The 61,800-nt window shown below is 45.1% G+C and overlaps 4 protein-coding genes across 4 annotated transcripts; 2 read left to right on the top strand and 2 right to left on the bottom strand.

Annotated features, from left to right (window-relative positions):
• Positions 1–10,937: 10,937 nt before the first annotated feature.
• On the top strand, positions 10,938–12,371 carry LOC126007166 (tripartite motif-containing protein 75-like). Its single transcript, XM_049772645.1, has one exon. The coding sequence runs from the start codon at positions 10,938–10,940 to the stop codon at positions 12,369–12,371; it is 1,434 nt and encodes a 477-aa protein (XP_049628602.1).
• An 8,706-nt stretch (positions 12,372–21,077) lies between these two features.
• On the top strand, positions 21,078–22,535 carry LOC126007165 (tripartite motif-containing protein 75-like). The gene has a single exon (XM_049772644.1). The coding sequence runs from the start codon at positions 21,078–21,080 to the stop codon at positions 22,533–22,535; it is 1,458 nt and encodes a 485-aa protein (XP_049628601.1).
• A 5,910-nt stretch (positions 22,536–28,445) lies between these two features.
• Positions 28,446–43,159, bottom strand: LOC126007164 (tripartite motif-containing protein 75-like). Its single transcript, XM_049772643.1, has 6 exons — positions 42,893–43,159; positions 42,464–42,781; positions 41,938–42,359; positions 36,600–36,739; positions 34,886–35,021; positions 28,446–28,554 (listed from the first exon to the last, which is right to left on the bottom strand). The coding sequence occupies exons 1-6, from the start codon at positions 43,157–43,159 to the stop codon at positions 28,446–28,448; spliced, it is 1,392 nt and encodes a 463-aa protein (XP_049628600.1).
• Positions 43,160–43,219: 60 nt separating this feature from the next.
• On the bottom strand, positions 43,220–49,700 carry LOC126007163 (tripartite motif-containing protein 75-like). Its single transcript, XM_049772642.1, has 3 exons — positions 48,576–49,700; positions 48,305–48,433; positions 43,220–43,327 (listed from the first exon to the last, which is right to left on the bottom strand). The coding sequence occupies exons 1-3, from the start codon at positions 49,698–49,700 to the stop codon at positions 43,220–43,222; spliced, it is 1,362 nt and encodes a 453-aa protein (XP_049628599.1).
• Positions 49,701–61,800: the final 12,100 nt, after the last annotated feature.

Below are 61,800 nucleotides of genomic sequence, written 5' to 3'. Positions count from 1 at the left end.
GTGTGCATAAGAATTCGTTCATAAGTTTTGTTTTTACTATAATCAGACCCTCCAATGATCTAAGGGACAGTGAACTGACCCCCTGTTTAAAAAGTTTGAGGATGCGCAGCTCTGCCAGGGAGGCCGCCAGGGCCATAGCTGCTCCTGGTGCCAGAGGCAGGGGAAGGGTCATGCCAAGGACTGTGCAGCAGCTTGGGGAACTGTAGCTCTGATCTCTGCAGCTCTGGGGCTTTCCCAACTTTCTGCAATGCCTGGAAGTAAAACTGCAGTTAACTCTCTGAGTTGGTCGGAAGGGACAATCCAACAAGTGATGGAAACCTAAGTCAATGTTGGGATAGAAATGACAAGAATTAAACTTGAACTGAACCCTGGTGCCCACAGGGCCCTGGTTACAAACAACCAGCAGCACCAGGGTTACTCTCCTCCACAGAAACACACACACATCCTCAGTCCTGCCTTCCCCTATAACTTGCTTCTGAGAACCCACCATATTACCAGTTCTGTCCACCACAAACTGTCTTGCAAAAATCCCCAGAATGCTCTTCCTGTCCTCTCTGAAGCATCCCCACCTTTGCTCACTCCCTGTTACCTCTACCCTGTGTCTTTGTTCCAGCTCACCTTGGTCCAGTGATGCACTCAATGCTAGACTGGGCTCTGCCCAAAGCCAAGGTGCCTGTGCTCTGTACTCTTCTTCCCTCAGAACGAACAGGCATTTAGCAGTCAGAGAAGCAGCAAGGGCTTGCCCAACTCATGCTTTGGATGCTGCTTTTATAACACAATGGGTGGGTCCTTATCTCCCACCCAATTTGTCAGATGCTAATATCATCAGGCTCTGAGCAATGATTGGCTCTCGTGGATGTCCTTACTCATCCTCTTTGGTCCCATCACTGCAGGATGAGAACTTTCCCACCTAGTTTATCTCCCACTTCATCTCCTCTCTCAAAGTGGGGCAGGAATCTCTTTGCTTGTCTTTTTGTTTTCCATCTTGACTCTGAATTGTTCAACCAAATGGTTTTAATAGCTTCTCACCCTTTAATCAGGTGCTTCCAGAATACAAACACCACACACACACTCACACACACACAGTTGTCTCTCTTTCTCTCTCTCTCTTTTTTGTATTCATAAACTATTATGTGCTCTTCAAACTGTGCAGCCTCCTCTAACTCAAACAGATTCTCAGGAGCTTCCATCTCTTTGCTCCAATTATCCTGAGTATTATCTGGGCAAAGTGAGGTGGGGCTGTTGCCTACCAATAACAGGGCAGATATAGGAACAATTCACCTGGGTACAACCTACTGTCCAGAAAGCCTCAAACTGTAGCTGATAGAAGTCTGCCTGGAGCTTCTGACACTTTCTGAGTTTCTGGATTATCCTCAATCTGTATTTTCATCATTTATCAGAAATTAAACTCATCGCTTCAATATGTATTCTCTGCTAAAGAAATTCTACTGTGGGCCAGAGAGATAGCACAGTGGGAGTGTGTTTGCTTGGACTCCCCAGGCTTTATTCCCAGCATCCCATATGGCTCCCTGAGCCTGCCAGGATCTACTTCTGAGCATAGAGCCAAGAGTAGCCCCTCAGTGCTGCCTGGTGTGGCCCAGAAAGAAACAAACAAAAAAAAAGATAACTCCATTCTGATATAATTACCACTTTTTTTGAGTGTCTTGTAAGTCTATCCACTCCTCTCGCAACTCCTGTTTATTCTCTGGGCATACTCAAACAAATAATAAATATAGGCTTGAGAGATAGAATAGCAGATATAATGCTTAATGCACATGGTCCACAGATTTTAACCTAGGCACTGATTATGATCCAACATAAATATTAAATATAACATTTAACTAAATATAATTTATATTAATAATATATTTATATAAATAATAGAGTGTATATAATTTTAATATATAAAATACTATTTATTATTCTGTAATACATAATTGTAAAACCAATAAGTTCTATATAATTTGTATAAATCTAAATCAGCATAAAAAGTTAAATATCAGATCAGTTCAGTAGGTGGGGCCTTACATATGGCCAACCAGGGTTTGATCCCTGGTACCCTTCACACCAGTCAAGAATGGCCCAAAATAAACAATTAAAACAAATAGAGTTAAATAATAATGATATATAAATAAATTAAAAAATCATATCAGTAAAATAATGCCCTCAGAAATTCTATTTGCAGTTCAATGAAAGTCTTACTGCCACTGAGGCATGTGGCTTATACTATTTGGGTGTGAGTGCACTTGTCCACCCTACAGAGGTCTTCATACTCTGACTAGTAGTTTGATTTTATTCATTATCCTCTTCCACATTCTTCATCAGATTCATCTGGATCAACTTTACAGGTTTGCTAATATATAAGCCATAGTAAATATTTCATTTGCCTTTGCTGCTCTCCAGAGCAGCACAAAAAATTTAAACACAAAAAAAATCTAGTCTAAATCAGTTAAATCTTCATAATGTTTTGTAGACTCGGTACTTTTGGTGGGGAAGCCCCAACTGGCATTGGTAAGGGGTTACTCCTGGCTCAGTGTTCAAAGAACCTTCCTGGAGGTGCTCAAAGGACCATATGGAATCTGGGGATCAAAGCTCAGTCAGCACCTTTGCAAGGCAAATGCTCTACCGCTATGCTATCACTCCAGCCCTTAGGAAGGAAGAAAAAAACAGTCATAAATGAGTAACTGAACTAAGAGAGCTCTAAAAGCAAGAATGAAATTCCTTTGGTTCTAAATTTGAACACCATGTTGAGAAAGACGATCAGCCATCTAAGTAAAACCCAAAATACCCCATGTCAAAATTAATCCAGTTTTCAATTCCATGCAAATGTAATCAATGTTTGTTCGACATTCTTGGAAAAATGCCATTGCAACTTTGATAAAGTTTAATTGAATATGTATCACGCTTTGCATAGGATGGTTATTTTAACACTAAATCTTCAATCCATTTTGAAACAAGAAACATTTTTCATTTTCTCAATTGAGTCTTTCTCTTAGCAATGATGTAGTTTGTGACGTGTAAGTCTTTTACTTCCAATATAAAATGTAATGCCGAGTTACTTAAGTATTTTATATAGTTAGTTATTTAGGGGGGCACACCTAATTGTGTTCAGGTGTTACTCCTAGCTATACACTCAAGGATTGTTCCTGGAGAATCTCTGAGGATTCTATGACTCCAGGGGAAGAACCTAAGTCACCCGTAGCAAAGCAAGTTCCTTTCCCACTTACTCTCCTGTGTTAGCTTACACCTTATTTTACCCAAAACAAAAATCAACCCTGGTTTCTTTGTATCTGTTTGTTTACCACTTAGTTTCACCCAAAACAAAGATTGTCTAGTATGGAAATCTGGGCAGGAGAGGCTCAGGATAGCCTGAGATATTTGCCCTTACTATGCCCTTGCTGCCTCAGCTGGAGGTGGTCTATGTACTTTATAAACATGACAGTTCTAGCAGGCAGTTTGTGGGAGATACAAGGTAAAAATAAAAACACCCGGAAATAGAAGGAGGAGGAAGAGAATCAGAAGAGGAAAAAGAGGAGGAGGAAAAGGGGAATAGGATGAGAAAGAGAAGAAGAAAAGAAAAAGACAATGTAGACAATGAAGAGGAGAAAGAAGACGTTGCAGTGACATAGACTTATGCCAGCAAATAGGGCTCCCAAATGTGCAACTGCTCTGGGGCAAGTGCAAGCAAGAGAGCAAGAAACAGAACGACAGAGAGACAGACAGACAGACAGACAGACAGACAGACAGACAGACAGAGTGTGATGCTCCCTGGGGTGTTTGTGCTCAGTCTCAGAAAGGCAGTGCCATCCCCTCCTCACTGGTTTGCAGAACATGGAGAGCCAGTTTCAGAGGTCAAGTTGCCCTGGATCTGACCATTGCCCACCCCAGTCTCTTTGGCTCTCAGGACAGAAAAGCTCAGTTATGACTAGCAAAGCCTAGTTCTGTCTCAGTTCTTCCGCCAAAAACTCATGCTACTTTCTTGGGTGCAGAGGACACGAGGGCTGTTGTGGCAGGTGGAAAGCAGAAGTTCAGAATGGACTCTTGGCATGTCCTCCAGACCCATAGCCATAAATCCTCTGAAAAATCCAGCTGGATGTGAATGCAATTGCTGTTGGCAGTTTAAAGAAAGTACCTCAAAGCTCTAGCAGACCTGGGCTTAGAGCATGCAGCTGAAGCTGCTTTTCCTGGGGTGGGAGTTGGGAGCAGTGAGTTTCTTTTATTGTAAAAGAAGAAAACATGTATATGGAGCTGGGGTGATGTTGAAGCTGTAAGGCGTTTGTTTGCCTTGCACTCCTCAGACCTACAACAAATTAAGGTTCTGAGGTTCAATTCCCAAGTGTCCCATATGGTCCCCCAAGCAAGGAGAGATTTGTGAACGCATAGCCAGGAGTAACCCCCGAGCATCATCTGGTGTGGCCAAAATTTCAAAAAAAAAAAAGTGATTTACTTAGGTTTTGAGGACACATCCAGTGGCACTCAGGGGTTACATCTCGCTCTGTGCTCAGAAATCACTCCTGGCTGTCTCAGGACGACCTTGTGGGATGCCGAGGAAATGAACCTGGGCCCATCCCGTGTTGGCTGCATGCAAGGCAAATGCCCTACCCACTGTGCTATTGCTCCAGCCCTTAGTGAGTTTCTTTCTACAGTCTGAAGGACAGAGCTTGTCTGAGCAGACTCAGGGAGAGCTCAGAGAACTTGCCCTGATTTCTCAGTCTTCCCCCTTTTGCTTTACTTGTGCTTGACCCGAGTCTGGTGCCAAATGAATAATGACCCTCTTGTAAGCATTTTCTAGGTTACCAAAAAAAAAAAGTTGTGGGCCACGGGCAGGCAAGCTTACTACCTGGTGTACTATCTCTCCATCCTGTATTCATTTTTTGTTCAAATATTCTCAGAGAATAAACAAGAGTTGCAAGAGGAGTGGATAGTCTTACTATGATACACAAACATGTGGTAATTATGTCAGAGTAGTTTTCTTTTTTGTTTGTTTGTTTTTATTATTTGGGAGGGGGCACACCCGGCAGTGCTCAGAGGATACTCCTGGCTCTATGCTCAGAAATCGCTCCTGGCAGGCACAGGGGACCATATGGGATGCCAGTATTCAAACCACCGTCCTTCTGCATGCAAGGCAAACGCCTTACCCCTATGCTTTCTCTTCAGTCCCATCGCAGTAGTTTTCTTAAGCCGGAACATATATTGAAGTGATAAATCTAACTGCTGATAAAAGATAAAAAATACAGATCAAAGATGGTTGGGGAATTCAGAAAGTTTCAGAAGTTCAAGGCAAGATGTGATTTGGTCTACGAGTCTGAGTATTTGAAGTGTTTCTTGAAAATAGAGGAAACTGTTTTTTAGAACAGGCTATCGAGACAAATGACAGAGTTTTCCAAGAAGATCATTGATGGCCAAACCAAGATGTCAGACATTGGCTCCACCGTCAAGTCGCTGCTGAGAGACATCCTTGGTCTGCAGCTGCAGATGGACCTGGCACTGCTGAGGGGCGCTGGGCACATGCACAGGCAGTGGCGCCAATGGGGTGGCCTGGAGCTCCCCTCAACCTTTTCCTACCAATATGTAGAGCCAGCTCTCCTGTTGCCTCCATACTATGCTGGCCTGCACAACCTCAAGGACCATTTTCAGGTGCATCGATCCTGGATCCTGACACTGCTCAGCCCTGTCTAATCGTTTCCCAAGACTGGAAAACTACCGTTTTGCATCCCCTCGGCAGAGCAAGTAGATCCATGTTGGACCCTCGCCCCAAGGCCTTCACCTCCCTAGAAGCCATCTTGGGCATGCAGGGCTTTGATGGGGGCCGGCACTTCTGGCAGGTAGAAAACCAAGGCTCGGGCATGTGCTCCTTAGAGGTGTGCAAGGAGTGGCTCCCCCAAAATGCTGCGGGCACTCCGTCCCCAGCCGATGGCTGCTGGCAACATCAGCACCCCACTGGGGTCCTCTTGGACTCGCACCAGGCACAATGCCTTGTTGGCGTGTTTCTATTTTTTTTTTTTTGGTTTTTGGGTCACACCCGGCAGTGCTCAGGGCTTATTCCTGGCTCCAGGCTCAGAAATTGCTCCTGGCAGGCACGGGGACCATATGGGACGCCGGGATTCAAACCAATGACCTCCTGCATGAAAGGCAAATGCCTTACCTCCATGCTATCTCTTCGTTGGCGTGTTTCTAGACTATGACTTGGAAAAAGTTGCCTTTTACAATTTGGATAACTGCTCCCACTTCTGCACACTCAAAGGCAACTTTACGGGAAAACTCCTGCCCTACTTCTGTTTTGCCTCCTTGACCGTAGTGTTTTCCATGACCCTTGTCTGAGCCAATGGCAAGTCCCTAGTCCACATTCTCTGTCTTGTTTGTCTCCTGTGTAACCCTATTGAGGTAATAAAGTCAGAGTTCTTTCTGCAGTCTGTATGCTGGTGTGTTTCCCCATAACACCACCCTTCCTCTCTGTCTTTTACCTGTGCCCACTTCTGGCCAATTTTGAGTTGAGCCCTCTGTGCCCTCAATGTTTTGGGCAAACATCTCACCATCAAGTCTCCGGGATGTTTCCCCACCAAGGGGCCCTCTGCTAATACCCAAGAGTGTGTTCTCCCTTCTTTGAACTTCAGACCCCTTGGCAATATTTGGGCCTCCTGAGCACTGCTTGGGAAATCCACAAACAACATGAAACAGCATAAACACCCAAATATATTTCTGTGTCTTTTCATGGGGCAAGTATTCAAAATGGTGAACAGACAAAAATTAAAAACACCATTATGGGGTTGAAGCAATAGCCTAGCAGTGAGGCCTTTGCCTTGCATGCTTACCTGGTTTCTAGCTCCAGCATCCCATTGGGTTCCTTGAGCCTCTCAGGAGTGATTCCTTAGCTAAACACCAGGAGTAACCCTTAATTACCGCCAGATGTGGGCCAGTAACCCAAAAGAACAAAACAAATCAAAACCACAACTGGAGAAAGCAGTGGGTGGAGGCAGTTGGAAATGAACACTGGAGAAGAACTGGGAGATGAATTAGGGAAAGTGATTGACATGATACTCTTTCAGCAACAATATTGCAAATTACAGTGTCTAAAGAAAAGATATGGTGTGTCTGTATGTGTGTGTTTGAGAAGAAGCAGAGGGAGAGAGAGTGAGAGAGAGTGAGAGAGAGCGAGAGAGTGAGAGAATGAGAGCGAGTGGAGAGAAAGTGAGAGAGAGCTAGAGAGTGAGAGAGAAAGTGAAAGAGAGAAAAAGTGAGGGGGGGGCAGGCAGTCATGGAAGACATTGAAGGCAGAAAATTTGCCTCAGTGAATGGGTGTTGGATTTTATATGACTAAACTCAATCATAAACAACTTTTTGTGTTTGTGTGTGTGTGTGTGTGTGTGTGTGTTTTGGGGGGGGGGGGAATCACACCCAGCAGTGCTCAAGGGTTAATCCTGACTCCAGGCTCAGAAATTGCTCCTGGCAGACCATATGGACGCCGGGATTCGAACCGATGACCTTCTGCATAAAAGGCAAACGCCTTACCTCCATGCTATCTCTCCGGCCCCATAAACAACTTTTTAACTGTGAAAAAACAAACCCAGCTGTATTATGAACAACCCTTTAACTTCCTATGTTTAAATAAAGTGGTTAAAAAAAACTAGGCTCTAAAGAAAACAAAAAGTTATACCAATGTGAACATTTCTAATTGTTCACATACTAATGTGATCTAATTCTCAACAGCTCCAGCACCCCAATAACTAGGACATCTTCCTTGGGGTAAGGGTCGCTTATCTCTACATTCTGGACATGTAGAACCACTGGAATCACTTCCTTCAGAAAGACAGACTTCTTGTGTCTGTTAGAGGAGGAAATGATCTAGGTGCTAGGGTTAAGGTGGGTTAGGAGGGCACCCCAAATGGCATCCTATGTTGCCTGGGGTTACATAAGCTGCTGGGCCATTATTGTAGGTGAACACAGAGAGGAAGAAAGCCAGGAAAAGAGCTAAAGATGAGGGGTTTGAAGTGAACATCCACAAGCCATAGGCAGGTGAATCTAGAACACCCCCTGAAGAATTTGTGCAGGTCCAGGGCTCAGCTCTAAGATATAAATAATCAAGTGCCCCCAAGGACTTGACAGCTAGAACTGTGGCTGGTTTTCGCACATGTAGAAAGGAAGAGCATTTTATTTATTTCTTTGTTTGTTGTTTTGAGGCCATACTCAGTGACACTCAGGAGTTACTCCTTGCTATGCCCTCATAAATTGTTCCTGGCTTGGGTTCCACATGGGATTCCAGGGGATCGAAACATGGTGAATTTTAGGCTAGTGCTCACAAGGCAGATGCCTTATGCCTTGCGCTACCACGCTGGCCCTGATTTTTTTGTTTGTTTGTTTGTTTATTGCCACATTCAGTAGTTCTCCTGGGGTTATTCCTGGCTCTGTGCTCAGAAGTTGCTCCTGGCAGCCTAGGTGGTTCATATGATATGCCAGGAATAGAACCTAGTTCTGTCCTGGTCAAGTCAAACACCCTTACCACTGTGATATCTCTCTGGTCCCTTACTCTGAATTCTTTGCTCAGATGACACTTCTGGCTATTCTTGGGGGGAACAATATGTGAATACAACTAGAATAGCAATGGGGTCAGCTGCATGCATGGTTTCTGTATTGTTTCTCTGACACCCAATGACTTCCTTTTCGTAAATAAATTACAGTGACACCTGAAAGGTTTTTAGTTCAGTTCTAGTCCAATATAATTTGAATATGGCAATAAAGCCAATCAAAGAGATTTTGTTTTTGTTTTTGTGGGGTATATTTTGTGGATGGGGCAAACCTGTTGGTGCTAGGTGTTACTCCTGATGCTGTACTTAGAAATTGCTCTTGCCAGGCTCAGGGGGACCATATGGGATGCAGAGGATCAAATCAGAGCCCTTGCTGGGTTGGCCCAATGCAAGGCACATGTCCTACCACTGTGCTTCACTCCAGCCCTTCAAAGAGCATTATTTTTTTTTCAAGTTTTTGGTTTTTGGGCCACACCCGGCAGTGCTCAGGGGTTAGTCCTGGCTGTCTGTTCAGAAATAGCTCCTGGCAGGCACAGGGGACCATATGGGACACCGGGATTCGAACCAACCACCTTTGGTCCTAAATAGGCTGCTTGCAAGGCAAACGCCACTGTGCTATCTCTCCGGGCCCAGAGCATTTTGTTTTGCATTGAAAGGTTAAACTATATCTTCACCCAAAATGTGTACTAGTGTGCTAATCTAAAAATTTTCATAACACAGTGGGTAGGGTATTTGCCTTGCATGCAGCAATCTAGGATTCAATCACTGACATCCCATAAGGTAGAACTAGCCAGGAGTGATGACTGAAGAGAGATCCAGGATTAATATCTGAACACCACTAGATATTGCCCCTATACAACCCCTCCCCCAAAACTAAAACCAAAACCAAAACCAAAACCCCTTCCATTCCTTATTTAGACATTTTTAATTGCTTAAGGTTAAAAAAAGAGGCAAAATCAAATTATTAGTTAGTGGAAACTGTAGAATAGTTGGATTGTTAGTGTTTGAGTTGACAGCCAGCACAGAGAGTCAAAGGTGACCTATAATGCAAGGTGCAAAAGGGAGTTTATTTTATTAACCAAGATCCGAGCCTCATCCCAGTAGGGGAGTCTTTGAAAGGACCCTGAGTCAAATCTTCAAGCAGTTTATATAGAAATTACAAACACTAACAGAACAGTCATTCCTTTGTATAGTTGCCTTAATTAATCACTAATTTTTCTGGCTCAACCTTGGTTTTCTACGGATACTGGTTGTTGGGAGGAATCTCTGACTCATACCTGGTGTTCAAGTGGCAGGGCTGGAGTGATGGCACAGCAGAGGGCATTTGCCTTGCACGCAGCTGACCCAGGAACGACCTGGATTGTATTACTGGCAGCCCATATGGCTCCCAGTACCAGTCAGGAGTGATACCTGAGGGCAGAGCCAGGAGTAACCCCTGTACACTGCCTGGTGTGGTCCCAAACAAAAACAAACAAACAAAATAGAAAATGCCAAGTGGTACAGCAGGATTTCCACAGAAACCTACAATACATTCCACAGAACCCTACACATCATTTCCCATTTGAAACCTATGTATTACAAATTGGGGAAAGACCCATTTAAGAGCTGACAGTCAAGAATGAAGCCCTGACTGAAAGAAACAGGTGGGATTCCCAATTCCTGGGGAAGTCTAGAGGATTAGGGAGGTAGAGGCAGGGCCAAGGAAACCCCCATCCTATGCAAATTAAAGGATCAGGGTGTGCCTCCAGGAGCCAATCAATTCCCTGGAAAGAATGCATGTTGGAATCTGACCAATGGGAGAGGAGAGGACCCACCCTAAGGTCTATAAAACCCTCTGAGTTCCATCCTCACTCCATTGCATCTCAGGAGCTGGTGGATTGGCCTAAGGCCGTCAGCCCTGAGCCCTGAGCCCTGAGCCCGCAGGAGGGGTGCACAATCCTCCCTGCCTTGGACCCAGCTCAGAACCCACACCTGACAGTGGGGAGAAATCACAGGATCCAGGTGAGCTGCAAGCTACCATGGGGGGGGGGGGGGGCGATGACCTTGGAGCTAAAGACACAAATGGGGTGTCAAACAAGTCAAGGCAAGTTTGTACCCAACTCTATGACAGAGTACAGGGTAATGGGCAACTAGCATAAGTAAGAGTTTAGACATTGATCTTCTGTTTAATATCTGTCATTTTCAGGGGAACTAGTGGTTTTATGCGTTTTCCATAATCTGTATTTTCATTTCTATCCCAACATTGCCTTAGGTTTCCAACTCTCCGAGTGACGCCTTCTACCAACAAGAGGACGAACTGCAGCTTCCCTCCAGGCCCTGCAGAAGGCTGGCAAGAACCCAGAGCAGCAGAGCTGAGAGATCCCCTCCTGCTGCACAGTCCCGGGCTTGCCTTTGCCAGTGGCAGCGGGTGTGACCATGGCCCTGGCGGCCTCCCTGGCTGAACTGCGGGCAGAAGCCTGCTGCCCCGTGTGCCACGATTTTCTGCAGGAGCCTGTGACCCTGGAATGTGGCCACAACTGCTGTGGTTCATGCCTGCAGCAGCGCTGGGAGCACCTGCACGACGTCCTGCCCTGCCCCGTGTGCCTGCACCCCTGCAAAGATGGGCACCCCCAGAAGAACACGCAGCTGGGGGACTTGATTGACCTGGTCCAGCAGATTCTGTGCATGAGGGAGAACAGTGAGAAGAAGCAGGAAGAAAATGAAGAGGAAGAGGAAGAAGAGGGCAGAGGCCGCTGTGAGAGGCACCAGCAGGCCCTGACCCTGTTTTGCGAGGACGACCTGGAGCTGCTGTGTGGCCAGTGCGCTGCCTCCCCTGACCACCAGGCCCACGTCCTGACTCCCATTGCAGAAGCTGCTGCTCATCACAGGGCGAACCTCAAGAGTTGCCTATGGCAGCTGGGAGAGCAGCTGGAGGAGGCAGTGAGGGCCTTGGAAAGGAACGATGCCGAATTCACCGAGCTGAAAGGCCAGTTGAAACTGCAGAAGCAAAATGTGACCCAAGAAGGCAGCTATTTGGCGCAATTCTTGAAAAAACAGGACCGTTCCATGGGAAGGAAGCTGGTGCACCGAAGGGCCAGGATTTATAGACACGTGCTGAAAAACAAACAGCAGCTGTCCAGGGAAGCCTGCACCGGGAAGGAGCTGCTCATGGCGCTGCAGAAGGCTTGTTTGCAGGCAGACGACACCCACCTCCTCCAGGACGCTGGAGCCCTGCGCCAGGCCTGGAGCCAGTGCCAGAGTCTGGGGTTCCCTGAGGCCCCTTCCTGGGAGCACAAAGAGGAGAGTCCCTCTCTGCCCCCCAGCTACATCGGCTTGGACAATATGAGGGCCAAGTTCCAGGTGCACTTGAGGCTGGACCCCGAGAGTGCGCACCCGGATCTCTGCATCGCCAGCCAGACCACCGCCAGCTACTGCCAGGTGGGCGCCCAGCCCAGCCCTGTCTTAGGCCCCCGCGCCTTCACCTCCCACGTGGCAGTCCTGGGGGCTCCGGGATTCGGGGGCGGCCGGCACTTCTGGCAGGTGGAGATCCGCGGCTTGGGGGTCTGGTGTCTGGGCGTGTGCACCGAGGCCTTCTCCAGGAACACTCGGGCCGCGCAGACCCCGCGCAATGGCTGCTGGCAGGTGCCCGTGACCGTGTCCCTGAGCCTGCCCCGCCTCCCACGGGGCAAAGCAGCTGTCGCCTGCTTCGGGGTCTTCCTGGACTACGAGTTGGGGGAGATTTCCTTCTACAACATGAGCAAGAAGACCCATGTACAGACACTCACTGGCACATTCACCGAGAGACTTGTGCCTTATTTTTCTGTCAGAGATTTTTCCTTCTCTTCATCCTTGAGTGTCCTGTGGGAATAAGTATAAGTTGAAGCACTTGGGGACTTGTGGTTGGGTCTTATAATGTAGGGTTTGCTGATAATAGACTTAATTCCACTTTGATGTCTGGTTGTGTGTGAATTTTTTCTCTGCACCCCCACTCTCTCCCCTTCACCCCATCTGGGTACGTTGTAAGTCAAGAATCTACTCTTGTCCTGAGCAGTGCTGGGAAGGTTATGTCCTCAGGGCTATTCACCCACACTCATGGTATCCTTCCTGTGACCTGGTGCCCAGCCATTAGTAAGACTCTCTTCCCTTGTCCATTGGCAACCTCCACGTTGGCATTTTTCTGGATCATAAGTTGAAAAAAGTCACCTCTTACAACAATGAGAAACAGATGCCACTTCCAAACAATTGCCAACTCGCTCACGGGGTCCCTTCTGCTCTATTTCTCCATAAGATGCTCCTCCAAGTCACTCTCCATGAGCAGTGTCAGGGGTGGGTGCCAGATGCTTTGCTGATGTGCTGTTTCCTGAGTATCTGTTCAGTTGGAAATGTAGTGTCTGTATTTTTGAGGTTCTCCTAGATTTGTGACATGCATTGGAGAAAGGTGTTGGACATTGGATGACTGAAACTCAATCATGAACAACCTCGCAATTGTGAAAAAACAAAAACCCAAACAAACACCAAATTGGATTATGAAAGCTCTTTTTGTTTGTTATTTGGGCCACACCCTGAGATGATCAGGGGTTACTCCTGGCTATGCATTCAGAAATTGCTCCTAGCTCACAGGAGCATATGGTACACTGGGGATAGAACCAAGATCTGTCCTAGATCAGCCGCCTGCAAGGCATATGCCCTACTGCTGTGCTATCACTCTGACCCCTATGAAAGACCTTTTAATGACCGTGTTTTTATAAAGTGATTGATAAAAAAAAAAGAGATATTCTGTGGCTGAAGAGATAGCACAATGTAATGCGTTTGCCTTTCACATGGTGACGTGGGCCAGACCTGGGATTGATCATCAGCATCACATATGGTCTCCCCCAAGCCTGCCAGGATAGATTTGATCATAATAGCAATTAATAATAAGCTTTTAGTATTGATCTACAAAGACACTCTTGGAACCCTGATCTTGGTTTAGGGGGTTTACTTAGCTTAGAGCAAATATTCTGATTAAATGGTGTAAATAAAGACCTTTTTTGTTTGCCCACTTTAGATTGTCTCAGTGTGCTTGATTACGATTATGCCTGGGCCCAGAGAGATAGCACAGCGGTGTTTGCCTTGCAAGCAGCCGATCCAAGACCAAAGGTGGTTGGTTCGAATCCCGGTGTCCCATATGGTCCCCTGTGCCTGCCAGGAGCTATTTCTGAGCAGACAGCCAGGAGTAACCCCTGAGCACCTCCGGGTGTGGCCCCAAAACAAAACAAAACAAAACAAACAAACAAAAGATTATGCCTTTTGGGGCCAGAGAGATAGCATGGAGGTTGGGCATTTGCCTTGCATGCAAAAAGGTGGTGCGAATTCCAGCATCCCATATGGTCCTCTGAGCCTGTCAGGAGCAATTTCTGAGTGTAGAGCCAGGAGTAACCCCTGAACGCAGCCGTGTGTGACCCAAATATCAACAAAAGAAAAAAAAAAGTAGAAAATGATTATACCTGTTACCACAAAGCTGAGTGCTGGGATTAGAGTAACAGTCTTGTCTGATGTGTGACTGCTGGGGATTTGTCTTCACACAAATGAAGATATGAGGAAAGTCAGATGTTCTCAATGGAGTTTTGGGAGTGTCCCATGAGCAAGTCCCTGCAAAAAGTTCTCCCAATCTTTACCCCTGCCCATCTGGTCCTCTTCTCTACAACACCCAAGAGTGGCCTTGCCTCTTATTTCTGCACTGCAGCCTCACATCCTCTTTTGCTGTGTTGTGGCAACAGAACTGAGTTGTGAGTGTATGTTGACCTTATTTGGACTTGCTTGAACTTGGCACCACGACCTTGCAAACACTCCAACTCTCATCGTATAAAACATTTCACGTGTCAGCTCAGGGCACTCAGGGGATTGCAAAGGTGAATGGCCAGTAGATGTGCCAGCCAGCTTGGTACTGAGCTGAAGCCTGGAGCTCCCAGTCATGACCTGACTGCCGTTGACTTGACACACCATAGGAAAGAGGCACTAGGGACTATATACCTTGGGTTTTCAACAGGATGCTTCCTTTCTGTACTTACCTGCTGGAGGACACTCAGCACCAACTATTTTGGCAATGACCAAGTTCATCCATACACAGAATCTTGTATACACCTGGGTTTTCAATGTTCAGTTAACTCCTTTTACCTAACTGAGCACAGACCTCACCTCTGGCCCTAGCACAGCACCAGCACAATGACAAATGAAGAAATGACGTGCACTGATGAATAAGGACAGTTCATGGGGAAGAATCCAGAACTACTTATACAAAATGCCAAGAGCTAACCTAAGACTTATTAAAAGAAATAAACTAATACAGACCACAAAATAGATAAAACTATTTCTCAAATTTATATGAAAGCAATATCTGAAACAAAAATAAATCAAGAAATCTTCTCAGGTATAGTCATAACAAAAAATATCAAGTAGCTTCTAGCACACTAGCACAACAGGGAGGGCATTTGCCTTGCATGTAGCCAATCTGGGTTTGATTCCTGGCATAACCGTAGTGGCCCCTTGGCCTACCAGGAGTGATTTCTGAGTGCAGAGCTAGGAGTCATGCCTGGGTGCTGCTTATGTGGTCCAAATCCCACCCAAAACAAAACAAAAATCAAGTAGGGGGTGAAGAATTGTAAAATCACTCCATGTGCTAAATCTCCAACCCAGATCAGCGAGTCTTAAGCAGGGTCACTCAAGAAATAATCCAAACCATGCTGAGGATGAAACACGTGTAGTCTGGCAGTCTTCTACTAAGTGTCTCTACACAGATACCTGTCAGAACAGTTTTTATTGAATACAGATACCACCCTCAGGTGGAGTTGTAAGGACAGAGTGAGGGCAGATAGCTCCTGCTTTCCGGGGCCTGTTCTGTCCAGGTTTCTCTATAAGACAAATTTGTTTTGGGTGAAACTAAGTGGTAAACAAACAGATATAAAGAAACCAGCCATGATTTGGTTGGGGGGTAAAGTAAGGTGTAAGCTAACAATGGATAATAAGTGGGAAAGGAACTTGCTTTGCATATGGCTGACCTGGGTTCAACCTCTGGAGCCATAGAATCCTCAGAGTTTCTCCAGGAATAATCCTTGAGTGCAGAGCTAGGAGTAACCCATGAGCACAATCAGGTGTGGCCCACTAACTAACTAATAATATAAATAAATCAAGTAACTAGGAATCAAATTTTATAATAAAGTAAAAGATTTACACATCAAAACTATGTCATTGCTAAGAGAAGGACTCAATTGAGAAAATGGAAAATGGAAAAATGTTTCTTGCTCACAGGTAGAAAATTTAGTGTTAAAATAACCATCCTGGGGCCGGGCGGTGGCGCTGGAGGTAAGGTGCCTGCCTTACCTGCGCTAGCCTAGGAGACGGACCGCGGTTCGATCCCCCGGCGTCCCATAAGGTCCCCCAAGCCAGGAGCGACTTCTGAGCGCATAGCCAGGAGTAACCCCTGAGCGTCACCGGGTGTGGCCCAAAAACCAAAAAAAAAAAAAAAAAACCATCCTATTCAAAGATTTATAATCTTTATCAAAGCTTTAATGGCATTCTTAAAGGATGTAGAACAAACACTGATAAATTTTTCATGGAATTTGAAAAATGTATTAATTTTGACATGGGAAAATTTGAGTTTTCCTTAGATGCTGATCATCTTGCTCAATATGGTTCAAATTTAGAGCCAAAGAAATTTTATCTTTTTGTTTAGAGTTCTTTTAGTTCAGTTGTCAATTTATTAATGTTATTTTCCTTCCTATCTTTCTTTCTTGATTTCTTTCTTCTCTTCTTTATTTTTCTTGATTTCTCTTTCTTCATTTTCTTTCTTTCTTTTTCTTTTTGTTCTTTTTCTTCTTCCTTCCTTTTTTCTTTTTTTTTCTTCCTTCCTTCCTTCTTCCTTCCTTCCTTCCTTCCTTCCTTCCTTCCTTCCTTCCTTCCTTCCTTCCTTCCTTCCTTCCTTCCTTCCTTCCTTCCTTCCTTCCTTTCTTTCTTTCTTTTCTTTCTTTCTTTCTTTCTTTCTTTTTTTCTTTCTCTCTTTTTCCTATCTTTTCTTTCTTTCCTCTTTATTTTTTATCTTTTTGTTTTGCTATCTGTTTCTTTTTCGTTTTTTGTTTTTGTTTTGTTTTGTTTTGTTTTTTGTTTTTGTTTTTGGGTCACACCCAGCAGTGCTCAAGCTCTATGCTCAGAAATCGCTCCTGGCAGGCTCGGGGAACTACATGGGATGCCGGGATTCGAACCACTGTCCTTCTGCATGCAAGGCAAATGCCTTACCTTCATGCTATCTCTTTGGCCCCTGTTTTGTTATTTGGGCCAGACCCAGAAATACTCAGGGATTACTCCAAGCTCTGAGTTCAAAAATTACTCAAGGCAGGCCCTTGGGAAGATAGGGTTGCTGGGATCAAACCTGAATAGGCAGCTTACAAGGCAAACAATCTACACACTATTTCCTACAAGAAAAGATTTTATTTGTTATGGAATTGAGGAACCACTGGCATAATTTTTGATAGCTATGACCTAAGGATAACTGATAGCATAGAAGGTAGGACATTTGCCTTGCAGGGTGATGACTCAGTTTCGATCTCCAGCATATGGTCTCCTGAGCACCTCCAGGGATGATCTTTGAACATTGAGCCAGGAGGAATACCTGAGCACTGCCAGGTGGTGCTCCCCTGAAAAAGTACTGAGTCTACAAAATATACTGAAGATTTATCCAATTTAGACAAGATGTGTTGGGTTTAATTTTTTTGTGCTGATCTGGAGAGCAGGAAAGGGAAATGAAATATTTATCGTGGGTGATATATTAGCAAAATTGTAAAGTAGTCCAGATGAATCTGATGAAGAATGTGGAAGAGGATAATGAAGAAAATCAAACTACTATTGGGAGTAAGAAGACCTCTGTGGGATGTACAAGTACACTCACACTAAATAGTATAAGCCACATTCCTCAGTACTGGGAGTAAGGCTGTCATGAACTGCAAATAAAAGCCCTGGGGACATTATTTTACTGGTAAGATTTTTACTTCATTTATATATAATTATATTTATTAATTTTTTTATTTTTGGTTATACCTAGCAGGTTTGAGGGATAGCAGAGATCAAATGTCCTACCCATTGAACTATACCTCCTTTTTTTAAGCTTTTTGTTTTGTTTTTTGGTATTGCGTGCTCAGGGGTTACTCCTGGCTATTTCCTCAGAAATTGATCCTGGCTTGGGGCACAATATGAGAGGCTGGGGCTTGATCTCAGGTCCATCCTGGGTCAGCTGCATAAAAGGCAAATGCCCTACCACTGTGCTATCTATCTGGCCCTTATATTTAACCTTTTATGTTGGATTTATATTTATATATTCTATAAATATTTATATAATTCATAAATATAATATATACTAAATTTAAAACGATATATTAATAAATATAAATTATACTTATATTCTGTATATTTATATATTATATGCTTCATTATTATTTTATTTATACATAAATACATTTAAATACCATACACATACAGTTATAATTTATATAATTTTATTTCTATAAATATATGCAATTGTATATTATTTTGCATTTAATAATATATGGTTTATACATAATTTATGTATATATTTATATGATTTTCTTTTTTTTGGTTTTTGGGTCACACCTGGTGACACTCAGGGAATTCTCCTAGCTATGTGCTCAGAAATCGCTCCTGCCTTGGGAGACCACATGGGATGCCAGGGGATTGAACCAGGGTCCAACATAGGCCAGCGTGAACAAGGCAGATGCCTTACTGCTTGCGCCACCTCTCCAACCCCTAATTATATTTATATAAACGTTATATTTAATATTTTATGTTGGATCATATCCAGTGCCAGGGTTAAAATCTGTTGCCAGGTGCAGGCAAGCATCTTACCTGCTATACTATCTTCTAGACTGTATTTATTTATTTTTTGACTGTATTTATTTTTTGTTCAATTATACTCAGGGAAGAAACAGGAGTTGCAAGAGGAGTAGATATTCTTACAATGGCACACCTAAAAAATGGTATTTATGTCACAGTAGTTTTCTTAAGCAGGGACACATATTAAAGTGATGAATCTAAAGGCTCATAAAGGATAAAAAGAACAGTTCGAATATGATCCAAGAATTCACAAAGATTCAGAAGCTCCCAGGACAATTCTATCAGCTATATTTTGAGGTTTCCTGGGCAAGTGGGCTGTACTCAGGTGAATTGTTCCTATATCTGCCCTGTGATTGGCAGGTAACAGCCCTACCCTACCTTTCTTAGCTCCTGCTAATCCCCCAGGGACAGAGCTGAGAGACTGAAGCTCCTGAGTCAGTCTGAGTTAGAGGAGCCTATAGAGTTTGAAAAGCACATATTAGTTTATGAATACAGAAAAAAAGGGGGGGGCTAGAGAAATAACATGGAGGTAAGGCGTTTGCCTTTCATGAAGAAGGTCATTGGTTTGAATTCCATGGTCCTCTGAGGCTGCCAGGAGCAATTTCTGAGCCTGGAGCCTGGAGTAACCCCTGAGCGCTGACTGGTGTGACGCAAAAAACAATAATCAATACAAAACAAAAGAAAAAAATAAAAGAGAGCGGGGGGGGGGGGGGGGGAAAAAAAAAGAGAAAAAAGAAAAAGAGAGGGCCTGGAGAGATAGTACAGTGGCGTTTGACTTGCAAGCAGCTGATCCAGGACCAAAGGTGGTTGGTTCAAATCCCGGTGTCCCATATGGTCCCCCATGCCTGCCAGGAGCTATTTCTGAGCAGACAGCCAGGAGTCACCCCTGAGCACCGCCGGTGTGGCCCCAAAACCAAAAAAAAAAAAAAAAAGAAAAGAAAAAAGAGACACAGATGCCTGTGTGTGTGTGTGTGTGTGTATGTGTGTGTGTGTGTGTGAGAGAGAGAGAGAGCTTATTAAAGAACTTGGTTGAACGATTCTTTTTATTAAATATAATTTTATTTTAATCATAGTGGCTTACATATCGTTGACAATAATATTTTAGGTACATATTAACATAAAATCAGGGTAATTCCCATCACCAAATTGTCCTCCCTCCACCTCTGTTCCCGTCCTTCTTCCCATAACCTCTTCCCTTACCCTCAGGGCTGCTAGAATAAGTGGTCCCCTCTGTGCCTAGCTTACTACTTAGTGGTCTTACACCGTTGTTTGGTCTTAGGACCTCCCTTATTCCCCCCCCCAGTTGGGAGGCGGGACTAGATAGTTCAAGTTATGCGGGTTTTGTTTGAAGAAGAGAAAAGTAATAACCTGGAGAAAAAAAAAGAATCAGATACTCCGGAAATGGGCGGAGTCCTTCTATAGGCTTTCATCCTTGGTTTGGTTGGACCTTTCTGAGTCAAGATGGAAAACAGAAAGATAAGCAGAGATTTCTGCCCCGACTTCGAGAGAGGAGATGAAGTGGGAGACAAGTCAGGTGGGCAAGTCCCCACCCTGCAGTGATGGGACCAGAGAGGCTTGGACTCTGATGAGATTAGCTTCTGACCAATAGGGTGGGAGAAAAGGACCCACCCCACCTTGCTATTAAAGGTCTAGTCCAGTGCAGGAGCTGGGCAAGCCCTTGCTGCTTCTGAATGCTCCACTCCTGTGGGCTCTGAGGAAAGAAGGAGCAAAGAGCAACCTGGCTTTGGAGACAGTCCAGCCTAGGATTGAGCGCATCACTGGATCTAGGTGAGCTGGGATAAAAATCGCAGGGTGGAGGTAACAGGGAGTGAGCAAAGTGGGATGCTTCAGAGAGAACAAGGAAGAACACCCAGGGCACCTTTGCAGGAGAGTTTGTGGTGAACAGAGCTAGAGATATTGTGGGTTCTCAGGAGCAAGTATAGGGGAAGGCATTAATATGTGTTTATATAATTGTAGATCAAGGGTTGACAGGAATGTTTTTTATGTGCATGTTTCCTGCCTTTCCCATTTTACCTGTTCAACAATGCAGATTTTGTGCTCATAATCAAAATTCTAGGTGTTCCAGGAATGTTATTATTCTCACCCACAGCCTGCCCCTCAAATGGAAAGACCATCTAATAAATGGGTTGTCAGAGACATTTCTGCTAGTGGCAAGCATGTACATATTATGTACCCTGGATGAAAGAATGTGCTAACATGTAAAAACCATTTTTATATGAATGATTTCAAAACATCAGGCTTCTTTATTGTTTAATTTTTATTTCTCCCCCTGCCAGAGGAGGGCTCCAACCCACACCACATACACTTAAAATGTAAAACACCAGACTCCCACTTATCCAAGTTCTTTCAATTGGAAAATATATGTATTAGAATTTAGGACAGAAAAATGGGCCGCTATTATATGTAAGAGTTTCTACATCGATCCTTTGTTGAAAATCTGTCATTTTCTTGGGAACTCATGGATATATCAGTTTTCCACTATCTAAATTTTGTACTTCTATTCCAACATTGCTTTAGGTTTCCATCTCTCCAAGAAGTGGTGCTTCCTACCAACAAAGAGGACAAACTGCAGCTTCCCCTTCAGGCCCTTCAGAAGCTGAGAAGGGCCCAGAACAGTAGAGGTCAGAGGTCAGAACTGCAGTTTCCCTTCTTCTTCCGCCGCTGCAAGTTCCGGGCATGCCCCTGCCTTTACCCTCGCCCCTGGGAACAGGCGCAGCCATGGCACTGGCGGCCTCCCTGGCTGAGTTGCATGCAGAGGCACGCTGCCCCGTTTGCCGGGATTTCCTACAGGAGCCCATAACCCTGGAATGTGGCCACAATTGCTGTGCCTCCTGTCTGCAGCAGCGCTGGGAGCACCTTCAGGACGTCCTGCCTTGCCCAGTGTGCCTGCATCCCTGCACACACGGTCACCCCCAGAGGAACACGCAGCTGGGAAACATGATTGACCTGGTCCAGCAGCTTCGCAGCAAGAGGTTGAAGGTCGCAGAGCTGGTGGAAGAGGAGGGAGAAGAAGAGGAGGGCAGAGGCCTCTGTGAGAGGCACCAGCAGGCCCTGAGCCTGTTCTGCGAGGACGACCTGGAGCTGCTGTGTGCCCAGTGCGGTGAATCCCCTGAACACCAGGCCCATGACCTGATGCTCATTGAAGATGCTGCTGCTCATCACAGGCAGAGGCTCAAGAGCTGCCTGGGGCGGCTGGGGAAGCAGCTGGCGGAGGCAGAAACGATCTTCCTAAGGCAGGTGTTGGAGGGACAAGGATGGAGAGAGGAGGTGGAAGAAAGTAGGCATGATATAGTCTGCGAGACTGAGCACTTGAAGAGTTTCTTGAAAATAGAGGAAGATGTTCTTCAGAACTGGCTATCGAGACAAATGACAGGATTTTCCAAGAAGATCATTGATAGACAAACCCAGCTGTCAGACATTGGCTCCACTCTCAAGTCGCTGCTGAGAGACATCCTTGGTCTGCGGCTGCAGACAGACCTGGCGCTGCTGAGGGGCGCTGGGCACATGCACAGACAGTGGCGCCAATGGGGTGGCCTGGAGCTCCCCACAACCTTTTCCTACCAATTTATGGAGCCGGCTCTCCCGTTGCCTCCACACTTCGCTGGCCTGCACAACCTCAAGGACCATTTTCTGGTGCATCTGACTCTGGATCCTGACACTGCCCACCCCAGTCTCAAAGTCTCACAGGACCTAAAAACGGTCAGTTTTGACTCCCTCAGCAGAGCAAGTGGATCCACGTCGGGCTCTCGCCCCAAGGCCTTCACCTCCCTAGAAGCCATCTTGGGCATGCAGAGCTTTGCAGGGGGCCGGCACTTCTGGCAGGTAGAAATCCAAGGCTCGGGCAGGTGGTCCTTCGGGGTGTGCAAGGAGTCGTGCCCCCAAAATGCTGTGGGAACTCCGACCCCGGGTGATGGCTGCTGGCAACTCCAGCAGCTCGTTGGGGTCATCTTGGACTCGCACCAGGCACAAACCCGGGTGGGCGTGTTTCTGGACTATGACTTGGAACAACTTACCTTTTACAATTTGGTTAACTGCTCCCACTTCTGCACACTCAATGGCAGCTTTTCGGGAAAGCTCCTGCCCTACTTCGGTCTTTGCTCCTCGTCGATAGCGTGTTCCGTGACTCTTGTCTGAGCTGATGGCAAGTCCCTCGTCCACTTCTTTGCCTTGTTTGCTTCCTGTATAACCCAGTTGGGGTAATAAAGTCGGTAACTTTCTGCAGTCTGGGTGCTGGTGTGTTTGTCCTTATCAACCCCACCCTACTCTCTGCCATTACCTTGTACCCACTCAAGTTTTTGAGCAGAGCCGCTGTACCATTGCTATGATTGGGGAGCGTCTCACCATCAAGTCTCACCATTAATTCCATCAAAACTGATAGCAACAGATCAGATCTTAAAATTGTGTACAATTTAGAAAAGTGTATACTTCTTAAAAATACCCATATCCATATATATATTTAGATTCAACATTATTTTCTTGTCGCTGGAGTGATAGGACAGCGGTAAGACATTTTCCTGCACGATGATGACCTGGACAAACCTGGTTTGATCCCAATCAAACGTTTGACAAGGGCCCGGAGAGATAGCACAGTGGAGTTTGCCCTGCAAGCAGCCGATCCAGGACCTAAGGTGGTTGGTTCGAATCCCGGTGTCCCATATGGTCCCCCGTGCCTGCCAGGAGCTACTTCTGAGCAGACAGCCAGGAGTAACCCCTGAGCACCGCTGGGTGTGACCCAAAAACCAAAAAAAAAAAAAAGTTTGACAAAAGATTAAATAAATAAAGACTGCGGGACTGGAGCAATGATAGGATACTTTTCTTGAATGCAGTCAACCCAGGCTCGAACTCTATCAGCACATGTTGTTCTCCCAAGGCGAACCAATTGTGATCCTTTAGCACAGAGTCAGAAATAAGCCCAAACAATGAAAGACAACAAATAAATAAACACTGCTCAAGTGCCAGTCACACAGGGAACCCCAAATATAAATTATTTTGATCATTATTATTACTATGTGGTTCAGAGCTAATACTGGAGGCAGAGTGGTTGTGAGGGAATAAATATACTTAGGGACTGCTCCTTTCCTCAAGGAGTCCAACCTATAGAAGAAAACTGATTTATACTATACCAACACTTTGCAAAAACTTACACAAGTTATACATTAAAGGCTGGATCAATAGCACAACAGCAGGCTTTTGCTTTGCACATGGGGTTTGATCCCCAGCCTGCCTTAGAATCCCCCAAGCCTGCCAAGAGCTATTATTAAGTGCACGGCCAGGAGAAAACCCTGAGCACTGCTGGGTGTCCCCCTCCCCCAAAAAATTAAATTTAGAAGACTGATTTAAACTATATGGACAGTTTGCAAAAACTGATACAAGTCACACATTTAGGGCCAGAGTTATAGCAAAGCAATATGGTGTTTGTCTTGCATGCGACACGATGTGGCCCCAAAACCAAACCAAGCAAACAAACAAAACATTATTTTCTTTATATTATAATACTTCCCAATAATTTTTGTTTTGTTTCTTTTTGGTGTCATACCTGATGGCTCTCAGGGATTACTCCTGGCTCTCACTCCTGCCCCACCAAGAATTTTAAATTTTAATTGACCATAATTCATTTAAAATTTTCTTCATAAGGGCCAGGCGGTGGCGCTAAAGATAAGGTACCTGCCTTGCCTGCGCTAGCCTTGGACGGACCGCGGTTCGATCCCCCGGTGTCCCATATGGTCCCCCAAGCCAGGAGCAACTTCTGAGCACATAGCTAGGAGTAACCCCTGAGCGTTACGGGGTGTGGCCCAAAAACCAAAAAAAAAAAAAAAAAAAAAATTTTCTTCATAAGGAGGAAGGGTGCATTTTAGGTATTATATTTGGAATTTCTTTAAGATTTTCCTTATATAATGGCTGGAGAGATAGTGTAGGGGTAGGACGTTTGCCCTCCAAGCGGCTTACCCAGGACCAACAATGGTTTGAATCCCTGCTTCCCATATAGTCACAGTGCCTGCCAGGAAAGATTCTGAGCACAGAGCCATCGCCAGCAGTAATCCTTGAGAGCTGCCTGGTGTGACACAAAAACCAAAACTAACCAACCAACAAACAAACAAAAACAAAACAACAAAAAAGAATTCCTTATATTGATTTTTTTTTTTTTTTTTTTTTTTGGTTTTTGGGCCACAGCCGGCTGTGCTCAGGGGTTTCTCCTGGCTGTTTGCTCAGAAATAGCTCCTGGCAGGCACGGGGGTCCATATGGGACACTGGGATTTGAACCAACCACCTTTGGTCCTGGATCAGCTGCTTGCAAGGCAAACACCACCGCTGTGCTATCTCTTCGATCCCCCTTATATAGATTATTAATTAATAAAAAAATTCTAAACCATTTTTAGAATTTTCACTCTTGCTTTACTATTTTTTGTTTGTTTGGTTGTTTTGTTTTGGCTACACTCAGTGGTGCTAAGAGCTTACTTCTTGATTAGTACTCAGAAATTACTCCTAGAGGTTCTCAGGGATCTTATGGGATGCCTGGGATTGAAATTGGGTGGTTGTGTGCAGGGCAAATTATTTCCTCATGGCACTCTCACTCTGTCTCCCACTTTTGATATGTAAGAGGTTTGGCCCGAAGGTATTTTCTAAATTATTCTGAAAAAAGAAGTTAATTACCCTTTATCAAAAGTGACAAGAATTTCAAATTCCACCAATACTTGGTGTTTTAAAAATCATGACTGGGGATTTGAAGTGAAGGCACAGTGGGTAGAGAGTTTGCCTTGCATGCCACTGATCTGAGTTCAATCCCCAGTATCCCCTATTGTGCCCTGAGCCTGTCAGGAATGATTTCTGAGCCAAGAGCCAGGATTAAGCCCTAAATGCTGTTGGGTGTGGCCCCCAAACATACAAAAAGTCATGACTAGGTAGAGCCTAACAATCTCAGAGACTGGAGGGGCTTGCACCCCTGTGGAAGGCAGGAAAGGCCAGAGGGTCTGAAACAGGGACACAACATGGTCCAGCAATAGAGCAGTGCTGCCGTCAGAGAATTCTTGGATTGTGCCAGATTCTGCCAGGTGAGACAATGTGAGTGAGAGTGAGTAATCACTGAGATTTATGGGGCAGATTTCATGCACACAATCAACTTTTAACTATGGACTGAGAGAAGCAGATGTAACTGTGATTACTGTCTAAGTAGATGCAGAAACCTAAAAAGAGACCTGTAAACCAACAAAATGGAATATCACGAGGCTCTTGGTCTGAGGTGTCACTCCTTTGAGAACTGGCTGAAACAAAAGTGATGATCTCTTCAACAGCACAAGATGTCTAAACTCCTGTGTATGTTCTCATAAGAAGAAACCATCAAAGGCCAGAGCTATAGCACATTGGTAGGGTGTTTGGCTTGCAAGCAGCTGATCCAGCACAGATGGTGTTGTTGTTTGTTTGTTTTTTCTGGTCACACCCGGCAGTGCTCAGGGGTTACTTCTGGCTCTACAGTCAGAAATGGCTCCTGGAAGGCTCGGGGAACCATATGGAATGCCGGGATTCGAACCACCATCCTTCTGCATTGGAGGCAAATGTTCTACTTTCATGCTATCTCTACAGCCCCGATAGATGGTGGTTTGAATTCCGGCATCCCATATAATCCCCCTGTGCCTTTCAGGAGTGATTTAAGAGTGCAGAGCCAGGAGTAATCCTGAGTAGGGCTGGGTGTGACCCAAAAACCATCATTTTTTTTTATTCATATCTTTATTTAAACACCTTGATTACTAATATGATTGTAGCTGGGTTTCAGTCATGTAAAGAACAACACCCCCCCCCTCACCAGTGCAACATTCCCTTCACCAAATGTCCCAAATCTCCCTCCTCCCCCTCTCATCCCACCTGTACTCTAGACAGGCTTTCTAATTTCCTCATTCATTCACATTGTTAGGATAGTTCTCAATGTAGTTATTCCTCTAACTGCACCCGTCGCTCTTTGTAGTGAGCTTCATGTCATGAGCTGGACCTTCCAGCCCTCATCTACTTTGTCTCTGAGAGTTATTGCAAAAATGTCTTCTATTTTTCTTAATACCCAGAGATGAGAGAGACTATTCTGCCTCTATCTCTCTCCCTCTGACTTATTTCACTCAGCATAATAGAGTTCCATGTGCATCTATGATAGGAAAATTTCACAACCTCATCTCTCCTGACGGCTGCATAATATTCCTATTGTATATATGTACTATATTTTCTTTAGCCATTCATCTGTTGGAGGGCATCTTGGTTGTTTCCAGAGTCTTGCTATTGTAAATAGTGCTGCAATGAATTTAGGTGTGAGGAAGGGATATTTATGTTGTATTTTTGTGTTCCTCGGGTATATCCCTAGGAGTGGTATAGCTGGAACATTTGGGAGCTCAATGTCCAGGTTTTGGAGGAGTTTCCATATCATTTTCCATAAAGGTTGGACTAGATGCATTCCCTCCAGCAGTGGATAAGAGTTTCTTCCTTTCTTCCTCATCCCCACCAATACTGCTTTTTCTCATTCTTTGTGATGTGCCCCAATCTCTGTGGAAACTATCAAACTTGCCTTGTACAGGCCAACCTGGCTGAGTTCTTGGCACCTGAACCCAGTCATGAGTGATCCCTGACTAGTCAGGGATTAATTAATTGAGCCCTGAAGACAGCCAGGTGTGGTCTCAAACATTGTTTTACTTTGGTTTTGTTTGGGGGCCACACCTGAGGTGCTCAGGGTGCGATTCCTGGCTGTGTGCTCAGGAATTACTTCTGGTATGTTCGTGGAACTATGTGGGATGCCAGGAATTAATCCCCACTCTGCATTGTGCAATGAAAACACCCTCTGCATTGTGCTACCACTTTGCTCTAAATTATAGTTGATATATTTCAAATGCTTTTTAATTTTTGAAGCTTTTGTTCCAATTTACTTGTTTCCTTTATTTTTTTATTTTTTGTTTGTTTGTTTGTTTGGTTTTGGTTTTTGGGCCACACCCGGTAGTGCTCAGGGGTTACTACTGGCTTATCTGCTCAGAAATAGCTCCTGGCAGGCACGGGGGACCCATAATGGGACACCGGGATTCGAACCAACCACCTTTGGTCCTGGATCGGCTGCTTGCAAGGCAAACGCCACTGTGCTATCTCTCCAGGCCCTCCTTTATTTTTTTTTAAATAAATTTAAGTTCAGATGGTGAGTTTAAGATGGTCAAATAAATGACTGTAGGGACCGAAGAGATAGCACAGCAATAGGTCATTTGACTGGCACACAGTAGACCCAGGACGAATGGTAGTTCAAATCCTGGCATCCCATAGGGTCCCTGGAGCCTGCCAGGAGCGATTTCTGAGTGCAAAGCCAGAAGTAACCCATGAGCACTGCGGGAGTGACCCCAAAACCAAAAATAAATAAATAAATAAATATATAAATAAAAAGTGGATGGAAGTGACAACACAGAGTAGAGCATTTGGCTTGCACAGGGCCACCCCTAGATGGCCCCAGGTTCAATCCCCAGTCTCCCATATAAGCCAAGAGCCTTCCAGGAATGATTTCTGAGTGCAGAGCCAAGAGTAACCCTTAGTATCACAAGGTGTGACCCAAAAACCAAAAGTCCCTCCCCCCCAAAAAAAGTCAAGTGAGGAATCTTATCTTTTCAGATTCCTTTGATCACTGAAAAATCTACATTAAAAAAAAAAGGACGAGGAGATGGGCACTGATCAATAGCACAGCAGAGAGTGAATTTGCCATGAATGTAGCCACCTAGTTTCAATCCCCAGCATCCAATATGTTTCCTGGAGCCTGCCTCGAGTGATTCCTAAATGCAGAACCAGGAGTATTGCCTAATCACCCCCTGGGTGTGACCCTTAAAAATACAAAAACAGGGCCCGGAAAGATAGCACAGCTGTGTTTGCCTTGCAAGCAGCCAATCAAGGACCAAAGGTAATGCCCACAGCAGCTCCAGGTCGTCCTCGCAGAAAAGATTCAAAACTTGCTGGTGCCTTTCACAGTGGCCTCTGCCTTCTTCCTCTTCCTGCTCCTCCTCACTATTTTTCACTCTCATACACAGAATCTCCTGGACCAGGTCAGCCCATGTGCCCCAGCTGCGTGTTGTTCTTCTGGGGGTGCCCATCTGTGCAGGGGTGCAGGCACATGGGGCATGGCAGGATGTTCTGCAAGGTGCTCCCAGCGTTGCTGCAGGCATGAACCACAGTAGTTGTGGCCACATTCCAGGGTCACAGGCTCCTGCAGGAAAGCCCTGGCACAAAGGGCAGCGGGCCTCTGTGCGCAGCTCAGCCAGGAAGGCCACCAGGGCCATGGGCCGCGCTGGGTGACAGGGGCAGGGGCAGGCCTGGGGCTGTTCATCAGCAGTTGGAACTGCAACTCTGACCTCTGTTGTTCTCGTGAGGCCCTTCCTAGCTTTCTGCAGACCTGGAGGGAAAGTTGTTGTTCGTGTTCTGCTGGGGAGGAGGCGCCAATCCAGGGAGAGATGGAAACCTAAGCAATGTTAGGATACAAATGCAAAATTCAGATTGTGGAAAACTGATAAACCCATGAGGTTCCCAATAAAATGACTAGATCTTAAGCAGAGGATCAATGTATAAACTCTTATTTATAATACTTGTACATATTATGTTCTAAGTTCAAAAACAAACATTTTTTTAATTGAATAAATTAAATTCGTGGAACAGGAGTCTTATGTTGTGAAATGATTCATATAAAAAAACAGTTTCTTCAGGATAGCAAACTCTGTAGTCCCACGATACATAAAATTATGCCTAAATGTAAACTCCTTTCACCTGTACAACTTTCTTCACCAAATGTAGCAGAGGGAAAATTCAGATCACCCAATAATTATGTACATCCTTGTCACTAGCAGAATCGTCACTGCATTTGCTGTATGGTCCTTCTATTTGGGGACAAGGTATGGGTAAGAATAAATAACATCCCTGGAACACCTAGAATTGTGATCATGAGCACAAAGTCCACATCGTTGACAAATTAAAATGGGAAACTGCATGAAACATCCACATAAAATATAAACAATCCTAACATCCCTTAATCTTCAATTAAATAAACACATATTTATGCATACCTAAGCCTGGGAGTTGTTTTGACACATATATATGGCACCGCATTTTGCAAAATGATGAGCACTAATCTTGGGCTGAACCCTGGCATCCACAGGGCCCTGGATGCAAGCAGCCAGCCGTACCAAGGTTACACCTTCGCTTAACCCCATCACACCGTCATCCCACTCCACAGCCTCAGTGTTGCCTTCCAGTAGTGCTCCTAGAATCCATCTTATCACCAGCTTTGTCCACCACAAACTCTCTTGCAAAGGCATCCAGGATATTCTTTCTGTTCTCTTTGAACATCCCCCACCTTTGCTCATTCTTTGTGCTGAGTCCTTTGTCCCAGCTCACCTAGATCCAGTGATGCGCTCAATCCTACACTGTCTCCAAAGCCAAAGGTGCTCTTTGCTCCTTCTTCCCCTCAGAGCCCACAGGAATGGAACACTCAGAAGCAAAATGGGCTTGTCCAGCTCCTCTGCTGGATTTGCAGCTGTGTGGAGCAGAGCAAGCAAGAAAAAGAAAACAGAGAGAGAGATAAAGAGAGAAAGAGAGACAGAAACCGAGAGAGGCAGAGAGAGAGAGAGAGACAGAGAGAGATTGATGCTTTCTGGGGTGCTTACGCTCAGTCTTAGAAGAGCAGTTCCAGCCTCTCTACCTGGGTTTGCAGAACATGAAGATTCAGTTTCAAGGGAGGGTTTGCCCTGGATTCGGCCATTGCCCACCCCCAGTTTCTTTTGCTAACAGGATGGGAAAAATAGTCATCTGTGACCAGAGAAGCCCAGGACCTATCTCAGGTGTTCCACCCATGACTCACACCACTGTCCTGGGTGCTAGAGACTCATGGGGCGGAGGGCACTTCTGACAGGTGAAAAGCAAAGGCCTGTAGAGTGGGCTCTCGGCATGAGCTCCAGACCCATGGCCATAAATGCTCTGACAAAGATATCTGGGTGTGAAAGGCAATGGCTGTGGCAATTTGAAGAAAGCACCCCCAAAAGATCTGGGCAAGCCTGGGCTTAGAGCTTGCAGCGTAGCAGCTTTTCCTGGGCTGGAAGTTGGGAGCAGTGAGTTTCTTTCTACAGTCTGAAGGACAGAGCATGTCTGGGCACACTCACAGTGCAGCTCACAGAACTTGCCCCGAGTCTTCGTCCTTTCTCTTTGCTTATGCTAGATCTGAGTCTTGTTGCCAACGAATGCTGACCCTTTTGTAAATATTTTCTAGGTTGTATTTAGTAATGAGAAGTTCTGAAAAGAAAATGATTGCTCTGAGCGGGGAAAGGAGATGAAGGTACCTATACTCCTTGGTCTAAATATTGCAAACCACAGTGCCAAGAAAGGGGAGAAAGAGAGAAGAAAAATATCTGCCCAGAGGCAGGCAGGAGGAAGGGCATGAGGGAAACTGGGGACATTGGTGGCTGGAAATGTGCAAAAGGTTGTTGGACATTGTAGGACTGAAAATCAATCATGAATAACTTTGTAACTGAGAAAAACCTAACTAAAATATGAACAATGTGTAACCACACTGTTTACATGAAGTAATTAATTATTTTGGGCCACACACGGTGATGCTTATGGGTTACTCCTGGCTATATGCTAAGAAATTGCTCCTGGCTTGGGAGACCATATAGAATACAGGGGAATTGAACTGTGCTCTGTCCTACGCTAGCGCTAGCAAGGCAGATGCATTACCACTTCGTGCCACCACTCCAGTCCCTAAATAAAGCAATTAATATTAAAAAATGAAAGTGTTGAGTTTGAGTTGTTATAAAATCTGAAAGTGTTTTTCCTCCCTCTAGTTAGTTTCTACCCACCATCTGGGAAAAGTTCCTCTTCCAGGGAATGCGACCCTGTCTGGGAACTTCTCTCCTAGGGGTCCCTAGCACTAGGACCCCCACTGGTCTCCCTCTTCTCCTCTCCTCTGGACATATAACTGTCCCTCTCTGTTTATGAAGCCTCAGTAAGGGTGAACTGTGCCCCCAGTTCACTGTAGGTGTGTTTGTGGACAAGTTCAACCAGCTCCCAGCATTAGTCATAATTAGTTCCTTTACTTTTCCCTGACCAGTCATGTTCAATTCTATTTTTACAGAGAGAACCTACCTAGAAGAAAGAAACAGAGAGGAACCCCACCAGACAGAACCCCCAAGTCTATCTTTTAGAAATGACCCTCCATAAACAAAGCCCAATCAGCACCTCTTCCTCTACCCAGTAATTACTAGGAGTGAGACTGGGGGAGGGGTGGGCAAAAGCACAAAGAAAAGAAATAAAGGATTTACTTGGTTTTAGAGGAGAGAGTGGATTATGTTCCCCCAAATACCAAAATTTCTGGGGTCAAGTTTTTCACATATGGGAGAAAATCCCAGGATTCAACCTATCCAGAGTTAAGGTGGGTAAAGTGCTGTACCATGGGAAAAGCACCTATGAGATATGGAATATGCGCCTCTGCCATGCCAGCTGAGTTTGAACACACACACACAATGTGTGTGTGTATGTTTGTGTGTTTGTGTGTATGTGTGTGTGTGTGTGAGAGAGAGGGAGGGAGGAGGGAGGGAGGGAGGGAGGGAGGGAGGGAGGGGGAGTGAGAAAGAGAGAGATAGACCACTGATAAAGCCACAAAGAGATGAAGTGGCAAGGCCACTGATGCTCCTTAAACCACATTTAAATCTGAGGCACTAGTGCCAGCCTGCTGTGAACTTGTGAATACTTTGGGAGGCCTGGGAGCCTTCCCTGAGCACTGGGATCGAGCCCATACATTTCATTGGATAGGATCAGAGAGGCGTGGTTGGAGCCATTTCCTGGCCTGGAGTGAATTTGTTTAGTGCTGGACTAGGGAGGGTGAGCTCCCCGTGAGCAGGGGATGGGATTAGGCAGGACAATTGGGTAGTGGGGAGTTCCTGAATGGAAGCAGCTAGAATCTAATGAATGGAAACAAAGGAAAGAATCCAACCTCAGCCTATATAACCAAGCTTCTCATGCAAAGGGGAAATAGTGGCTTCTTTCCTGAGTCCTGGAGACAATCTGATCTCCAGGAATAAGGAGCAGGAGCACTTGGATTAGAGCAGAACCAGACTTGGGCAGAGTGGAGCAAGAGCTTGACCATGTGTGAGCAGGGAATTGGGGCAGCCCAGGGGAAGGAATTGGGGTGTTCACAGGAGAGAAGTTGGGGTATGGAAGGCAAGAAGGGGTATTGGCCAAGTGTGCCAGTTCCAGAAAGTTCCCTCCAGCTCGAATATCTTCCAATCTGTTTGTTAGGGATTTTTCTAAGTGGAAAAGAGGGGCCTTTGGAGAATCTTGTGCGGAGGATCTCACCAATGGGATGTAGATGAAGAAGAAAGCTCGGGTAGACCCCTGCGGAGGACGCACCAGCGATGGGATGTGTGTAGGGAAAATTGTGGACATCCCCAGAACCAACTTTCATGGAAACAAACATTCTACAAGAAAGAACAGTGCCAGGCAATTTTAAAATGATGCACAGGCTTTCCAAAATGACTCTCAAGATAAGCTTCTCAGAAGGGTGTATTTCCACAACTGTAGATTAAGTGTATGGGAGTTATTCTTAATACGTATCTGTTTATTTCAGCCAGTGGTGTGAATTGGTTTCTCCTAATAGTTACAAAATTGTATTTTTTAACTGATATGCAGGACTTTTTTTTTGGGGGGGGGGAGCATACCTGGTGACACTCAAGGGCTACTCTTGGCTATGTGCTCAGAAATCGCTCCTTGCTTGGGGGATCGAACCGTGGTCCTTCCTTGGCTAGCCCCTGCAAGGCAGATGCCATACCACTCTGTGCCATGTCTCTGGCCCCATACATGCAGGACTTTTTAAAGTCGTTTTGAGTGTGTAAATTAATTAGCAAGTCTACAAAGACCATAGCAAAATGAGAGATGCAAACACTCCCAATTAGTTTTATTTTGTTTTTTGAAGCATACACCCAATTGTGTTCAGGGCTTACTCCTGGCTCTGCATTCAGAAATTACTCATGTCAGTATTCAGGGAACTATATGGGATGCCAGAGATTGAGCCTGGGTTGGCCTCATGTCAGGCAAATGCTCTATCTGTTGTGTTCTCTCTCCTGGCTCTAACATTTATTTGTTGTTTGGGGACCCTATGACATCATTTATCAGAATTTTCTGCAAGCAACTTCCCTCATATAGATCCACCAACCATCCATCCCCCTCCTGTCATGAGTGTGAAGGAAGTCATTAATTTCTATATATAGTTAAAACAACATATAGGGCTGGAGTGATAGCACAGCAGGTAGGATGTTTGCCTTGCACCTGACCAACCTGAATTTGATTCCAGGCATTCTATATGGTCCTCTGTGCCCCAAGAGTGGAGAGCAGAGCGAGGAGTAACCCCTGAGCACTGCTGGATGTGCCCCCCCCCAAAAAAAACAAAACACAAAATAATTCTCCATATATCTTTTCATGAGCATATTGAGCATACTGTACTTAATGACTGTAGTTGTGGCTATCTTTTTTGAAAAACTTACCTGGGAAAGAATAATAGTAAAATCATGTAGGTAGCACACTGTCATTTTAAGGATGTTCTTCATATATTATTCATATATATATGTATATATTTTTAGGAAACAGGTGGATTTTTCTATATGATTTGCCACAATCTGGATTTTTAATTTATTTATTTTTGGTTTTTGGGTCACACCCGGCAGCACTCAGGGGTTACTCCTGGCTCTATGCTCAGAAATCATTCCTGGCAGGCTCGGGGGACCATATGGGATGCTGGGATTTTAACCACCGACCTTCTGCAGAAAGGAAAATGCCTTACCTCCATGCTATCTCTTAGGCCCCACAATCTGGATTTTGCATTTCTATCCCAACACTGCCTTAGGTTTTCATCTCTCCTGGTAGTGGCGCCTCCTACCGACCAGAGAATGAACTGTAGCTTCCCCTCCAGGCCAGTAGCACCAGAGGTCAGAGCTGCAGCTCCGCTTCCCCCCTCCGACCCCCCACCCCGCTGTTGCAGGTTCCCAGGCATGACTCTGCCCCTGCACCTGACATGGCCCTGGTGGCCTCCCTGGCTGAGCTGCATGCAGAGGCCCACTGCCCCCTGTGCCAGGAAATTTTTGCAGAAACGCATGATCCAAGGTGTGGCCACAACTGCTGTGGCTCATGCTTGCAGCAGTGCTGAGAGCACATGCAGGATGTCCTACTCTGCCTATTGTGCCTGCACCCCTGCAAGCAAGGGCATCCCAGAAGAACATGCAGCTGGGGTACATGATTGACCTGGTCCAGCAGCTTCCCAGCAAAAGATTGAATGTCACAAAAGAAGTGGAATAGGAAAGGAGGAGGAGGAGGAGGAGGAGGAGGAGGAGGAGGAAGAAGAAGAAGAAGAAGAAGAAGAAGAAGAAGAAGAAGAAGAAGAAGAAGAAGAAGAAGAAGAAGAAGAAGAAGAAGAAGAAGCTGCAGAGGGCAGAGGCCACTGTGAGAGGCACCACATGTTCTGAGCCTGTTCTGCGAGGATGACTTGGAACTGCTGTGTGGCCAGTGCGATGCCTCCCCTGACAACAAGGCCCACTTTCTGACACTCATCACAGGAAATGATGTTCATCATGGGCAGAGGTTCAAAAGCTGCGGGAGGCAACTGGGGAAGCAGCTAGAGGAGGCAAAAATGACCCTTGAAAGGCAGATGTGGGAGGGACAAGGATGGAGAGATACAGTGGAAAGTCAGAGGCAGGAGCTGTATCGATATTTCCAAGGACTGAAGCATGTCCTGGGATCAGAGCAGGATACCTTGGTTAAGAGCTAAATGTTCTATTAAGGACTGTTTTCCACAAAGGGATCTGAAGCATGAAAGAGCTGTCTGGGCTGGGCTCCCTCAGACCAGCCTGAGCACCCTCACCATGCTCTCAGTCAGGCTGATCAGCCCCTCCCAAAGGGGGTCAGAATGCACAGCTGCATTGGGCCCAGTGCCAAAGCAATGAGCTCCCCCAAACCTACCAGCATCCATCCACACTTTCCTCCCACATGCCTTTGGTTGCAGAACATAATGAGTCTATTTCAGGTATATGTGTCCCCGGTTCCTGAGACGGCTCATCCATGTCTTTTTGTCTCCGAGGACCAGAGAATGGTTCTCTACTGCCAGGAGAACCAGCCTGGGGGCCCTGATGCTCTTGTCAACACACACAGAGCTCATGTCGCTGTCCTGGGTACTGAGGGATTTGATGGCAGCCAGTGCTCCTGGCAAGTCGAAATCCATTGCTTGAGTGGATGGTCCTTAGTCGTGTGACAGGCTGAGTTTTGCAGAAACTTTCCTGTCACCTGGTGCCCAGGCGCGAGTAAGATATTCTCCCTCTTGCCCACTCTCAATCTCCCCTTCGGCATTTTCCTAGATTATTAGCTGGAAGAAAACACCTTTTACAAGCTGAGAAACAGATCTCACTTCCAAACAATCACTGCCTCGTTCACGGGGACCCATCTGCCCTATTTCACTACTGGATGCTCCTCCAAGTCACTCTCCGTGAGCATTGTCAGAGATGGGTATGGGATGCTTTGCTGATATTCCTTTTTCTGAGTAGCTGTTTAATTGGAAATGTAGTGCCTGTATTGTTGAGGTTCTCCTGAATTTGTAACATGCACTGAAGAACATTGAACATTGGATGACTGAAACTCAGTCATGAACAACTTTGCAATTGTGAAAAACAAACAAAAATGCACCAAATTCTATTATGAACAACCTTTTAACCATGGTGTTTATATAAAGTAATTTATTTAGAAAGAGATGCTGGGGCTGGAGAGATAGCACAACAGTAGTACATTTGCTTTGCACATCACAGTGACCTGGGATAGACCCGGGTTCGATCCCCAGTATCTCATATTGTCCTCTGTGCCTGCCAGGAGTGATTTCTGAGCATAGAGCCAGGAATAACCCCTGAACGCCACCAGATGTGGCCCCAAAATAAAAAAAAGAGAGATATGCTTTTGCTTGTGGATAGGTAGTTGAAAGGTGGTCTCTCTGACCTGCCCCTACGGATGAACCTTACTTGCCATATTGATAACGTCCCATGAGGTATGACCCCTCACATAGCCCAGTAATAATGACCTTGCAGTGTTTTTCTATTAAAACAGACTCTTGGACCCCAATCTTGGTCTAGGGTACTTACCTAGTCTGATTAAGTAGTGTAAATAAAACCCTCCTTGTTTGCCCACCGTAGATGGTCTCAGTGTGCTTGATTAAGAGAATGCCTGTTACCACAATACTGAGTGCTGGGAATAGAATAAAAGTCTTGTCAGATGTCTGATTGCTGGGGATTTTTCTTCCCACCTTCTTTTCACCATAGACCACACATCTGGGGAAGATGTGAGGAAAGTCAGATGCTCTCAATGGGGTTTTGGGCAGTGTCCCATGAACCTGTCACTGCAAGAAGTTCTCCCACTCTTTACCCCTTCCCACCCTGGTCTTCTTCTCTACAACACCCAAGAGTGATCTTTCCACTCTGGGGTACATAGTCACCTTCCTCTACCCTGCAGCTTCACAAAGTGAGGTGTGACCCCCTCATCCTTTTTTGTTGTGTTGTGGCACCATAACTGAGTTGGGAATGTATGTTCATCTTATTTGCCTTTATTCGTTTCAAATTAAAAAAAAGAATTTTAGGGACAGAGAGATAGAATATCAGTAGGGTGTTTGCCTGTATGTAGCTGACTCAGGTTTGATCCCCAGCATCCCATAGAGTTCTTTGAGCCTGCCAGGAGTGATTTCTGAGCTGAGAGCCAGGAAGAAACTCTGAGCACCAGTAGGTGTGGCCCCAAAACAAAACAAAATAAAAATGAAAATAATTTTAGCATCAGAACCTACCATTTTCTTAACCCAACTCACTCCTTTTCTAGCATCCAAACCTGGCCCCTCCTGATGACCTCAATAATTTCTTGGTGTATTAAAGAACTAAAATTTGGTTAGATTTCATGCAGCGAAGGTGAGCTGCCTGAACAGTACTTAGACTATGCACACTTTTGTTCTTTTTTTTTTTTTTAGCTCTCTCTCTTTTCCTTTACCCAACTACAGACATGTTTATAATCACAGTGCTTAAACAAAGACACTATTATAAAAAAAGATTAGGGGCCGGAGAGATAGCACAGTGGTGTCTGCCTTGCAAGTAGCTGATTCAGGACCTAAGGTGGTTGGTTTAATCCCAGTGTCCCATATGGGCCCCGGGACCTGTCAGGAGCTATTTTTGAGCAGATAACCAGGTGCACCCTGTGCACCGCCAGGTGTGGCCCAAAAACCAATAAATAAATAAATTAATTAATTAAAAATAAATCTTCAGAAGCTAGAGATAGCATGGAGGTAGGGCGTTTGTCTTGCATGTAGATGGAAGGTGGTTTGAATGCCGGCATCCCATATGGTCTCCTGAGCCTGTCAGGAGTGATTTCAGATCACAGAGCCAGGAGTAGTCCCTGAGTGCTGACCAATGTGACTGAAAAAAACAAAATAAATAAATAAATTTAAAATATATTCAATTCTTTTTCCTTTTTTTTCCCTGTGTTCTTTTATTTCTTTCTCTTGGTCTTCTTCTCCTCTTCTTCCCTTCTTCTTACTCCTCTTCTATCTCTTCCTCTTCTTTTTCTTTCTCCTCTTCTTTTTCTTCTTCCTCTTCTACTTTTTCCTTCTTCCTCTTCTCTTCTTTTCCTTCTCTCTCCTATTCTTCCTCTTCTTTTTCTTCCTCTTCCACTTCCTCCTCCTCCTCCTCTTTTTCCTTCCTGTTCTTTCTTTTTTCTTTTTATTCTTCTTCTCCTTTTTCCTCTTCCTCTGCTCACACTTTCTCCAACTCTTCTTAATATTGTCTTCCTGAGTATCCAAGACTCCAATGATTCCTACATTGTTTCTGTTGAGTATATCAAAGACTTCAATTTTCAATGCTCACGTTGGATTTATTTATTTATTTATTTATTTATTTATTTATTTATTTATTTATTTATTTTTGGGTCACACCCAGCAGCGCTCACTGGTTCCTCCTGGCTCTATGCTCAGAAATTGCCCCTGGCAGGCACAGGGGACCATATTGGATGCCGGGATTCGAACCACCATCCTTTTGCAGGAAAGGCAAACACCTTACCTCCATGCTATATCTTCAGCGTAATATTTTTTGAGTAGTTAATTCATTGTCTGATCATTTTCATTATTTTAAGAGTTTTTAGTTTTTTGGTTTTTGATTTTTGGGTCACACCTGACAGTGCTCAGGGGTTACTTCTGGCTCTACCCTCAGAACTTGCTCCTGCCAGGCTTAGGGGACCATATGGGATGCCAGGATTCAAACCACTGTCCTTCTGCATGCAAGGCAAACACCCTACCTCCACACTATCTCTCTGGTCCCTGATCATTTGCTTTAAGGTTCTTTTCCAATCTCTTGTGCTGTATGGTTTTCTGCATCTCATCCTCTGGTTCACTGGCACAGTCCTCAGCTGCTATTACTCCCTTGGAGAGGGTTTTTCATTGAGGTGTTCATTTCATCCACTGAGATTTTCAGACCTTTATTTCAGTTGTGAGTTCTGTCACTATGGTCTGTTCAGATCGATCTATGCTTGCTTTGAGTTTTTTTTTTTTTTTTTTTTTTTTTTTTTTTTTTTGGTTTTTGGGTCACACCCAGCGGTGCTCAGGGATTACTCCTGGCTGTCTGCTCAGAAATAGCTCCTGGCAGGCACGGGGGACCATATGGGACACCGGGATTCGAACCAACCACCTTTGGTCCTGGACCAGCTGCTTGCAAGGCAAACGCCGCTGTGCTATCTCTCCGGGCCCGCTTTGAGTTCTTTAAGCATCCTCCATATTAATACTCTAAACTCCTTATCTAAGAGGCTTTTCAGTCATCTTCATTTTCTACACGTGGTGTTGTCATGCATTGTTTTCCATTGTAACCCTTTTACAGTGGTTTTTACTATGTGCTGCGCTGAGTTCGTGGGTTAGAAGATTCAGGCTGCACGGAGCGAAGCTGAGCAGCTGCTCTCCACTGGCTCCACCTTATTGGGTGGGGCTTGTACCAGGTTTAGGTCCTGGAGTTTATGTCCAATGGCGTCTTCTTGGTTGTCCTGGGCAGAAAAGCAAACAGGGAGCCAGGCAGCAGTCTTTTTTTGGGGGGGGGGCAGCAGTCTTTTATAATGGCTCTCTGGGTTTGGGCCCAGGGAGATAGTGTTCGGTGGCTTCTTCTTTGCTGTCTTGGGCAGGAAAGCCTATGCACACGTTTGATGGAATTTTTGAGATTTTTTTTTGGGGGGGGCACACCCGGCGGTGCTCAGGGGTTACTCCTGGCTGTCTGCTCAGAAATAGCTCCTGGCAGGCACGGGGGACCATATGGGACACCGGGATTCGAACCAACCACCTTTGGTCCTGGATCGGCTGCTTGCAAGGCAAACGCAGCTGTGCTATCTCTCCGGGCCCTGTTTTTTTTTTTTTTTTTTTTTTAATACAAGCATTTTTATTTTTTCCTGGCATAAGATAGTTTCCTCAGGAAAAGAAACACCTGAAATGCTCTATTAATGATGCCTCATTTTTCATGGGGAAGGTTAAAGAATCATTTACATATTTCATTCAAGTTTTGTTGGCCACGCATATTCTCCATGTAGGGACACCAGTGTGCACCAGGGGCACACTTGCACCCAGAATCTGCTGAAACTTCAAATATATTAGGCATATGCTCTACTATATAAGCTGACTCCCCAACCACTGCACCCAGGATACTCAGGGTTCAGTTAGGGAACCTCCAGACCATTCTTGGCAGTGCTGACTTGTACGTGCATTCTTGCATTCTTGGTGGACTCAGCTAGACCTGGTGATATTTAAGACTCTACTGGAATCTGGCATTTGTGGCTTAGAAACCTTGACCAATTTAGTCCTTGGAATAGGGTTGGGGATCAACTGAACACCAGCATCCCAACCCAAGAATTGTAGATGACAATAGTGACATGGGAGGCAGAAAACCAGAGGACATGAACAGAGATTAGAGCCACCAGAGACAGGAGTTTGAGAACCATTTCTACATGACTGGTGGGAACCATTTGGATCTTTATGCCATTGGATAGCCCTTGAGAAATGATACACAAATGACTCAGTTGAGGGGGGCCTAGAGACATTTGCTTTAGCCCATGGGTCCCCAAACTATGGCCCACCCACAGGACACAGGAGGCCTACCTAGGACATTTTTCCAGCCTGTTGGGTTTATCTGCTGCTGCTGCCTGTCCTGCTTAGAAGCTGACTCGTCCTGAGCCTGACGTGCATCTGTGTGAGATGTGTGCTGCACTCTGCAAATTTGCACTTCTCTCTCTCTACTCTGAAGTTTGTTGATTAAAATTTACTTTTTCTTCGTTTTAAATATTGTATTTGTTTCATTGTTTTCTTCAAAATAAGATGTTTGAAGTGTGCATAGAAATGTGTTCTTTTTTTTTCTTTTTGATTCACACCTGGCAGCGCTCAGGGGTTACTCCTGGATTTACTCTCAGAAATAGCCCCTGAATGACACAGGGTATCAATAGGGAATACTGGGATTTGAACCACCATCCTTCAGCATGAAAGGCAAATGCCTTACATCCATACTATCTCTCCAGCCCCATTCTTTTCTAGTTTTTTTTAAAAAATTCATTTTTCACTTTATTTATTTATTGATTCATTGATTGATCAATTGATTTCTGGGCCATACCCAGAAGGACTCAAGGGTTATTCCTGTCTCTGCACTCAGAAATTGCCCCTGGCAGGCTTGGGGACCACAAAGCTGCCACCTGCCTAAGCCTATAGGTGTCCCAAATGAGTGGCACAGGCTCAAATCACCCTCAAAGACTGAGTGCTCTCCAGACACTTAGGTCTGGTTCTCGCTGATGGCACTGGATGGACTGACTCTTACATATCCACCTATGAGACCAGTCTGCCCTCCCATTACATGTTTCCTTTTCTTTTCATGGAGATCAATGTGAATGACAGTCTTTCACAGTTATTTTTAAGATTCACAGTGACAGGGAATTAGGGCCATTCTACACTAGTGTTGACCTCTTTCTGCCACTGTTCCTAGCATGCATCCCATACCTCCACCCTTAGCCCCCTGGACTGCTAGTGTAACAGGTCCCTTTTGTGTATAGCTTGTTGTAGTTTGGGTCTCTTGATTCTATTTTTGTTGAATTTGGGTTTGGTTTTTAGGTCTGATCCTTTTTAATTTCCACTCAATGCTCATGAGACCGCTTTGACCTGGTACCATACACTTTTTTTTAATTAAGTCTCTTTATTACCAGCACACCCTACATCATAAGACTCAACCACAAGTCACCAAGTGCTTCAACATTATTCCCATAGGACACTCAAGGAGGAAGAGAAGGAAAAAGCTCTGACCGAAAAATAAGGCACAAGTCTCTCTGTGAATGTGCCAGTGAGTGTCTGTACGTGGGTCTTCTTGCTCATGTTGTAGAAGGAAATCTCCCCCAACTCGTAGTCCAGAAAAACTCCAATGCAGGCAACTGCTGCTTTCCACATTGGAAAACCGGGTAGGGTCAGCGACAGGGTCACGGGCACCTGCCAGCAGCCATTGCTGGGGTCTGCGCGGCCCAAGTGTCCCTGGAGAAGGCCTCGGTGCACACGCCCAGACACCAGACCCCCAAGCCGCGGATCTCCACCTGCCAGAAGTGCCTGCCGCCCCCAAAGCCCGGGGCCCCCAGGACAGCCACGCGGGAGGTGAAGGCACTGGGGCGCATCCCGGGGCTGGGCTGGGCGCCCTCCTGGCAGTAGCTGGCGGTTGTCTGGTGGGAGATCAAGAGATCCGAGTGAGCAGTCTCAGGGTCCAGCATCAGGTGCACCTGGAACTTGGCCCTCATGTTGTCCAAGCCGATGTAGCTGGGGGGCAGAGAGAGACTCTCCCCTTTGTGCTCCAAGGAAGGGGCCTCAGGGAACCCCAGACTCTGGTGCTGCCTCCAGGCCAGGTGCAGGGCTGCAGCGTCCTGGAGCAGGTGGGCGTCAGTGTGCAGACAAGCCTTCTGCAGCGCCATGAGAGCTCCTTCCCGGTGCAGGCCTCCCTGGACAGCTGCAGTTTGGTTTTCAGCACGTGTCGGTAAATACCGGCTTTTTGGTGAACCAGCTTCTTCCCCATGGAATAGTCCTGTTTCCTCAAGAACTGCGCCAATTGGCTGCCTTCTTGGGTCACATTTTGCTTCTGCAGTTTCAATTGGCCTTTCAGCTCGGTGAACTCGGCGTCGTTCCTTTCCAAGGCCCTCACTGCTTCCTCCAGCTGCTCTCCCAGCTGCCCTAGGCAGCTCTTGAGCTTCTGCCTGTGATGAGCAGCAGCTTCTACAATGGGCATCAGGTCATGGGCCTGGTGTTCAGGGGATTCACCGCACTGGCCACACAGCAGCTCCAGGTCGTCCTCGCAGAACAGGCTCAGGGCCTGCTGATGCCTCTCACAGCGGCCTCTGTCCTCTTCTTCCTCTTCTGCTTCCTCTTCCTCTTCGTTTTCTTCCTCTTCCTGGTCCTTAACACTGTTCGTCTCCCTCATGCACAGAATCTGCTGGACCAGGTCAATCAAGTCCCCCAGCTGCGTGTTCTTCTGGGGGTGCCCATCTGTGCAGGGGTGCAGGCACACGGGGCAGGGCAGGACGTCGTGCAGATGCTCCCAGCGCTGCTGCAGGCACGAGCCACAGCAGTTGTGGCCACATTCCAGGGTCACAGGCTCCTGCAGGAAATCGTGGCACAAGGGGCAGCAGGCCTCAGTGCGCAGCTCAGCCAGGGAGGCTGCCAGGGCCATGGTCAAACCCGCTGCCACTGGCAAAGGCAAGCCCGGGACTGTGCAGCAGGAGGGGATTGCTCAGCTCTGCTTCTCTAGGTTCTTGCCAACCTTCCGCAGGGCCTGGAGGGGAAGCTGCAGTTCGTCCTCTAGTCGGTAGACGGCGCCACTCCAAGGAGAGTTGGAAACCTAAGGCAATGTTGGGATAAAAATGAAAACACAGATTGTGGAAAACTGATAAATCGACGAGGTTCCCAAGAAGACCTAGCAGACCCTAAGCAGAAGATCAATGTCTAAACTCTTAATTATAATAGTTATAATAATTATAATAGTTGCCCATGACCTGACTTGCTGCTTCCCCCAACACCCCTTTAGTGCACTTAACTGGAAGGTCGTCCCCACCTCTGCTGGCAGCTTTCAACTCACCTGGATCCTGAGGTTGCACTCGCTGTCAGGTGTGGGCTCAGAGTTGGGTCCAAGGCAGGGAGGATGTCTGCACCCCTCCTGCAGACTCCAGGCTCAAGGCTCAGGCCAAGTCACCAGCTCCTGAGATACAATGAAGTGAGGAAAACTCAGGGGATTTTATAGACCTTAGGGTGGGTCCTTCTCTCTCCCATTGGTCAGACTCCAGCATGCATTCTTTCCAGGGAATTGATTGGCTCCTGGAGGCACACCCTGATCCTATCATTTGCATAGGATGGGGATTTCTTTGACCCTGCCTCTACCTCCTTAATCCTCTCAACTTTCCCAGGAATTGGGAATCCCACCTGTTTCTTTCAGTCAAGGCTGCATTCTTGACTGTCAGCTATTAAATGGATCTCTCCCCAATTTGTAATCCATAAGTTTCAAATGGGAAATGATGTGTAGGATCCTGTGGAATGTATTATAGGTTTCTGTAAAAATCCTGCTGTACCACTTGGTTTTTTTTTTTTTTTTTGGTTTTTTGGGCCACACCCGGTGACGCTCAGGGGTTACTCCTGGCTATGCGCTCAGAAGTCGCTCCTGGCTTGGGGGACCATATGGGATGCCGGGGGATCGAACCGCGGTCCGTCCTAGGCTAGCGCAGGTAAGGCAGGCACCTTACCTTTAGCGCCACCGCCCGGCCCCCAACTACTTGGTTTTTTTTTTGTTTTTATTTGGGATCATACCAGGCAGCGCTCAGGGGTTACTGTTGGCATACCAGATGAGACTCCAGGATTTTTTTTTTGGAGCCACACCCACTTGATGCTCAGGGGTTACTCCTGGCTAAGTGCTCAGAAATTGCCCCTGGCTTTGGGGGAACTGTATGGGATGCCGAGGGATCGAACCGTGGTCTTTCCTTGGCTAGTGCTTGCAAGGCAGACACCTTACCTCTAGCGCAACCTCACGGGCCCCGACTTCCAGGATTGACTCCGAAGTGCAGGGCCAGGAGTGACCCTGAACACCACTTGGTGTGGTCCCCAAACAAAAAAAATAATAGATAAACACAGTAAACATTTGGAGTGTTGTCAGTTCCGGTGTTAGTTTCCATATTCTTGGACTGATACCACTCCGGGCACAGAAATCATGCCCGAAAGGCTCTGGGGACCATATGGAATGCCAAGGACACGGTCTGGTTCCTATTTCAGCAGCATGCAAGGCAAATGGGATACCTCTGCCCTAACACTCCAGTCCCTCATATTTGTGGGGTTTTTAAAATAAAATATTCTCTCTCTCTCTCTCTCTCTCTCTCTCTCTCTCTCTCTCTCTCTCTCTCTCTCTTTTGGTATTTGGTTTTTGAGTCACACCCGACAGTGCTCAGAAATTGCTCCTTTCCCTTGAAGCCCAAGGTATGAATCAGAGATTGCTCCAACAACCAGTATCCGTAGAAACCCAAGGTTGAGCCAGAAAAAAATAGTGATTAAATAAGGAAATTATATAATGAAATGATTGTTCTGTTAATGCTTGTAATTTTCTTTTTTTTTTTTTTTTTCGTTTTTGGTTTTTGGGTCACACCCGGCAGTGCTCAGGGGTTACTCCTGGCTGTCTGCTCAGAAATAGCTCCTGGCAGGCACAGGGGACCATATGGGACACCGGGATTCGAACCAACCACCTTTGGTCCTGGATCGGCTGCTTGCAAGGCAAACGCCGCTGTGCTATCTCTCTGGGCCCAATTATTGTAATTTTCTATATAAACTGCTTGAAGATTTGACTCAGGGTCCTTGGAAAGACTTCCCTAATGGGATGAGGCTTGGATCCTTTTCTTTTTTTTTTCCTTTTTAAGAGACAGGGTCTTGCTATGTTGCCCAGGCTGGCGTGCAGTGGCTATTCACAGGTGCAATCCCACTACTGATCAGCATGGAAGCTTTGACCTGCTTCATTTCTGACCTGGCTGGTTCTCTCCTCCTTAGGCAACCTTGTGGCCTCCTGCTCCCGGTGGTCACCATATTGATGCCAAACTTAGTGTGAATCCAAGTTTGCTGCATGCAAGGAAAATACCCTACCCACCGTGTTACGAAAATTTTTAGATTAGCACACTAGTACACATTTTGGATAACAATATAGTGTAACCTTTCAATGCAAAACAAAATGCTCTTTGAAGGGCAGGAGAGATAGCACAGTGGTAGGACATTTGCCTTGCATGGGCCAACCCAGGAAGGAATCTGAATTGATCCTCTGCATCCCATATGGTCACCAGAGCCTGGCAGGAGCAATTTCTGAGTGCAGCATCAGGAGTAACACCTAGCACCACCAGGTTTCCCACCCTCCAAAAAAAAAAAAAACACCCACAAATAACAAAAACAAAATCTCTTTGATTGGCTTTATTGGCATATTCAAATTACATTGGTGTAGAATTGAACTAGAAATGCCTTACAGGAGTCACTATAATTTATTTAAGAAAAGGAAGTCATTAGGTGCTAGAGAAACAGTACAGAAACTGCATGCAGCTGACCCCATTGCTATACTAGTTTTATTTACATATGGTTCTCCCAAGAATAGCCAGAAGTGTCATCTGAGCAAAGAATTCAAAGTAAGGGACCAGAGAGATATCACAGTGGTAAGGGTGTTTGCCTTGACAGAAAAAAACCCAGGACAGAACCAGGTTCGATTCCTGGCATACCATATGGACCCCTAGGTTGCCAGGAGCAACTCTGAGCACAGAGCCAGGAATAACCCCATGAGAGCCACTAAATGTGGCAAAATAAATAAATAAATAAATAAATAAAAACCAACTAAACAATCAAAAAAATCAGGGCCGGAGTGGTGGCTCAAGGCATAAGGCATCTGCCTTGTGAGCACTAGTCTAGGATTCACCATGGTTCGATCCCCCGGCGTCCCATGTGGAACTCCAAGCCAGGAGCAATTTATAAGCGCATAGTCAGGAGTAACTCCTGAGCGTCACTGGGTATGGCCCCCAAACAAAAAACAAACAAACAAACAAACAAATAAAAAGTTCTTTCTTTCTACATGCGTGAAAACCAGCCACAGTTCTAGCTGTCAAGTCCTTGGGGGCACTTGCTTATTTACATCTTAGAGCTGAGCCCTGGACCTGCACAAATTCTTCAGGGGGTGTTCTAGATTCACCTGCCTATGGCTTGTGGATGTTCACTTCAAACCCCTCATCTTTAGCTCTTTTTCTGGCTTCTTTCCTCTCTGTATTTACCTACAATAATGGCCCAGCAGCTTATGTAACCGCAGGTAACATAGGATGCCATTTGGGGTGCCCTCCTAACCCACCTTAGCCCTAGCACATTTCCTCCTCTAACAGACACAAGAAGTCTGTCTTTCTGAAGGAAGTGATTCCAGTGGTTTTAAATGGCCAGAAGGGTAGAGATAAGCGACCCTTACCCCAAGGAAGATATCCTAGTTATTGTGCTGCTGGAGCTATTGAGAATTAGATCACATTGGTATGTGAACAGTTAGAAATGTTCACATTGGGTGCTGGGCGGTGGCGCTGGAGGTAAGGTGCCTGCCTTACCTGCGCTAGCCTTGGAAGGACCACGGTTCGATCTCTCGACGTCCCATATGGTCCCTCAAGCCAGGAGCGACTTCTGAGCGCATAGCCAGGAGTAACCCCTGAGCGTTAACGGGTGTGGCCCAAAAAACAAAAACAAAACAGAAATGTTCACATTGGTATTACTTTTTGTTTTCTCTAGAGCCTAGTTTTTTTAAATCACTTTATTTAAACATAGGAAGTTAAACTGTTGTTCATAATACAGCTGGGTTTGTTTTTCCACAGTTACAAAGTTTTTTAGGATTGAGTTCAGTTATATAAAATCCAACACCCTTTCACCAGGGCAATTCCTGCCTTCAATGTCTTTCGTGCCTGCCTGCCTGCCTGTCTCTGTCTCTGTCTCTCTCTTTCTCTCCCTCTCCCTCTTTCTCACACACACATACATTCTTTTGACACTGTAGTTTGCAATATTGTTGCTGAAATGGTATCATGCCTATCACTTTTTCTCCTTTCAGCTCCCAGTACTTCTCCAGAGTGTTCATTTCCAACTGCCTCCACCCACTCCTCTTTCTTCAGCTGTGGTTTTGATTTGTTTTGTTCTTTTGGATTAGTGGCCCACCCCTGGTGGTGATTAAGGGTTACTCCTGATGTTTAGCTAAGGAATCACTCTTGACAGGCTGAAGGAACCCAATGGATGCTGGGGCTAGAAACCGGGTAAGCATGCAAGGCAAAGGCCTCACTGCTAGGCTATTGATCCAACCCCATAAGGGTGTTTTTAAATTTTGTCTATGCATATCACCATTTTGAATACTTGACCCACGAAAAGACACAGAAATAAATTTGGGTGTTTGGGCTGTTTTGTGTTGTTTGGAGATTTCCCAAGCAGTGCTCAGGAGGCCCAAATATTGCCAAGGGGCCTGAAGTTCTGAGAAATGAGAACACACCCTTGGGTATTAGCAGAGGTTCCCCTTGGTGGGGGAACATCTCGGAGACTTGAGGGTGAGATGCTCGCCCAAAACATTGAGGGCACAGAGGGCTCTACTCAAAACTGGCCAGAAGTGGGCACAGGTTAAAGACAGAGAGGAGGGGTGGGTGATAGGCATAGCACACCAGCGCCCAGACTGCAGAAAGGACTCGGACTTTATTATCCCAACTGGGTTACATAGGAGGCAAACAAGACAGAGAATGTGGACGAGGGACTTGCCATCAGCTCAGGCAAGAGTCATGGAAAACTCTGTGGACAAGGAGCCAACACAGAAGTAGGGCAGGAGCTTTCCCATAAAGCTGCCTTTGAGGGTGCAGAAGTGGGAGCAGTTAACCAAATTGTAAAAGGCAATTTCTTCCAAGTCATAGTCCAGAAACACGCCAACGCGGCTTAGTGCCTGGTGCAAGTCCAAGAGGACCCCAGTGGGCTGTTGATGTTGTTGAGTTCCATAGCATATCGGGGGAATGACTCCTTGCACACCTCTAAGAACTACATGCCCGAGCCTTGGATTTCTACCTGCCAGAAGTGCCGGCCCCTACAAAGCCCTGCATGCCCAAGATGGCTTCTAGGGAGGTGAAGGCCGAGCGAGGGGCCGATGTGGGTCCACCTGCTCTGCCAAGGGGGTGAAAACTGACTGTTTTCCGGTCTTGGAAGACTCTGAGACTGGGGTGGGCAGTGTCAGGATCCAGGGTCAGACGCACCTGAAAATGGTGCTTGAGGTTGTGCAGGCCAGCATAGTATGGAAGCAACAGGAGAGCCGGCTCTACATATTGGTAGGAAAAGGTTGAGGGGAGCTCCAGACCTCCCCATAGTTGCCACTGCCTGTGCATGTGCTCAGCGCCCCTCAGCAGCGCCAGGTCCGTCCGCAGCCACAGACCAAGGATGTCTCTCAGCAGCGACTTGAGAGTGGAGCCAATGTCTGACAGCTGGATTTGCCTATCAATGATCTTCTTGGAAAATCCTGTCATTTGTCTCGATAACCTGTTCTGAAGAACATTTTCCTCTATTTTCAAGAAACACTTCAAGTGCTCAGACTCATGGACTAAATGACGCCTCCAGTTTTCCACCTTCTCTCTCCATCCTTGTCCCTCCCACACCCGGTTTTCGAAGATCGTTTCTGCCTCCTCCAGCTGCTTCCCCAGCCGCCCCAGGCAGCTCTTGAGCCTCTGCCTGTGATGAGCAGCAGCTTCTGACATGGGTGACAGGACATGGGCCTGGTGTTCAATGGAGGCAGTGCACTGGCCACACAGCAGCTCCAGGTCGTCCTCGCAGAACAGACTCAGGACCTGCCTGTGTCTTTCACAGTGACCTCTGCCCTTCTCTTCATCTCCCTCCTCTTCTTCCTCCTCTTCCACCAGCTCTGCGACCTTCAAATTCTTGTTGGTTAGCTGCTGGACCAAATCAATCATGTATCCCAGCTGTGTGTTTCTCTGGGGCTGACGATCCATCCAGGGTTGCAGGCACACTGGGCAGGGCAGATCGTCCTGCAGGTGCTCCCAGCGCTGCTGCAGGCATGAGGCACAGCAGTTATGGCCACAATCCAGGGTCACAGGCTTTTGCAGGAAATCTCTACACAAAGGGCAGTGAGCCTCTATGCGCAGCTCTGCCAGGGAGGCACCCAAGGCCAAAGCTGCTCCTGGTGCCAGAAGTAGGGGAAGGGTCATGCTAGGGACTGTACAGCAAGCAGGTTGGGAGCTGTAGCTCTGACCTCCGCTGCTCTGGGCCCTTCCCAGCCTCCTGTTGAACCTGGAAGGGAAGCCGCAGTTCACCTTCTGGGTTGGTAGGAAGCGACAGTCGAGAAGTAATGGAAACCTAAGGCAATGGTAGGATAGAAATGCAAAATTCAGGTTGTGGGAAACTGATATATCCATGAGTTCTTAAGAAAATGACAGATCTTAAGCAGAATATTAATGTAAAAACTCTAATAACAATAATAATTGCCCATTATTCTATTTTAGAATGCAATACAATATTTTTCGAAAGAACTTGATTAAGTGGAATAGGAATGTTTTGAAATGCTTCATATTAAACATGGTTTCTTCATGTTAGCAAATTTTTGTCCCAATATACAGAAAATGGTGCTGAAATGTAAACTCTTTTCACCAGTATAACTTCCTTCACAAAATTTAGCAGAGGGAAAACTCATGTCACCCCATAATTATGTACATCCTTGTCACTAGGAGAACCCTCTCTGACAATCCATATATTATATGGTCATTTCATTTGGGGGGAATGTTATTGGCCAGAATAATAACATCCCTGGAACAGAGTTTTGATCATGAGCACAAAGTCCACATGGTTGACAAGTTAAAATGGGAAAACGATGAAACATGCACATAGAAACATTCCTGACAACCCTTGATATACAATTCTATAAACACATATTTAAGCATACCTAAGCCTGGGATTTATTCTGTGACATTCAAATTTCACCAAGTTTTGCAAAATGACGAGAATTAATCTTGAAGTGAACCCTGGTGCCCACAGGGCCCTGGTTACAAACAACCAGCAGCACCAGGGCTACTCTCCTCCACACAAACACACACACATCCTCAGTCCTGCCTTTCCCTATAACTTGCTTCTGAGAACCCACCATATTACCAGTTCTGTCCACCACAGACTGTCTTGCAAAGGTGCCCAGAATGCTCTTCCTGTTCTCTCTGAAGCATCCCTACCTTTGCCGCTCCCTGTTACCTCTACTCTGTGTCTTGGTCCAGTGCTGCACTCAGTCTAGACTGGGCTTTGCCCAAAGCTAAGGTGCCTGTGTTCTGTACTACTGTGGGCCAGAGATAGCACAGTGGGAATGTGTTTGCTTTGCACATGCTGACCTGAGATGGACTCAGGCTCGATTCCCAGCATCCCATGTGACTTCTTAGCCTGCTAGGCTCTACTTCTGAGCATAGAAAAGAGTAACCCCTCAGTGCTGCCTGGTGTGGCCCAGTAACAAATAAAAATGGACAACTTTATTCTGATATAATAACCATTTTTTTTTAGTGTCTTGTAAGACTATCCATTCTTTTTTTTGTTTTTGTTTTTGTTTTTGGACCACACCCAGTGGTACTCAGGATTACTCCTGGCTATCTGCTCAGAAATAGTCCTGGCAGGCACAGGGAACCATATGGACTCTGGGATTCAAACCAACCACCTTAGGTCCTGGATGGCTGTTTGCAAGGTAAACACGCTGTGCTATCTCCGGCCCTTGCAACTCCATTTTTTCTCTGGGCATACTCCAACAAAAAAATAAATATAGGCTTGAGAAATAGAATAACAAATAAGATGCTTACCTGCACATGGTCCACAGATTTTAACCTAGGCATTGCATATGATCCAACATAAAATGTTAAATATAACATTTACCTAAATACAATTTATATTAGTAAGATACTTATATAAATAATATATTTTATATTATGTTAATATAAAGTAATGTACATTGTTCTGTAATATATAATTATATAAATAATAAGTTATATATAATTTGTATAAATCTAATCAGCATAAAAAGTTAAATGTCAGATCAATAGTTCAATAGGTGGGGCTTTACATAGACCAACCAGGTTTGATATCTGGTACCCTTTGCACCAGTCAGGAATGACCCAAAATGAAAAATTAAAACAATAAATTAAATAATAATAAAGTAAAAAATCATATCAGTAAAACAATGCCCTCAGAAATTTTATTTGCAATTCAATGAAAGCCTTACTGTATTTTGAGGCCTGTGGCTTATACTATTTGGGTGAGAGTGCACTTGTCCACCCCACAGAGATCTTCTTACTCTCAATAGTAGTTTTGATTTTATTCATTATCCTCTTCCACATTCTTCATCAGATTCATCTGTATCTACTTTACAGTTTTGCTAATATATAAGCCACAGTAAATATTTCATTTGCCTTAGCTGCTCTCAGAGCAGCACAAAAATTTAAACACAAAAATCTAGTTTAAATCAGTTAAATCTTCATAATGTTTTGTAGCTCGGTACTTTTGGTGGGAAGCCACAACTGGCATTGCTAAGGGTTACTCCTGGCTCAATGCTCAAAGATCATTCCTGGAGGCGCTCAGAGGACCATATGGAATCTGGGCAAATGCCCTACCCACTATGCTATCATTCCAGCCTTAGGAAGGAAGAAAAAAACAGTCATAAATGAGCAACATAACTAAAAGAGCTCTAAAAGCAAGAATGAAATTCCTTTGGTTCTAAATTTGAACACCATGTTGAGCAATAGGATTAGCCATCTAAGTAAAACCCAAAATACCCCATGTCAATTAATCCAGTTTTCAATTCCATGCAAATGTTATCAATGTTTGTTTGAGATACTTAAAGAATGCCATTGGAACTTTGATAAAGTTTAGTTGAATGTGTATCATACTAAATTTAACACTAAATCTTCAATCCATGAGCAAGAAACATTTTCCATTTTCTCAATTGAGTCTTTCTCTTAGCAATGATATAGTTTTTGATGTGTAAGCTTTTACTTCCATTATAAAATTTAATGCCAAGTTACTTATTATTTTATATAGTTAGTTATTTAAGGTGGTACACTAATTGTGTTCAGGTGTTACTCCTAGCTATACACTCAAGATTATTCCTGAGAGTCTCTGAGGATTCTATGGCTCCAGGGTTGAACCCAGGTCAGCCATATGCAAAGCAAGTTCCTTTCCACTTACTCTCCTGTGTTAGCTTACACCTTATTTTACCCAAAACAAAGATCAACCCAGGGCCCGAGAGATAGCACAGCAAAGCAAGCTGAAGTGTTTGCCTTGCAAGCAGCTGATCAGGACCAAAGGTGGTTGGTTTGAATCCGGTGTCCCATATGGTCCCCCGTGCCTGCCAGGAGCTATTTCTGAGCAAAAAGCCAGGAGTAACCCCTGAGCACCACCAGGTGTGACCCAAAAACCAAAAACCAAAAAAAAAAAAAAAAAAATCAACCCTGATTTCTTTGTATCTGTTTGTTTACCCCTTAGTTTCACCCAAAACAAAGATTGTCTTATGGAAATCTAGGCAAGAGAGGCTTAGGATAGTCTGAGATATCTACCCTTACTATGCCCTTGCTGCCTCAGCGGGAGGTGGTCTATGTACTTTATAAATACGACAGTTCTGGGCCCGGAGAGATAGCACAGTGGCGTTTGCCTTGCAAGCAGCCGATCCAGGACCAAAGGTAGTGGGTACGAATCCCGGTGTCCCATATGGTCCCCTGTACCTGCCAGAAGCTATTTCTGAGAAGACAACCAGGAGAAACCCTGAGCACCGCCAGGTGTGGCCCAAAAAACAAACAAACAAAAAAAAAAAAATGACAGTTCTAGCAGGCAGTTTGTGGGAGATACAAGGTAAAAATAAAAACACCCAGAAATAGAAGGAGGAGGAAGAGAATCAGAAGAGGAAAAAGAGGAGGAGGAAAGGGGGAATAGGATGAGAAAGAGAAGAAGACAATGAAGAGGAGAAAGAAGACGCTGCAGTGACATAGACTTATGCCAGCAAATGGAGCTCCCAAATGTGTAACTGCTCTGGAGAAGTGCAAGCAAGCTAGCAAGAGACAGAAGACAGAGACAGACAGACAGAGTCTGATGTTCCCTGGGGTGCTTGTGCTCAGTCTCAAAAGGGCATTGCCAACCTCTCCTCACTGGTTTGCAGAACATGGAGAGCCAGTTTCAGAGGTCAAGTTGCCCTGGATCCGGCCATTGCCCACCCCAGTCTCTTTGGCTCTCAGGACAGAAAAGCTCAGTTATGACTAGCAAAGCCCAGTTCCATCTCAGTTCTTCCACCAACAACTCATGCTGCTTTCCTGGGTACAGAGGAACTCGAGGGCAAGGGCTGTTGTGGCAGGTGGAAAGCAGAGGCTCAGAATGGACTCTTGGCGTATTCTCCAGACCCATGGCCATAAATGCTCTGAAAAAGCCAGCAGGATGTGAATGCAATTGCTGTTGGCAGTATAAAGAAAGTACCCCGAAGCCCTAGCAGACCTGGGCTTAAGCATGCAGCTGCAGCTGCCTTTTCTTGGGATGGGAGTTGGGAGCAGTGAGTTTCTTTTTTTGTAAAAGAAGAAAACATTATATGGAGCTGGGGTGATGTTGCAGCTGTAAGGCGTTTGTTTGCCTTGCACACATCAGACCTATAATTATCTAAGGTTCCGAGATTCAATCCCCCAGCGTCCCACATGGTCCCCCAAGCAAGGAGGGATTTCTGTGTATAGCCAGGAGTAACCCCTGAGCATCACCCAAAATTCAAAAAAAATATTTATTTAGGTTTGGGGACACATCCGGTGGCAATCAGGGTTATTCCTGGCTCTGTGCTCAGAAATCGCTCCTGGCAAGAATGGGGACAATATGAGATGCTGATTTAAAACACTGCATGCAAGGCAAACCCCCTACCTCTATGCTATCTCTCTGGACAACACTTTTTTTTTTTAACATTGACCACATAATTACTTTAATTAAACAGTGTGGTTACAAAGTTGTTCATATTTCAGTTAGGATTTTTTCAGTTTCAAAGTTTTTCATGATTGAGTTTCAGTCCTACAATGTCCAACACACTTAACCCAGGTACATTCCCACCACCAATGTCCCCATTCCCCCTCCTGCCTTTCCCCCTGCCTGCCTCTTGTGCAGATATTTTTGTCCTCTCTTCCCCCTCTCCCCTTTCTTTCTTTACCCCCTTTAGACTTTGTGGTTTGTAATATTTAGACCGAGGTTATCCTGCTTTATCTCCTTTTAGTGCCCAATTTTGCCCAGAGATCATTTTCTTTTCAGGAATAACCCCTGAGTGCTGCCAGGTGTGACTCAAAAACAACAAAAAAGAAAGAAAGAAAGAAAGAAAGAAAGAAAGAAAGAAAAGAAAGAAAGAAAGAAAGAAAGAAAGAAAGAAAGAAAAGAAAGAAAAGAAGAAAGAAAGAAAGAAAGAAAGAAAGAAAGAAAGAAAAAAGAGAAAGAAAGAAGAAGAAGGAAGAAGAAGGAAGGAAGGAAGGAAGGAAGGGAAGGAAGGAAGGAAGGAAGGAAGGAAGGAAGGAAGGAAGAAAGGAAGGAAGGAAGGAAGGAAGGAAGGAAGGAAGGAAGGAAGGAAGGAAGGAAGGGAAGGAAGCGTTGAGTTCAACTTCAGTGGTAATGTTTATATGTGGTTTTCCTCTCTCTAGTTCAGTTTCAATCCACCATCTGGGAAAAGCTCCTCTTCCAGGGAATGAGACCCTGTCTGGGAACTTTTCTCCTGGGGTCCCCACAACCAGGAGCCCTTCTAGTCTATCCTTCTGGTCTATTTCCATCACACCCTTCCTCTGGACATATGACTGCCCCTCTCTGATTTTTCGCACGGGGATGGAGCCCATACTTTTCATTGGATAGGACCAGAGAGGGATGATCTGAGCCATCTTGCTGGCTCAAATCCCACCCATTACAAAACAAAAATCTATTAGGGGATGAAGAGTTGTAAAATCATTCCATGTGCTGAATCTCTAACCCCAGGTAAACAAATCTGAAACAGGGTCTCTCATGAAATAATCCAAACCAGGCTGAATGTGAAACACATATAGTCAGTCTGGCAGTTATTCTACTTCTATTTCTTTCTTTCTCATTCTTTCTTTCTCTCACTATTTTTTCTCTTTCCTTCTTTCCTTTATTTCTTGTCTATCTATTTTGTTTTATGAGCCACACCCAGCAATCCACAGGGGTTTTTCCTGACTCTGAACTCATAAATTACTCCTGGCAGGCTCTGGGGAAAATAGAGCTTGCTAGGTATCAAACCTGGATAGGCTGCTTACAAGACAAACAACTTGTAAGATGTTGCACTACAAGAAAATACTGTATTTAATATTGCATTGAGGAACTACTGCATAATATTCAACAGTTATAACTGACCTTTAAAAATATTGAATCTAGTGACTGGACCCATAGCACAGCTCTAGGGCATTTGTTTGACTTGCACATGGCTATCCAGGATGGACCTGGGTTTGATCCCTGGCATTTTATATAGTCCCCCAAGCCAGAAGCCATATCTAAGTGCATAGCCAGGAGGAACCCCTGAATGTCACCAGTATGGCCCAAAAACAAAAAAAGAAAAAAGAAAAAAAATCAACTCTAGAAGCTGGAGCAATAGCATCGCAGGTAGGGAATTATCCTTGCACAATGCTGACTCAGATTCGATCCCCAGCAATCCATAATCCATATGGTCCTCTGAGCACCTTCAGGAATGACCTCTGAGCACTGAGCCAAGAGTAACCCCTGAGCACTTCCGGATGTGACACCCCACAAAAAGAACTGAGTCTACAAAATATTGTGAAGACTTAACAATTTAGACAAGATTATTTTGTGTTTAAAGTCTTTGTGCAACTAATACATATGGCTTATATATTAATAAAACTGTACAGTAAATCCAAATAAACCGAATGAAGAATGTGGAAGAGGATAATGAATAAAATCAAACTACTATTGAGAGTAAGAAGACCTCTGTGGGGTGGACAAGTGTATTCTCACCCAAGTAGTATAAGACACATGCTTCAATATTGGGAGTAAGCTTTTATTTAACTCCAAATAAAAATCTTGGGGGAATTATTTTACTGATACGATATTTTACTTTCTTTTTTTTTTTTTTTTTTTCGGTTTTTGGGCCACACCCAGTAACGCTCAGGGGTTACTCCTGGCTATGTGCTCAGAAGTTGCTCCTGGCTTGGGGGACCATATGGGACACCGGGGGATCGAACCGCGGTCCGTCCAAGGTTAGCGCAGGCAAGGCAGGCATCTTACCTTTAGCGCCACCGCCCGGCCCATATATTTTACTTTCTTTATATAAAATTTTATATTTGACTCTTTTTGTTTTAATTTTTTTATTTTGGGTCACACCAAACAGGTTTGAGAGATAGCAAGGATCAAATCATGTTTGGCCACATGTAAGAAAAATGCTCTACTGAGCTCATTTAACATTTGATGATGGATTAATATAAAGTATATACAATTTATTACTTATATAACTATATTAACAAATATACAATTATATTATATAGGATTTATATAGATGGATTTATATAATATACACAAATTATATAAAATATATAAATTTATTTATACAAATACATAAATTATATTTATATAAATGTTATATTTAATTTTTTATTATTCATTTTATTTTTCATAATATTCATAATATTTTATTATTCATGTGCAGTGCCAAGGTTAAAATCTGTGGGCCATGTACAGGCAAGCATCTTACCTGCTGTACTAGCTCTTCATCCTGTATTTATTTTTTGTTTAACTATTCTCAGAGAATAAACAAAAGTTGCAATAGGAGTGGATGATCTTACTATGATACACAAACAAGTGGTAATTATATCACAGTAGTTTTCTTTTTTTGGGGGGGTCACACCGGCAGTGCTCAGGATTTACTCCTGGCTCTATGCTCAGAAATCGCTCCTGGCAGACTCAAGGGATCATATGGGATTCCAGGATTCGAACCACCGTCCTTCTGCATGCAAGGCTAATGCCCTACCTCCATGCTATCTCTCCAGCCCCATCACAGTAGTTCTCTTAAGTGGGGAACACATATTGAAGTGATGGATCTAACTGTTGATAAAAGATAAAAATACAGATCAAAGATGATTCAGGAACTCAGAAAGTTTCAGAAGTTCAATGCAAGGCGTGATTTAGTCTACGAAACTGAACACTTGAAGTGTTTCTTGAAAATAGAGGAAGATGTTCTTCAGAACGGGCTATGGAGGCAAATGGCAGGTTTTCCAAGAAGATCATTTGTGTCCAAACCCAGCTGTCAGACATTGGCTCCACCCTCAAGTCCCTGCTGAGAGACATCCTTGGTCTGAGCTGGAGATGGACCTGGCGCTGCTAAGGGGCGCTGGGCACATGTACAGGCAATGGTGCCAATGGGGAGGCCTGGAGCTCCCCTCAACCTTTTCCTACCAATTTATGGAACGGCTCTCCTGTTTCCTCTACGCTATACTGGCCTGCACAACCTCAAGCACCATTTTCTGGTGCATCTGACCCTGGATCCTGACACTGCCCACCCCAGTCTCACCATCTCCCAGGACTGGAAAACAGTCAGGTTTCACCCCTCGGCAGAGCAGGTAGACCCACGTTGGACCCTGGCCCCAAGGCCTTCACCTCCCTGGAAGCCATCTTGGGTATGCAGGGCTTTGAAGGGGACCGGCACTTCTGGCAGGTAGAAATCCAAGGCTCGGGCATGTGGTCCTTAGGGGTGTGCAAGGAGTCGTTCCCCCGAAATACTGCTGGCACTCCGTTTCCGGGGTCGACTTGGAGTCACACCAGGCACCAAGCCATGTTGGCATGGACTATGACTTGGAAAAAAGTTGCCTTTTTACAATTTGGTTAACTGCCCCCACTTCTTCACACTCAAAGTCAGCTTTACGGGAAAGCTCCTGCCCTACTTCTGTCTTGGCTCCTTGTCCATAGCATTTTTCATGACTCTTGCCTGAGCTCATACAAGTCCCCAGTCCTCATTTTCTGTCTTGTTTGCCTCCTGTGTAACACAGTTGGGATAATAAAGTCAGAGTTCTTTCTGAAGTCTGGGTGCTGGTGTGTTTTCCCTATCACACTAATCCTCCTCTCTGTCTCTATCCTGTGCCCACTTGTGGCCAAGTTTTGAGCAGAGCCCTCTGTGCCCCCTGATGTGCTTTGGAGAATCTCACCAAGGGGCCCCCTGCCAATACCCAAGAGTGTGTTCTCCCTTCTTTGAACTTCACGCTTCTTGGCAATAATAGGGCCTTCTGCTTGAGTAATTTCCAAACAACATAAAACAACCCAATACCCAAATATATTTCCGTGTCTTTTAGTGGGGCACATATTCAAAAAGGTGATTGTATAGAATAAACCTTAAAAAACACCCTTCTGGGCCTGGAGAGATAGCACAGCGGCGTTTGCCTTGCAAACAGCCGATCCAGGACCAAAGGTGGTTGGTTTGAATCCCGGTGTCCCATATGGTCCCCCGTGCCTGCCAGGAGCTATTTCTGAGCAGACAGCCAGGAGTAACTCCTGTGCAATGCCAGGTGTGACCCAAAAAAAAAAACAAAACAAAAAAAAAAAAAAAAACAAAAAAAACACCCTTCTGGGGTTGAATCAATAGCCTATCCATGAGGGCATTTGTCTTAGATGCAGCTGACCTGGTTGCTAGTCACAGAATCCCATAGGGTTCCATGAGCCTATCAGGAGTGATTCTTTAGCTAATCACCAGGAGTAACCCTTGATCACCGCCAGGTGTGAGCCAGTAACCAAAAAAAAAAACAAACAAAAAAAAAAACAAAAAACCCACAAACAAACAAAAACAAAACAAAACAAACAAAAACAAAACAAAATAAGGCAAATGCCCTAACACTGTGATATCTCTCTGGCCTCTTACTTTGAGTTCTTTGCTCAGAGGACACTCTTGGCTGTTCTTGGGGGAATCATATGTGAATAAAACTAGAATAGCAATGGGGTCAACTGCAATGGAGCCAAATACAGCAAGGTAGCTGTATTGTTTCTCTAGCCCCCAATGATTCCCTTTTTGTAAATAAAGTACAGTGAAACATGTGAAGATTTTTCTAGTTCAGTTTTAGACCAATATATAGTGAACATGGCAATAAAGCCAATCAAAGAGATTTGTTTTTGTTTTTGTTTTTGGGCTAAACCCTGTGGTTCTAGGGGTTATTCCTGATTCTGTACTCAGAAATTTCTCCTAACAGGCTCTGGGGACCATATGGGATGTAGAGAATCGAATCAGAGTCCTTCCCAGGTTGGCTCCATGCAAGGCAAAAGTCCTTCATCTAAAATGTGCACTAGTATAATAATCTAAAATTTTTCATTTCACTGGGCTAAACGATAACATAGTGGATAGGGTATTTGCCTTGCAAGCAGCAAATCTGGATTCGATCCCTGGCATCCCATAAGGTCTACAGAACTTATACCCAAATATATTTCCGTGTCTTTTAGTGGGGCACATATTCAAAAAGGTGATTGTATAGAATAAACCTTAAAAAACACCCTTCTGGGCCTGGAGAGATAGCACAGCGGCGTTTGCCTTGCAAACAGCCGATCCAGGACCAAAGGTGGTTGGTTTGAATCCCGGTGTCCCATATGGTCCCCCGTGCCTTCCAGGAGCTATTTCTGAGCAGACAGCCAGGAGTAACTCCTGTGCAATGCCAGGTGTGACCAAAAACAAAAACAAAAACAAAAAAACAACAAAACAAAAAAAAAAACACCCTTCTGGGGTTGAATCAATAGCCTATCCATGAGGGCATTTGTCTTAGATGCAGCTGACCTGGTTGCTAGTCACAGAATCCCATAGGGTTCCATGAGCCTATCAGGAGTGATTCTTTAGCTAATCACCAGGAGTAACCCTTGATCACCGCCAGGTGTGAGCCAGTAACCAAAAAAAAAAAAAAAAACCCACAAACAAACAAAAACAAAACAAAACAAATAAAAACAAAACAAAATAAGGCAAATGCCCTAACACTGTGATATCTCTCTGGCCTCTTACTTTGAGTTCTTTGCTCAGAGGACACTCTTGGCTGTTCTTGGGGGAATCATATGTGAATAAAACTAGAATAGCAATGGGGTCAACTGCAATGGAGCCAAATACAGCAAGGTAGCTGTATTGTTTCTCTAGCCCCCAATGATTCCCTTTTTGTAAATAAAGTACAGTGAAACATGTGAAGATTTTTCTAGTTCAGTTCTAGACCAATATATAGTGAACATGGCAATAAAGCCAATCAAAGAGATTTGTTTTTGTTTTTGTTTTTGGGCTAAACCCTGTGGTTCTAGGGGTTATTCCTGATTCTGTACTCAGAAATTTCTCCTAACAGGCTCTGGGGACCATATGGGATGTAGAGAATCGAATCAGAGTCCTTCCAAGGTTGGCTCCATGCAAGGCAAAAGTCCTTCATCTAAAATGTGCACTAGTATAATAATCTAAAATTTTTCATTTCACTGGGCTAAACGATAACATAGTGGATAGGGTATTTGCCTTGCAAGCAGCAAATCTGGATTCGATCCCTGGCATCCCATAAGGTCTACAGAACTGGCCAGGATTGATTCTGAACCCAATACCCAAATATATTTTCATGTCTTTTAGTGGGGCACATATTCAAAAAGGTGATTGTATAGAATAAACCTTAAAAAACACCCTTCTGGGGTTGAATCAATAACCTAGCCATGAGGGCATTTGCCTTAGATGCAGCTGACCTGGTTGTTTTTCAGCCTAGAACATGCTAAGTGGCAGGGCTGTAGTGATGGCATAGGAGAGGGCATTTGCCTTGCACTAGCTGACCCAGGAAGGACCTGGATGGTATTCCTGGCAGCTCATATGGTTCCCAGTACCTGCCAGGAGTGATTCCTGAGGGCAGAGCCAGGAGTAACCCCTGAGCACTGCCTGGTGTAGACTCAAACAAAAACACACAAACAAAATAGAAAATGCCAAGTGGTACAGCAGGATTTTCACAGAAACCTACAATACATTCCCAGAACCCTAAACATCATTTCCATTTTGAAATTTATGGATTACATATTGGGGAGAGATCCATTTAATAACTGACAGTCAGAATGCCGCCTTAACTGAAAGAAACAAGTGGGATTCCCAATTCCTAGGGAAGTTTAGTGGATTAGGGAGGCAGAGGCAGGGCCAAGGAAATCCCCATCCTATGCAAATTAAAGGATCAGGGTATGCCTCCAGGAGCCAATCATTTCCGAGAAAAGAATGCATGTTGGAATCTGACCAATGGGAGAGGGAAGGACCCACCCTAAGGTCTATAAAATCCCCTGAGTTTCATTCTCACTCCCTTG

The sequence above is a fragment of the Suncus etruscus genome, chromosome 4, assembly GCF_024139225.1.
Source record: "Suncus etruscus isolate mSunEtr1 chromosome 4, mSunEtr1.pri.cur, whole genome shotgun sequence".
Taxonomy (NCBI): Eukaryota; Metazoa; Chordata; class Mammalia; order Eulipotyphla; family Soricidae; genus Suncus; species Suncus etruscus.
The sequence above is the reverse complement of the archived record's forward strand: the minus strand, read 5'-3'. Positions and strand labels throughout refer to the sequence as shown.

Excerpts from the sequence above, each read along its gene's own strand:
- LOC126007163 (XM_049772642.1), bottom strand. The coding sequence starts at position 49,700 with ATGACCCTTCCCCTACTTCTGGCACCAGGAGCAGCTTTGGCCTTGGGT. Across the intron at positions 48,434-48,575 it reads TCTTGGGCATGCAGGGCTTT|GCACTAAGCCGCGTTGGCGT; the intron begins GTAGGGGCCGGC and ends GACTTGCACCAG. Across the intron at positions 43,328-48,304 it reads AGCTCCTGCCCTACTTCTGT|GTTTCCAACTCTCCTTGGAG; the intron begins GTTGGCTCCTTG and ends ACATTGCCTTAG.
- LOC126007166 (XM_049772645.1), top strand. The coding sequence starts at position 10,938 with ATGGCCCTGGCGGCCTCCCTGGCTGAACTGCGGGCAGAAGCCTGCTGC.
- LOC126007164 (XM_049772643.1), bottom strand. The coding sequence starts at position 43,159 with ATGGCCCTGGCAGCCTCCCTGGCTGAGCTGCGCACTGAGGCCTGCTGC. Across the intron at positions 42,782-42,892 it reads GCATGAGGGAGACGAACAGT|GACGACCTGGAGCTGCTGTG; the intron begins GTTAAGGACCAG and ends CTGTTCTGCGAG. Across the intron at positions 35,022-36,599 it reads GCACACTGAGACCATCTACG|CTTTTGAACCTCTGCCCATG; the intron begins GTGGGCAAACAA and ends TGCCTCCCGCAG.
- LOC126007165 (XM_049772644.1), top strand. The coding sequence starts at position 21,078 with ATGCCCCTGCCTTTACCCTCGCCCCTGGGAACAGGCGCAGCCATGGCA.